This window comes from Eschrichtius robustus, chromosome 1, assembly GCF_028021215.1.
Source record: "Eschrichtius robustus isolate mEscRob2 chromosome 1, mEscRob2.pri, whole genome shotgun sequence".
NCBI classification, from domain to species: Eukaryota; Metazoa; Chordata; class Mammalia; order Artiodactyla; family Eschrichtiidae; genus Eschrichtius; species Eschrichtius robustus.
The window spans coordinates 16946977-17019065 of record NC_090824.1 but is presented as its reverse complement, the minus strand read 5'-3'; positions in this window follow the sequence as shown (position 1 = coordinate 17019065).

Below are 72089 nucleotides of genomic sequence, written 5' to 3'. Positions count from 1 at the left end.
ATATCTCTCTTCACTCAGGGACTACCAACTCCACTGTCAATGCCTTTCAAATGATTATGAAGGGACTGTAGACTGTCATAAATTTTCAAAACTGGAAACATTGACTTAACATCGATGCCACTTCAACCCAGCCTTTGTCTTCTTCAAATACGGATACTCTTCTCCCTCTAGCCTGGATTCTTCGTCTTGTATTATCAAGATATTCAGAGCAGAGACATTTTGCAGTGGTTCTCAAATTTTGCAGTGCTGCTTCTAACTACCTGAATTGGAGTTATCTGTGATGCTTTAAAAAAAAATTACATTTTTTGGTCACACTGCCACCACCTGAATCAGAATCTCTAAGGTAGGTTGAATTTGCATATTTGGTGAGCTCATGTGTTTTTATTATGCACACTCAACTTGGGAACCACTGAGATGAGGGGATGCACTTTGTAAACAAGTTTTCACCAACCACAACAAAGTAGGAACCCCTGCTCCTTCTGCAGGTTCCATGAAAACAATATCAGAAGCCAGGGCTCATGTGAGCGTAAATCACAAACATGTGCAATTCCGTACTTCGCCTAGGATAACTGCAAAGTTGCAAGCAGGGCTTAATTTTGAATTAAAAGGGTTAAATTTCTTTTAAACTTATCTGCTAATTAAAAAATAGGACTGCAGTTTTTGAAGCATTGAACAAATTTATTTAAGCTAGTATTTTTATGAATTTTCAGGATTTTCATTATAATCATGTGCTTATGTTTTTTTATATTTTCCATTAATGTTATTAAAGAATAATACTTATTAAGCATTTACAACATACAGGAACTGCTCTTAGCATTTTACATGTATTAACACACTTGATTCTTCCAACAAACCTATCCCATTGTTCCATATGAAATTGAGGTTTGGTAAGATCCAGTAAATCTTAGATAATACATGGCAAAGCTAAGATTCTCATGCAATTCCATATAATTCCACATGTCATGTTTCGTATTTGTATGCATTAGATTATTATTTCCTATTCAAATGGTAAATTTCTAAAAACAGGAGCTCTGTCTTCCACAGCTTTGTATCCTCTTTCCATCATTAATATTAACATCACACATGCCACACAGTAGTAACACCAACAAGGCAAACATTTACCAACCCTGTTCAGCATAAACCTCTCCTCAAATCCTACCTTGTAGATATAATCAGATGACAGTTTCAGTTAGTGTAGTTTTGGATCTATAGATTTAGTTTATGGGAACAATGACTGCCAATCTCATCTATTTCCTTTATATAAATAATCCTATAATAATAGTGACAGTAAGATGAAGGCTAATACACTCAATCCACAAACTAGCAATTCTGGTTAAAAGAAATGTCAAGGTAAATGCTCATAATACAGTAAAACCTAAGTCAATGGATTCAATATGATTTAATTAATTGTGTCGTTCATGCTCAAAATCCCACATGCTTTCTCTTGTTTAATTTCTATGTTAATACACATTTTAAGTACACAATACTTTTTTGTTAACTATAGGCACTATGCTTTACACATTGAACAATATAGCCCTCTTCCTATCTTCTGATAATCACCATTCTATTCTATTCTATACCTTTGACTACTTTAGATGCCTTATATAAGAGGAACTGTGCAGTATTTGTCTTTCTGTGACTCACTTATTTCACTTAGTATAATGTCTTCCAGGTCCATGCATGTTGCCACAAATCATAGAATTTCCTTCTTTTTTAAGGCTGAATGATATTCCATCATATGTATAAATCAAAATTTCTTTATCCATTCATTGCTTGATAGACATTTGGATTGTTTCCATATCTTGACTATTGTGAAAAATGCTGCAGTAAACTTGGGAACTCTTAGAGATCCTGATTTCAATTCTTTTGGATATACACCCAGAAATGGTATTGCTAGATTATGTGGCAGTTATGTTTGTAATTTTGAGGGTAAGCTCCATACTGTTTTCCATAGCTGCTGAATCAATTTACATTTCCACCAACAGTGTGCAAGGGTTCCAATTTCTCTGCAACCTTGCCAACAATTAATATCTCTTTTTTTATAATAGTCATCCTAACAGATGTGAGGTGATATCTCATTGTGGATTTGATTTGCATTTCCCTAATGATTGATGTTGAACATCTTTTTGTATACCAGTTGGCCATTTGTATGTCTTCTTTGGAGAAATGTCTATTCAAATCCTTTGCCCATTGTTTGATTGGGTTATTTATTTATTTATTTATTTATTTTGCTATTGAGTTACTGCTATATTTTGGAAATTAATCCCTTATCAGATACATGGCTTGCAAATATTTTCTCCTATCCCATAGGTTGCCTTTTAACTCTGTTAATGGTTTCCTTTATTGTGCACAACTTTTTAGTTTGAGGTAGTCCCACTTAAGTATTTTTTGCTTTTGTTGCCTGTGTTATTGTTGTGTCATGTTCAAGAAACTGTTTGTGAAGAGGGTAGATATCATGTTAAGTGTTTTTAACCACAAAACAAACAAACAAACAACAACACAAAAAACCCCAAAGTGACAGGGAGAAATTTTGGAGGTGATGGATATGTTTATTACCTGGATTGTGGTGATGGAAGTGGGTGTGGATACATATGTCTAAACTCACCAAATTGCATACATTAGTTATGTGCAGTCTTTATATACAAATTATACCTTGATGAAAAAACTGGGGGAAAAATTAAGAAAATAGCCATTAGAAATTAGTCACTTTTACCTAAAAGTGCTGCTAGTTTTGACATCCTTTTTTCTCCACTCAGATCGTATCTAACCTACCAAGTTGCCATAGGAATCAATTCATTCAACCTGCTCTAGCTGGTTATTGTGGGGGAGGACATCTTTTCCCTTCTTCCCTTCTAGGTTCTTTGGCTGGACAAATAATTAAATTGACTTAAGACAGAGTAACAAGAGAAAAATAAATTTAATTTCATACATACAGGAGCTCATAAAAATTTGAGACTCAAGGAAGTGACCAAAGCAGGTAACTTTTATACTTTTAGACAAGGAAACAATAAATATGCCAAGACACAGGGGTTTGAGCTAAAGCATAGTGAATTAGGAAGTAACAAGTTTTGTTTATACAATCTCCTCAGTCCTAAATTCTCTGTCTCTGGTGATGAGGTTACCTCTACCCTCCTGGTACAGGGAGGGTACTTTACACATTTGAGATTTATTTCCTACATTCAGTGGGACAAAGAAGAGTCAGAGTGTTCTTCTTGCATTGGCTGTTTCTTAAGTAACTTTAATTCAAAATAATCAATATATCAAAGTGGCATATTTGGGGGTGGCATATTTTGCTCTTCATTATATGTGCAGCAATAAGAATAAGGTTATATTGATGACCAGCATTGAATTGCTTAAAAATATTATCAGAATTTAGCCAATAGCATATACATTTTAATTAATCCATCAGATATCTGGAATTATCTGGTGCAGTACTTGCATTAATGACCTCCCTGTAATCATAATGTTTATCCTATAATTTTTGCCCTGTAGTCCCCTCGTACTCTGAAGCTGACTCAACCATGTGACCTGCTTTGGCCAATAGGATATTAGCAGGTTTGGCACAGAGACTTGAAAAATCTCTTGCACATTTACAGTCCTAGTTCTTGCTTCTCTGCAACCACTGTTAGAACAGGGTTGAACAAACCTGGTAACAGCCTGAGCTAGCCTCCTGGAGGATGAAAGAGCATATGGAACACAGGCAAATAATTTTGGCCAAAGCCTCAGACATGTGTGAGAACACAGCCAGGATCAGCAAAGCCACCTAACCAACCCTCAGTAGATTGTAGACAACAGTTAAGATCTTCTAGCCCTGAGGATCATGAGAAATAGTAAACAGCTAATCATTTAAGCTGCTATGTTTGGGGGAGTTAGCAGTAATAACTAACTGATATACATGAAAGAATATTTTATGAAGGCTATTTAAATTATACTAATTACACAAACTCTCTGTCTTGTTTGTGAATGCAGATGTGGAGGAGGATACCAAAGTGCGTATACTTTAATACAAAACTTGAGATTCCCAGTGCACCTAAGGGGTTGTGAAGGGTGGTAAAGTATTATAAATCAGAACAACCAGAGTAACTAAATTGTTGAGATGAATTTCCCCCAGTAGCAATCATAGATATATATGGATTGAATTTACAAATCAAGTCAGAAAACGATAATTTCATCATCAAATCTGTTCATAATGAAACAATAACAGCATCAGAATAGCTTTTTGTATTACAATTCGAAATGCAAAAATAATTTATGTTCATGCTCTGTAGATAAATGATTTTGCATAATTCTTTCAACCTTAGTAACAGAAATTATAAAAATTTGAGTGTTGTCTTTTAAAACCTCCTTAGCCCCTGCCCGCTACTGAAAACAGTTATTGGAAATTTTTCATTCTAGTTTTAACCCAAGTTGGAAGCAGATATTTAATTATGCTTCTGCAGTTTCCTATGTCTTGTAGCCAAATGCAAACATGACATCAGATTTGTTATGAAGGATTTTAGCCACAGCTGACAAAGTTTTCTTTTGCCTCAGTTACTTCTCTTTTTTTTTTAATTGAAGTACAGTTGATTTACAATGTTGTGCCCATCTCTGCTGTACAGCAAAGTGACTCAGTTATACACATATAGACATTATTTTTTTATATTCTTTTCCTTTATGGTTCATCACAGGATATTGAATATAATTCCCTGTGCTATACATTAGGACCTTGTTGTTTATCCATTTTAAATGTAATATACCTCAGTTACTTCTTGATTACAAATTTATAGAAGACAAGTGCAGAAACCCAGTTGCAAGCCTTGATATAATCAATGATGAGCAGCATGACCTTGGGCAATTAACTTCATTTCCGCTTGATGCTATTCCTCATCAGGGAGATGAGAGAACAAGAACAAATGATCTTTTATCTCAGTGACTTTAAGAAGCAGATTGCAGATTTAAGACTATGGGACTTATAGATAGGCAGACACTGTTCAAATCCTAGCTCTACCCTTTATGATGTGGCATTCAGCATTTTAATTATAAAGCTTCTGATTTCTCATTTGTAAAATGAGAATAATAGATATTTTAAGAGCTACTGGATGGATTAAATGGATTAAGACACTCCTCAATGTTGTAAACCTTGAGTCTTCAAAAAGACCCTTGATGAAAAACATTTCTCTTCTCTACTAGCTTCTGATATTTTGAGAAATAAGACAAGGAGTAGATATGGAGACCAAAATATACTTAATGTTAATGGAAAGGAGGTAGCTTTGAGAGACAACCAAATGAGTCTCCTAAGTAAACCCCCAAATTGAGCAAAGTTTACCCACCAATCACAGCCAGAGTTGGAGTGGAGTATGAGGTAATCACAAATGAGGGTCCAGATAACATTAGCACGGGGTAGAGCAGAAGGAAATTCATGCTTTCTGGGAGCAACCTTGCTCCCCTATAAAATAAAGGGCAGAGCTGAGCCAAACATGGACACTTCACAAATTACTAATCAGAGAAGTCACATTCTCTCCCCTTGGTCAGGATGAGGAAAACAGCAGAGAGGCCAATGATTGTAATCACCAAAGTCTCTATCCAGGAAAAAAGATTTAGCATGGGTTAGAAGTATGACCAGCCAATAACAAGAGATCCACATCCAGTAGTTATTGTGATGATTTTTTTAAAATGTTACACTAGTTTTTTTAGGTCACCAGAATTTTATTTAGATCATTTTGATCTGCAGTGACTTTCATTTACATATGGAAATGGTCAGCTGAGATTTGCTGAGTTACCTTTTATCATGCTGAATTGTGTCTTTCTACATAGACATACTTCTTTCCAGAATACTCGGTAAAGTTCTGTCCAAGGTACTAAAGGTTGCATAATGTTCTTTCTGCACTTCCAATTTTAATTGGAAAGACAGTCATTATGCGACTATTTGTATAGGCATTGTATGCTAGTGTAGCTCAAAAATCTATAATGAGAATAGAACCAATGACAAAGTGTTGGGATGGTAATGAAATGTGGTCAAGAGCAATGGCGCCAAACAGATTAAAGGTTATCAGAATTTAATGTGTGTTATTCTTGCATATGAGACCAAGATTTCCTCAGCTTTTAAATTTGAGACATAAAAATTCACAAAAACAAATTCTCACATTCATAAAAATAGTATTTGGAATTGTCATTAGTCACAGTCAAAGTAAAATGAATTTGCTCCAGAAGAGTCCTGAATTTTTTGCGTATTTCCTCAACAGAAAAGTGTACCTGAAGTCTTTACACTATAGCTATATTCATTACTGTTGGAGAAATCTCTCATTGGATCCCTGACTTAAATTCTCCTCGTTTCATTTCCTGTGAAGTTAAGTAACATCTTCTCTTCCTACTGCAAGAATGTGTCATGAGGCTACATTAAGACAGTGAGTAGGGAAGTGCTTTAAATAGTACCAGTACTAACAGACACTTGAAGCTACTTTTGGATGTGTTTTCAATCTTTTTCTGAATGTAAGTCCCAAGTGCCTTGTGCCCTGTATCCTTCACTGACTTTTCCCCTTCATCACTACTTGAGATGATGTAAAGACAATCTTATAAACTCATACAAAATGTGATACGAAAACTGTCTAATGTGAATATTGATGAAAAATCCACATGAAACAAGTTACAAAGGAGCATATAAGAAAGCATCGTTACCTAGTCTACTGGGCATATGTGTGGGGGGTTGATGGAGTGGGGTGGAGAGACCCTGATTCAATGCCCTAAACATCAACAACACTCAAATCACTGATGTGGGTGGGGAGAGAATAAGTTTATCACTCATGGTCCAATGCCCAAGTGAGCTTCCTTCTTGTGACGTCCTATGAAGAAGGAGGAGAATGCGGCCCCACTGCTTCTGTACCCGATGAACTTGACTTCAAGTCTTACAAAAGCTGCCATAAGAAGAAAGTGAATACTTTAAGAGAAAAGAAAATTGAGCTGTCCTAACAAGAATTATTTTAGCAAGAATATGCCAGGGTTTCCAGTCCCACAGAGCTACAACAGCCCTAGGCAGAAGGGGGAAGAGGGAAATAAAGGTCTTTTCTTCCCCACTCTACTTAAAGCTACAAAGATGCCTTCTGATAGGAGGACATGCTGTAATTTTGTTTTAATGTCTTCAGTAGAATGGTGCCATTTAGTTCAGCTTTTCATGTGGCCTTAAATTGCTATTTTATTACCCTTGTTGACATTCTGGAAGCATGAAATTAGCAAATCACATTAAAGAAGCAAAAAAAAAAAGCAAGAAACCTTAGCCTAGTTAAACAATGCCAGCATAAACCACGTATTTGAATAATGTTCTTAACTTAAGACATTGAGCATATATTTATTTGAAGGTTTATTTTTCCATAGCCAATGAATTAGTTTTATGAATAATTGTATATTCCATTACGTTGCAAATGCATGCACTCATGGTGACCTTGAACAATGCTTTGTGCTGTGTGGGAGAAAAAGATAGTTTGTAATTCTTCTGCTTCCTTCTGAGAAATAGGATTCCTCTTGACTCCACTTGAAGAAAGAATCCTGTTCTTAAAACACTTGTCAATACCTTAGCTGCTCCACCCAGAAGGCACTTCCTTCTGTTATACTACAACACTGATCATTTTATTTCAAACAAAAGCAATTTCACAGTTACAAAGTAAAAACTATTTCAACTGAGATATCTTTATTCTGTTAGAATTTTAAAATATAGCTTAATCATGTATTTTTTCTTGTCAAACTAAAAGTAGTAATATAAAACACATTAGTATGTTTACCTGCTCTTGTCTTATAAAATAAAGAAGACAATGTCATATATTCATTTCAGTGGAGTGTGATGAAGGGCAGGGTTTTTATAGCATACCTTTTTTAAAATGTTTGGCTCTTTGACATCCATTTCCCCTTTCTAACCGTGCCCTAATTTCATTACGAGAATTAGCCCTTCCTTATTGGAATTAGGCTGGTGAGACTGTAATTAGGGTTTCTTTTCTGCTAGCCAAAGGATGGAAAGGAGACTCAAACTAGGCTAATCTGATGACCTTATCAGTCAATTTGAATTTTGAGCAGAAAGTCAAAGAGACTGAAAAATCTTGGCATCCTCTTATAAAAAGTGGCATCAGTGTTCTACAGAACGTAAGAAACAGCCTGCCTGGGCTTTCATCCTGACTCTATCACTAACTAGGTGTGTGATATCGGACAGGTAGCTTAACCACTCACCCTTAGTTTGTTCATTTATTAATGGGGAGAATAACACCAAAGTCATAGGATTATGATAATAATTAAATGAGCTAACAGATATTAACACATAGTAGTTGATGCATGTTGGCTATTAGTGTCATTTTTGCACGTTCCAGCAGTGGTTGCCTTGACCATTTTGCTTTTCTGTGGCACATTTTTGTGGGTCCTGCTTCCAGCCTCCATATCTGCTTTCGTGCTCCTCCTTCCCAAATTGGTTCTTCATCTTCCTGTTGATTCTGAGTCTCCTGTGATCTTCCAATAAATTATTTTGTATTTAACTTATTCAGAATAATTTCCTGATACTCATAACCAGAGAAACTTTTCTGATACACACTTATATTGAAATGATGTAGTTTATAGACAAATCCAGAACAGATTATTGGTTTTGATAGTTAAAAATTCAAGCTGTAAAAATTGGCAGATTAAAAGATTGATATTCAACCCCTAACAGTAGGATATAATTGAAGTCCAAATGTTAAAAGTTGGAAGATATTCCTTTAGTTCAATTCTCTCAAAATGATTCAATTGATTATCCACCACAATCAGCAATGCAGTGTTTCTTTGTAACAAGTAAACTTGAGTCTGTAAGATACATAAGTGTATTACTAGGAACTCTCCTGGGAATAGTAATGCAATTAAGGTCATAATTAAAGCATTCTTTAATCTGTTGGGTGCTGTACTTAAAGCAGGAAATTAAGGCTTGAATGATGGCCTAGAGGAGAACAGAGCAAATTATTAAAATAATGAAGTAATAGATTATATAAGAAAAGACTAGAAGAATTGAAAAGTTTCAGAACAGCAATCTCTATAAGTTGTTAGCTTTGAAATACATACTGAAGATTATTTTATATGGTGATACATTTCACTTTCAGATCTATATCAAGTAATTTTGTTTGTGAAATATAGGCTAGATAGTAAGAAGATCTTATAGACTCTCCATTTCATGAGAAACAGATACACGTAATCAAGGACAATTTGGAATATAGTTTTTCCAGAATTTCTTGTAGAGATAAGTATGTGACATGGATTGGCCCAGAGTGACCCAGTGACCATAGCTGTACTACCTAATTCATAAATGTGGCAGATGGCAGTAAGGTCTTCTTGCCTCCACACCAAAGCTTTATTATTTAAGTACCTTTACCAAAAAATTATCAAAAAGGAGTCTTTGAACCAGTGTCACAATCAGACAAACAAGAGAATCTTGAGAGGGTTTTAGGTGCTCATTAACCACATCCTAGATTTGATTAGGAAGCACACAGAGAACATTTCAGCTGAGGTCCACCTAGCTAGCCACATGGTAATGCTTTTGCTAAAATAAACAGGGCCACAGAGTTTGATTCTCAAGGACACTGAACAGCAAGAGTTTGGGTGTATGAGATATTTAGTTTGTTTTCATTTAAAACGTATCTAATTTAGAAAATTTTCATTTGTTCTATTGAGATACCATCAGTATCTTCTCATTCCATAACAAGATTGACCATTTTTATTTTTAAGGAAAATACAGCAATTTGACAGAGAGAAAGTGGTTATAATTCACATTTAATGTTAAATGGTTCTTATGACTTTGAGAATGGTCTGGAGTGTCTGTTTCAGCTGCATCCTTTGGAAAACGGGGATAATAATAAGGGCTTATTCTCCATCACTTTCTTTACAGAGTTATTGCGAGAACCAGAATACTGAGGTAGCCAGATCTTCTAGTCTCATCTTATACAGCATCCTAAACATCACAGTTAAGATAAATAGGCTACAAAGATCGTTTTTAGAATTGAATCCTTATTTGTGCTAGTGAAATACTCAAAATGTATAGTCTAGAATAAAGACAGTTCTTTTTAAAAATACTTATATAGTATTTCTAGTCACCTTAAAATATTTAATTTAGTCATCACAGCAATCTGTGAGGCAGGTCCTATTATCATCTGCATTTTACAAATAGTTTATCCAATGGTACACTGATATAATGAGGTGAAGTCAAATTTGAACCCAGGAGTTCTGGCTGCAAACTCTGTTCTCATAACCACTACATAGTCTGCCTCACTGCATAGAAATTATAACTCCCAAACAAGGGAAGTTTTAATCCAAAAGATGTAGTAAATCTTTGACCTAGTGCACATCTTTTCTAGACAGCTTCTAAGATTTCTTTCAGACTGTAATTTTGTGATGCTCTCCAGTTGACAAAGGAGACACTGAAAATACTATAGTGGGTGACTGATGTGAGCAAATCATGTCCATAAAGCTCTCTGAGGGCTTTTTCCTCCAGGAGCTCACAGTACTACTCATACTTCTATCTCCTGGAAAATAACAAAGTCGAGATGGTCTGATATTGGCAGATGAGTATTTGAATTGTCAAGTTGTAAGTGACAAAAGAGGTTCTTTCAGGAAGTCTGTTACAGCTATTGACATATCAAACCAAAAATCCAGGTTGCTGCCCAAGGGTATTCCAGGTGCAAGAATCTGAGATTTTTGATATCAAACAGGTATGTATGTAATGGAGATGGAGAAATCAACCAAGGAAACGAGAAGAAGGAAGATGAGTCTAGTGGAATGTATCTATTTCTAATGCTAGTGTATAGATAGCAACCTTAGGTGAAAATACAGGATTGAATAAATTCCAACTATAGATGTAGTTATTTGGGTTAAATCACAAAGCACCGTTAAGATGCTTTCCCAATTATTAACTGCTAATACTCTAAAAAAGGTAAATGTGTGCCAAGTTCTATATTATAAAGTTCAATTTTATAAAGTTATTTTGTACGACCTTGCTGAAAAGGGCCAAAAAAGATCAAACCATGTTATGAATATATATTTCTGGAAATCTCCCTATCTCAGAAGAATAAGCAGCATTATATACCAATAGGGTTGGTTCTGCAAACATATTTAGACCACACTATGAACCAGATACTATTAGGTATTACATCCCCCCCAATGCCCTTCACTCAGGAATTCCTTAGTGGAGCTTACAGTCTAAGCAAAGGATATGGGTATTTGAAAGAATTAAAGTTTAATTGCAGAATGGGAGAAAATATTTGCAAATGAAGCAACTGACAAAGGATTAATCTCCAAAATTTACAAGCAGCTAATGCAGCTCAATATCAAAAAAACAAACAACACAATCCAAAAATGGGCAGAATACCTAAATAGACATTTCTCCAAAGAAGATATACAGATTGCCAACAAACACGTGAAAGAATGCTCAGCATCATTAATCATTAGAGAAATACAAATCAAAACTACAATGAGATAGCATCTCACACCGGTCAGAATGACCATAGTCAAAAAATCTACAAACAATAAATGCTGGAGAGGGTGTGCAGAAAACGGAACCCTCTTGCACTGTTGGTGGGAATGTAAACTGATACAGCCACTATGGAGAACAGCATGGAAGTTCCTTTAAAAACTAAAAATAGAACTACCATACGACCCAGCAATCCCACTACTGGCCATATACCCTGAGAAAACCATAATTCAAAAAGAGTCATGTACCAAAATGTTCATTGCAGCTCTATTTACAATAGCCAGGACATGGAAGCAACCTAAGTGTCCATCAACAGATGAATGGATAAAAAAGATGTGGCACATATATACAATGGAATATTACTCAGCCATAAAAAGAAACAAAATTGAGTTATTTGTAGTGAGGTGGATGGACCTAGAGTCTGTTATACAGAGTGAAGTAAGTCAGAAAGAGAAAAACAAATACCGTATGCTAACACATATATATGGAATCTAAAAAAAAAAAAAAAAAAAAAAAAGGTCATGAAGAACCTAGGGGCAAGACGGAAATAAAGACACAGACCTACTAGAGAATGGACTTGAGGATACGGGGAGGGGGAAGCGTAAGCTGGGACAAAGTAAGAGAGTGGCATGGACATATATACACTACCAACGTAAAATAGATAGCTAGTGGGAAGCAGCTGCATAGCACAAGGAGATCAGCTCGGTGCTGTGTGACCACCTAGAGGGGTGGGATGGGAGGGTGGGAGGGAGGGAGATGCAAGAAGGAAGAGATATGGGGACATATGTATATGTATAACTGATTCACTTCGTTATAAAGGAGAAATTAACACACCATTGTAAAACAATTATACTCCAATAAAGATGTTAAAAAAAAAAAAGAACAAATGCAGCCAAAAATAAATAAATTTATTTTTAAAAAAAGTTTAATTGCAAATTTTGAAAAAGTATTACAAAAGAAGGAACGGTGTTCTACTTTGAGAGTAATTTGGGAAGGGTGGTGATTGAGGACAGAGAAGGCTTTTATCAACAAACAACAGCTTTCTATTCTTGAATGTTTCCTAGCTCAGGGATATCCTTCCACATAATTAAGCAACAAAGTTTAATAGCAGGAACACAGGCATTAAAATTAAACAGCCAGGAGTTAAAATCAAACTATGTTAAAATCAACTTATTTCACCTCCTTTATCATCAGTTTCCTTGTCAGTAAAATGGAGTCATTACCACCTTGAAGGTTGTTTGGAGAAGTACAATAATTTCAAGTGCCCGGTACATGGTGGAACTCAATAAATTATAGAATTATACCTGCTTTCATTGTTATTTCTGTTAATTACAGCAATAAAATATATTTTGTTAAGCTTTGGGCTACTTGCTTCTTTGAGAATGTAAACACGTAAATCTTTAAGCTAACATATGGGTTTATACTGGAAAATCGTATTCACTGCCAAATAACTTGAGGGCATACACAAATATGGAAGCTGTCATTGATGTAGTCTGTTCATTGTAAAATATGAAAAAAGGCAGGAAGACTGACAGTCTCGTTGGGAAGTTGGAAGACAAAGTAAGTAAATATGATTTCAATGCTTTATTAGGCTCTGTGTTAATTGTCTATGAAAGTGTGGCCATGAAAGATAATGTGGTTGTCATCACATAAGTCCCCATGTGATTTCATGAACAATTTCATTGAAATAAAACATTTCAATCAAGTCTCATGCATTGATCTGTGCACAATAGAATCCAAAACAGCTATTCTTTTCTTGAGAATTTCCATCAGAGAAGAAATGTTCTGGCAACTTCTCTATCATTCAAAGATTAAAATTAGGGATTTTTTAAAAATCAGTATTTTTAAGGGAGAATTTGTAAGTTGCTCTAGTCAAATGTTTACTTTTAGGCTTTAGACATTAGTTGGAAGGATTAAAAGAAGGAGATTCAAAATTATTAAATTAGAAGTAGGAACTACCAAATGTCTGATTCCCCTTCCTAGAAGGGATGGAAGACTAGGGACCTGGTTGCAGGTAGTCTCGGTATTTGGACTGATCATGAGGATGGAGATCCTTTGGGGCCAATCTTGTAAAAAATTGGAGTATGGGAGCAATTACCAAGGACTAAGTTCTGAGAATTTCTACTTTGCAGGGAGCCTAAGGGTATTTGTCAAAGTGTGGTCCATTATAACCTGCTTCAAAATTACTCATAGTGTCTCTTAAAAATTCCTGAACCTCACCGAGAACAATGGAATTTAGCTCTTGGAGATAGATACCAGAGACCTGCTTTTCTAACAGGTTCCCCAGGTCATACATTTGCACACCAAAGTTTGGGTGGCACTTAGGTAGGTGATCTGGGCCTAGATAACCAAATCCATCCTGTGCAATAAAACATGGCCCAGGGGTCATGCAGAGCACATGTGCATTGGTTTTGGAGCAGGTTTTAGATTTAAAGAGACTGAGTAGATCTTCCTGAACTTGAAACCAAGCAGCTTCCTTCAAAATTTATAATGTTCTGTAGTCATGATCACACATTGAGTGGTCAAGTGTCCAGGCCTGGAAAGACAACAGTAAACTGTATTCATAGAAAGCTTTTCAGCTTTCATCTAAGACGTTTTTCCCTGTCTTGCATATTAAATTCCATCCAAGCAGGGTACTAGCGGAGTAAATTATGTCAGTGATTTTTTTTTTTCCTGCTAATGTGTAATTTTAAAAATATCTTGTTTAGAAACATATATACCAAAATTAAATTCTACATCTGGCATATTTACTGACTTGATTTTTTTAAATCGCAGGTATAGAAAAAATGCACCAGATATTTGTTAAAAAATGGCAAGGAAGACTTCATACCAAACTACTGCCATAAAGGTCAAGACTATTGCAATAGGGGAGAAAGAATGAGCTCAACTTTGCTGAAACGAAAGGTGAAACAGATTATAAATGCTGGTCTGTGCAAATGAGAAAGTACTGGATGACTTAGAGGGGAGTGTGGTCCACATGGTTAGGCTGTCCGTGTTTGCCAGTCAGTTACGTATGGAAGTTAGACTCCTACCCTCCCACAGAGAATAGGAGACAGGGGCCCTATCTTCCTTGCTGATTATATTTCAAAAGGTTGACTCCCACCTCTTTTACCTCGAGAAAGACCTTTCTGGATTATCAGAGATTCACATTTCAAAAAGGCAGAGAAGGAATTTACAATTGCAAGTTTTCTAATGGAAATGCTCCAAGGAAAGAGAGGTCAGGGGCTTGAGGTCAGGAAGAAGCCTGTCCAACATTTAATCAAGCTGAGGGGAAATTTAAGGCCATTTTGGTCACAGAATATAGACTAGGAAATGCTGTTTTCTTAAAGACCCATGGAAGTTCTTCTGCTTTTTCAGATTTTTCTGGAATGATCCTGCTTTCAAATAGTATTCCCCCATTTTCCATCTTATGTATCTTTATACGTATCAGAATAGGAACCCCAAATCATTACTATTTGTCAGTGATATATGGGAATATGCTAGTTACAATTGCTTCTTCAGTCTGTTTGGGTTCAAAATTATTCAATATAGATATCAAACCTGATATATTAGCCATCTTGATGTTCAAATAAAATGCATATTTAGCTTTGTATAGACTAGTGATTGAGGTTTCCATTTTCATCTGGAAGTTTAGTAGGATATGTACACAAGGGATCTTTTCTTTAAATTTGTGGATGATGATATGTTAAAGTAGATTCTCAGTATTTGATGATTTTTTGTATCTTATAGCCTCTAACATGCCAGAGGTGTTATTTTTGCTTCAGAAGAATCTAGCACTGAGTGTAGGCATGAGATTGACATTAAGAATTAATGAAAGGTATACCTTAAATAGAAGTCCATCATACTTTACTAACTTTAAAATTATGGGTCCTAACTGCATATTTTCTCTTTTCTCATATTTTCTGATAGTGTATATCTCACCCATACCACTGACGAATGCTCTGATAGGCTCATCTCTTTCTCAAGTGTTTGCATGTTACAACACCCTTGCCACTTAGTGTGAAGTGCTGTCAGTCCTACAAGGTGCTCTATGCCTGTTCCAACTTTCTACAACATCCTGCAGAAATCTATACAAAGCCGCCAGTTTGTTAATAAATCTGCAATTAAGATGTAATGAATTTTGAATGAGAAATGATTTCTTTTAAGTGTGACTGCAGACTATGCATTCATAGTGAAATGAGAGAAGGACAGTTAAAAACTTGACTTCAAGCTCTAGCTCTTGGATTTGCCTCATAGTTTCAGTGACCTTGGAATTTTCAAGTATGAATTTTTACATTTCTTCCTACCCCAGGTTCAGCTAAGCAAGAAATACCTGGTGGATTAAATGCAGCATGCATTTGAGAAAAATTTTAAAGGTCAAAAGGTGAATTTAACTATTAAGAAATGTCTTGGGATAATTTACAAACCTGAGGGTGTATCACCATCCTAGACAAATCTTAATTAGGGTAATGTTATTCTTGTGTTCCTATAGTACTTTCTCTAGGAACAGAAATCTCAGCCCAGTCTTTAATTAAGGCATCAAATGTTACTGATTATTTTCAGTTTAGTGAGTAACACTTAACATTTACATGTTTCTGTAAAGAAGACAGAAGAGAATTTTCATACCTCCAGAGCAGGACATCATTTTATGAGTTCAAGGGTAACTGCTGTCCTCCTTGGCCACCACATGAAGAGCTACAATGCATCCCATTCCAAGGGCCATGTGACATACTCCCAGATTGTTTACTTCATCTCCCACAACATACCAGTTATTAAAGTAGTTCAGTTCTGTAATATTAACACATCTAGCTGCCATCTCTTCTACTTCCTCAGTTCCTCCTCTTATTTCGTGAAGACCAAAATATTACCATAATCTCCTCACTAAGCATTTTTACCTTCTTTTTCAGCCAACTCCAGCTAACCATGCCATTCACCTTCCCAGAGTGCATTTTCTTTTATTTCCCTATTTAAAACATTCAGTAGCTTCCAATCATTTAATAGATAAAGTGTTGTTAGCTAAACCTCTGTCATCTAGTCCAAGCCAATTATTCCAACAGTTTTACCTGCCATTGCCTTCAATTAAACCTTTAAATAAATATTTAAATATTATTTAAATATTCCCACCTGTGGCATCCTTCAGAGCACTGTCATTTTGTGCAGGTTTAAATTGTAGCTCTCTTTAAATTCTCTTTCAAAGCGATAACCTCTGATACCTTCCCTGATGCCTCCGACATGCCATACCAAGCCCAGCTAGGAGTCATCTTTCCCTCCTTTGAACCCCTGTAGAAGTTTAGTTGTCATTTTCTTGATGACACTAGCATATTGTATTGTTTTTAGGAATGTCTTATTTCCCTTAATAAATTATAAACTCCTTAAAAGAAAAACCATGTCAGATTTGTTTTTCTTTTCTGTATTCAGCAAAGTACTGGGCACAGCAGCTTTGATATAGGAGGTCTTCGATAAAATTGAGCAACTCTTTGATGGTAAATTACTTTGATACTTTTCAATACTTTGATAAAATATTGAAAAACAAAGTAAATGTAACAAATGTTGGTGTTGTTTTGTAGGGTGATCTTCCTATAATTGCTGATTTTACTTATATGTTAACCCTAACTTATTTATTTTTTGAGCATTCTTTTTATGTTAAAATTTATTTCAATACTAAATCAAATATATTACACTACCTTAATGCATTAAGAATTACATTTATTCCCATCAGTCTCAAATCCCAAACTTTTAGTTTCCTGAACAATTTTCAAACTTCGATTAAATTTCCAACATAAACCACTGGAATTACATCACATTTCAAGAATGGCAATACATAATTCTAAAACATTCTCATAACCTTCAATATTATACTAGCACCCAATTATATCAATGTATGAGGACAATAGACAGACTTTATCATTTCCAGAATAGTGTTCTACTCACATAACTCAAAGCATTGACTTCTATCATTCAAAATATTTCCTAATATACAAATAGTGAAAGTTACATTCAAGGAGAAAAAAAAAAAAAAAAAAGTAATGCAAGGATACTCAAGTTCCCAGTCATTCAAAAGAAGATGTCAGTTTCTTGTGGCTGTGATAGAACATGTAAATATGAAGTAGATGATTTATATTGCCTATTGCACAACCATATTGAATCATTTCTGAAATATAATAGACTGTAGTTAAATGCAAACCTAGAGTTGCTGACCTCTTTATTACCTGTTTCATTGTGCTACACACACTTTGGAGGGAAAATGAGCTCATCAATCAGACGTTAATGTTTACCAGCACAGAGCTTTCTTCTGAGCTGATGACTTTCAGTAGCAAAAATACATGAATAGCTTTGTAAACTTCTTTGGGATAAAGACTTTGCCATTTCCAAATGATTCACTGCAAATAGTCTTTTTATTCTAAACACCTAACCTTTCTGCTAGTCCAATCTGACCAATCACGAATGCAGGGGGACTTGAAAAATTCAAGGTCTGCAAAGTTATTTGAAGAGAAAAACTCTTGTTGAGGAATTCACCCTGTTCTATTGGTGGAGTTTCTGTACTGAGCTGTGTAATAACTTCCTTTAGAAAAGCATTTCTTTTGAATTAAAGTAGGTGCATGCCTTTGATTTGGAGTATCACTATTTTGTTACATCTGAAAAAGAAAGTGTTTCTTATGAAAAGAAAACCTCTGGAGATATATCCAAGTGTTGGCTGCCCTCAATTCAGAAAAGGTCCCCATTAGAATGTAACTCTCTGGTAAGAATCAGTTCTAGCCTTCCCAGCCCACTCTCTGCTTCTTCTTCTCTTGTACTGCTTCTCTAAAAAACAAACATCACCTAGATTAACATTTGTATTGTATTAATTTTCATATTGCTCCTTCATTCCTTCACTCCTGCTCAAAAAACTTTATTAGTTTCCTCTTGTTTGAAAAGTGAGGTCCATATTACATATCTTGGCATTCCAGTTTCCCTTAAAACCTTTCCTAATCTTATGTTCAACATCTGTACTGCAAGAACCTGAGCATCTTTCCAAATTAGTTTTCCAAAATTTGTATCAATTTTCACCTACCACCATCCTCCCAAACAGACACTTAACCTCTCTTTCATCCCTGTTATGTCTGCCTTCTCTCTATGTGCAGGACCTGCCTCCCCATTTAGACTATAAGCCAAGTCTCACCACCCCCCCTCCAGGAACCTCAGCACTGAGCTGAGGGAGACCCTCAATAAATATTCAAGATCATGATTATAGAGTTGTAAGGTCAATTCTTCTTCCAGGAAATGCAAGATGAAACAGTCATTTGGTGCATCATTTAATTTTAGATGCTAATGTGTATGTGTGTATGGGAGAAGAGGGCAGTGGGAGAATGGGAAGGACATATTAGCTTCTAACTCAATTGAAAATATGTAAATCAAATGTTTACACAGGGTCCAGAACTTAGTAAGAATTCAATATATGATATATCAAACAATATAGGTGGGCAATGTTACTTTCTTGCTACCTTCCAGTGTAGTTGGAAAACATAGAACACTCATTTTTACATCTTGGTACAGTTTTGGAAAAGAATTCTGGGGTAAATGTTAAAATAAACAGTAACTATTAACATAGGTCTTGTGTGAGAAATGGGAGGTCACTTATACCCATTTTGTGGTATTAGAGATTCTTTTGAATTATCTCAGCTGAGATTTGAAGGATAAATAGGAACAAGGTAATCTAAGTGAAAGGTTAAGATCCTTCTCGGTAAGAAGCATAACTCGTGACATTTAAGTGAAAGAGTAGATATAGATAAGATTTAGGAACCAAACTGTAGTAGGACATGGGAGCTTTAATAAAGAATTATTTGTTTATGTGCCTTTTTAAACTAAAAGAAATAGAAGTTATTGAAATAAGCTTTAAGTGTCTGAATAACATGATAAGATTTGCATTTTAGAAAGGTCACTTTGGCTTATGGGGTGGCAAATAAATTAGAGAAGTTTGTATGAAAGCAGTGAAAGTTTCTATTTATTTGAGTATCTTTCTCAGGTTAGCCATTCAGAGGCATTTGCAACATCCCATGTGAGAAATGGTGGAGAACACCTGACTTGGATGTGGACAAAATAGTCTGGAAATGCTAGGGTCAATAGTGACCCTGTGTGGTTCCCGGATCTCAGGTTGGCAAGACTTGGAAGATGAACCAGCCATTACCTTTGCCCATTGCAGAAGTGATGCTTTCAGGAAAGTTTTCATACACAGAGGTGGTGGAAATCTTTTATAAAACCTTTGAGGATGTGAGGGTGTTGTAATTGTATAATGTGAGTCTAATTGTGTAGGTTGTGAGGATTAGGAAGGCAAAAGAAAGAAAAGAGAGAAGCCCAGTAGAGGATGGGTCAAACTGAAACAAATAAATGAATAAACAAACAAACAAACTACAGTGTTTTGGAGACGGGAGCCAAAGAGCATATTGACAGTTTATGGGGGGGTTAGGATTCTGTCTGTGACCTTGGGAATTAGGGGTGAAACTCCTAATAGATTTTTAATTAGTTTATTTGTTTTCTGTATGTTTTTCCTTACTAAAATGTAAATTTTTGAGGGTGGGAAATGTCTGTTTTGTTCACTACCATATTCCCAGTGTGAAGGAGCTGAAGGAGCTCAATAAATATTTGTTGAGTTATTTAATATATGAATGAATAAATTCTGCTCAAGTTGACTGCTTTGAATGGAGTAATTCTGAGTAGGCAGCAATGGATAGGATCAGATACATTGTAATAACAGATTCTATAAAACCTTGGTATCCATTTTCCAAGACTTATGAAAGAAAGAACAAATTTCTTTAAATGTGGTAACTTTACCTAATCACTAAACTCTTAAATCAATGGTAATGGTAATTATGCACCATGTTCCAAAGAAAAGATCCCATAAGCACATGTTCACCCCTGGATGACCATATGACTCTGAATCTCAAATAGAATAGAGCAGTTCAGCATATGCTCAATAAACCACAGCAGCAATTCCAAAATCTGCCAGGCTAAGCAAAAAAGACAAGGAATCAAAACTTCAAATGACCCCGATACCAACATTTCCTTTGCTGATCTAATTCCCAAGAAATACAGTAAGAACTCGACTAATGATGTGTCTGTAAAGATTGTACCCATATGAAGGGTAGGTTCACTTGTTTTTAGTTTTTATTATTGTGTATTTTTTTGCCTTTTCTCCTAGTAACAGGGACTTAGTTATTACATCTCACATCTACTTCAGAAGCTAATGGCATCATAGAATTTTCTCTCAAATATAGGCTATAGTTTTAGACATGAGAAAGGGTAAATAGACACAGACACATAGCTAAAATCTAAAGTGTGACCCGTGGCTTTACGGAAGTGTTATTCTACAATTATTTGCATATGGTAGCAAGAAATTTAAAAAAAAAAACAAAGACTAATTGAAAAATATTAACATTCCCATTTTAGTTTGCTAGTCAGAATTAAGGAGGTATGGCTTGTTGGAGGGGATAGAGCATTAGTGTCAGAAGATGGGGACTCAGGTTCTGACACAGCCAGTGATTGGGACCTGACCTGAAGGTCATCTTAACCTCTGTGGATCTCTGTTTCCTCAAACTCCAAGTGAAAAGAGGCCTTCAGGCTCTAAAATGCTCATTAATTTCATAAAATGAATAATCTAAATATGATGGATTGTGGAACTGCTACTTTTTGAAGAACATCCTGAATATCAAAGTTACAATGAGCTAGAGGTAAAAGGATCATCAGAAAAACTCTGTCCAAATCCTTCCTTGAGGAAATGGAGAATTTCAAGAATAGGACAATTTAATATGTGTCTGAAAACAAACATAGTATGTCCCCCTTATATGCAGAGGATATGTCCCAAAACCCCAAGTAGATGCCTAAAACTGCAGATAGTATATATACTATGTACTTTTTTTATATACATACCTATGATAAAGTTCAATTTATAAATTAGACATGGTAAGAGATCAATAACTAATAATAGAACAATTATAATAATATACTGTAATAAAAGTTATGTATTTATTCTAGTCCTGCCTCTAGGTTCTTCATGACCAATTTTTTTTTTTTTTTTTTTTTTTTTTTTAGATTCCATGTATATGTGTTAGCATACGGTATTTGTTTTTCTTTTTCTGACTTACTTCACTCTGTATGACAGACTCTATGTCCCTCCACCTTACTACAAATAATTCAATTTCGTTTCTTTTTATGGCCGAGTAATATTCCATTGTATACATGTGCCACATCTTCTTTATCTATTCATCTGTCGATGGACACTTAGGTTGCTTCCATGTCCTGGTTATTGTAAATAGAGCTGCAATGAACATTGTGGTACATGACTCTTTTTGAATTATGGCTTTCTCAGGGTATGTGCCCAGTAGTGGGATTGCTGGGTCATATGGTAGTTCTATTTTTAGTTTTCTAAGGAACCTCCATACTGTTCTCCACAGTGGCTGTATCAATTTACATTCCCACCAACAGTGCAAGAGGGTTCCATTTTCTGCACACCCTCTCCAGCATTTATTGTTTGTAGAGTTTTTGATGATGGCCATTCTGACTAACACACAATTGTAAAGCAATTATACTCCAATAAAGAAGTTAAAAAAAAAAAAGTTATGTGAATGTGGCCTCTCTCTTTCTCTCTCAGAATATCTTATCGTACAAACGTAATGCCTTTTCCATCTTAACTAAGCACTCACCATGCACTGTGGCCATAACTTTTGCAGTTTGAGGTATAACAGCAAAACTGACACGAATTTATTTTTCCTTCTTCACAATTTCATGTATAGATGATTCGTTTTTATCATAGATCTTAGCAAACTTTGCATACAATTTTTTTCTTTCCTTATTAAGTCAAGAACTCTCACCTTTTCACTTATAGGAAGCACTTCTTGTCTTCTCTTTGGCATATCTGACTTGTCAGCATCACTTCTCTTGCACTTTATGGCATTATTAGGTAAAATAAAGGTGACTTGAACATATGCCCTTGGATATCAACAGTCAATGTGATGACCCAGAGGGTTACTAAGTGACTAACGTTGGACCAAGGGATGCGTCATGTCCCGGGCAGGATGGAGCTGGAGAGCACGAGATTTCACCACACTATTCAGAATACCATGCAATTTAAAATTTATGAATTGTTTATTTCTGGAATATTCCATTTAATATTTTCAGACTGCTGTTGATCTAGAGTAACTGAAACCAAGAAAAATGAAATCACATATAAGGCGGGACTACTGCAAATTAGCAGGAGAGCTAAGCTTCCTAGAGCCCCTGGCTTATAAACCAGAGTTCCTTCCATATGTTCTCTTTTTTCCAGAAACAAACATTCATCAATTTATTTCATTCTTTCTAAAACTTTTTTGAATGACAAAGCTTAATTCCAAGACCTTCAAAATATTTTTAAACAATTTATTTTACAGAGGACCCTCAATTTTTAAATCCTTGGTTGTCAGACTATGACAACTAAAATGGAAAACTGCTAAGAGTCACTTGTAAAAGTGTCAAATGAAATCTGAGCACAGACAAGACTATCAATTCCCATTTGCATATGAACTTATATCTCAGAAATAATTTTTCAGGAGACATGGTTTCGTGCTGAGACTTCTCCTTCTGTACTATTTTCAATTTAAAAATCTAGTTAGTTGTTAGTTACCCAGGCCTATTTCTCCAAAGAAGATGTACAGATTGCCAACAAACACATGAAAGGATGCTCAACATCACTAATCATCAGAGAAATGCAAATCAAAACTACAATGAGATATCATCTCACACCTGTCAGAATGGCCATCATCAAAAAATCTACAAACAATAAATGCTGGAGAGGGTGTGGAGGAAAGGGAACCCTCTTGCACTGTTGGTGGGAATGTAAATTGATGCAGCCACTATGGAGAACAGTATGGAGGTTCCTTAAAAAACTAAAAATAGAACTACCATATGACCCAGCAATCCCACCACTGGCATATACCCTGAGAAAACCATAATTCAAAAAGAGTCATATACCACAATGTTCATTGCAGCACTATTTACGATAGCCAGGACATGGAAGCAACCTAAGTGTCCATCAACAGATGAATGGATAAAGAAGATGTGGCACATATATACAATGGAATATTATTCAGCCACTAAAAGAAACGAAACTGAGTTACTTGTAGTGAGGTGGATGGACCTAGCGTCTGTCATACAGAGTGAAGTAAGTCAGAAAGAGAAAAACGAATACCGTATGCTAACACATATATATGGAATCTAAGAAAAAAAAAAAAAGGTCATGTAGAACCTAGGGGCAAGACGGGAATAAAGACACAGACCTACTAGAGAATGGACTTGAGGACACAGGGAGCGGGAAGGGGAAGCTGGGATGAAGTGAGAGAGTGGCATGGACATATATAGACTACCAAATGTAAAATAGATAGCTAGTGGGAAGTAGCTGCATCGCACAGGGAGATCAGCTCTGTGCTTTTTGACCACCTAGAGGGGTGGGATAGGGAGGGTGGGAGGGAAACACAAGAGGGAGGGGATAAGGGGATATAAGTGTACATATAGCTGATTCACTTTGTTATACAGCTTAAATTAACACAACATTGTAAAGCAATTATACTCCAATAAAGTTGTTAAAAAAATATGAATATATTTCAAAGGGCTGTTTCTCAAGATTTAACCTAGCTCGTTCAGATACAGTGGAGCACTTGATAGGTTATTTTGTCCAACTGGATAAGAAGAGATGCAATGTTGATTTCATGTATTATGCCACTTATTATAATAAAGCCTCTTAAAATTTCTAATGTTGATTTATTACAAAATGTAAATGCAGGAGAAATAAATCAGTATATTAGACTTAAGCCACCTATCTGTCTCACTTCCAATACTAGTTGGCCATGCCTTCTTGCCTGTATGTTGGAATAATTACTTGAAGGCATCCATATAAGAGCTTACATATTTTAAAGTAGTGCTGCCAACAGAACATGAAAACTATAGCAACACCAATGTACCCAACTAATTATCTTCCTTCTTTCCCCATTAGGCCTCCAGAAAGCTGACACAAAGTTGCTAACATGAAAGAGCATCTAAGAAAATTTGAGTAGAAAGTTAAGAAAGAGAAGATGAAAGACACAGATATAGACACAGAAGCAAAACTTTGCGGAAAGATTGAAAGAGAAAGCTAGAAAGAACACATTCATTCATTTATCATTTATTCAGTAATTAATATAGGATGAACACTACACAATAATGGGAATGCAGAAAAGAAACTGTATAGCCCCTACCCAAGAGAAGATATGATGGAAATTTTAAACTGGAGCTTAGTAGAAGGAAAAAGCTGGGTCTTCTGGGGAGATCAGTACAAATAAGTTCACAGAAAGAGGTGACATATGGACACTTGGTTAATGAAGCAGTAGGTATAGGTAGACAGAGGAGATCTGAGGCCTAAGGGTCTTTGAAAACTAATAGTAAGATTAAACAAAGAAGGACTCCTGTTTGGGTGGCACATTCCTTTTTTTTCTTTAATAATAAATGCCAAGCATTGGATCGGAAGGTAGAAATGTCCAGGTCTTAAGCAGTGGAGAGTCCATGGCAGTTGCTGAAGTGACATAATAAGATTTGTTTAAGAACCCAGGACCAAGTATGTGACAGACAGGTAACACAGAGACTAGACAAGAGGATTTTGCAATAGTCCAGGAGTTATTCAAGATGTCAACAAAGGTATGAGTAACGAGCACACAGAGGACACAAAGATGTGGGCAGGCAACTCCACTATTCAAGTGTCGTAGACTATCACCTGTATCACCTGTATGACACACTATGAACGTGTGCCAGGATAGAACATTAAGCATGACTAGCACTTCACTGAGCCAGCATGAAACCCCTCACTAAGGACATCTCGTGAGAACTGGCAGATCCATGAAAACTGTTCTCTGTCATCCCTCTTCCCCACACTATGTACATCCCAGCCTTATTTACCTCTCTGTATAAATGAAAATTCCCTTCTGCATAACATTTGCAGATCTTAGAGTCAGAGTGTTCTCCTTGTTGCTATAGTCACCTTTCCCCTATTGCAATAATCCTTTCCAATAAAGTCCCTACTTAACTTTATATTTGTTTTTATTTGATAGCTTAGTGATTCTTATTTGTTCAGATTTCATATCTCCCCTCCCTCTTTTATTCTCCTAGCTCTTCTGTGTACTATATATTATACTTCTGGAATATGGACTTACTTTAAGGAAAATATTTTCTTTAGCATCTATTTAAAGTACCAACATTTTCAAATAGTACGTCTATGTCAAAGCAGAAGTCAAAAGACATAAATGAGATGATACACCTAAAGCACTCAGTATAGGGTTTGGCACAGAGTAAACTTTAAATAACTGTTGGCTGGTTGAGGTCATTGTTATTATTGTAAATGTTATTATATAATGCACTTCTTAGCTCATCATTTTCTCTGATAAAATTCTCTTCTGTTCCCTAGGCCTAAGATAAAATCTAAACTCCTTAACATAACTCACATGGTCTTTTATGACAAGGATCCTATCTATCTATTAGCCCCATGGCTGGAATGAATGCTTCATTTGCTTTGTTAAACTTCCAAGTCCTGTAAATATCAGGGCTTTGTGTTTTTGCATATGATATTTCAACTGCCTCAAGCCCTCACCATCTCATCCCCCAATTAATATGGAAAATAATTATTGTATATTATTGATATTCAAAACTACAATGAAGTGTCAAGAACAAGTCTAAAATTACTCTTCTTAGAGATCATTATTCTTAACTTTTTTTTCAGTATTTCTCTTGTTTGGATCATTTTATCTCATTTTATTATAAATACAATTCTATTGAATAAGCATTTCTATGTAATTAAAGTATTTTATAAACATACTTACCAGTGGTGGTACAATAGATCATTTTACAAGTAACCTATAATTTATATGACTAATTTAATAGTGTTTAGCTTTTTATGTTTTATCTATTTTCTGGCTATTATTAATAAGGTTATGATGAGTATTTATGTACATGTACATTTATCAACATTTTTGATAATTACCCAAAGTTTCATTATGTTCTTAGAATCATTTACCAGAACCAGATCACTAGATCAAAGTATATAAATATTTAACAAGTTTATACTCCCAGAAGTGGATGAAAGTTCTGCTTGCATTGCACACTGACCAAGATTGCATAAGTTAAATTTTTTATCTTTTGCTAATTTATTGTCTTTCGGTATCCTACTAAAAACGATTATAGTAATGATTTTTGAACACTGATTATATGCCAGACTCGGTAGGAAGCATTGTATTTTTAAAATTATTTGTATAATACTCAATGTGATTTTTTTTTGAATTTTATTTTATTTATTTTTTTATGCAGCAGGTTCTTATTAGTCATCAATTTTTTACACATCAGTGTATACATGTCAATCCCAATCCCCCAATTCATCACACCACCACCCGCACCCTCTGCTGCTTTCATCCCTTGGTGTCCATATGTTTGTTCTCTACATCTGTGTCTCAATTTCTGGCCTGCAAACCAGTTCAACTGTACCATTTTTCTAGGTTCCACATATATGCGTTAATACACGATATTTGTTTTTCTTTCTGACTTACTTCACTCTGTAGGACAGTCTCTAAATCCATCCACATCTCTACAAATGACTCAATTTCGTTCCTTTTTATGGCTGAGTAATATTCCATTGTATATATATACCACATTTTCTTTATTCAGCTGTCTGTCAGTGGGCATTTAGGTTGCTTCCATGTCCTGGCTATTGTAAATAGAGCTGCAATGAACATTAGGGTGCATGTGTCTTTTTGAATTATGGTTTTCTCTGGGTATATGGCCAGGAGTGGGATTGGGGTTATATGGTAATTCTAGTTTTAGTTTTTTAAGGAACCTCCATACTGTTCTCCATAGTGGCTGTATCAATTTACATTCCCACCAACAGTACAAGGGGGTTCCCTTTTCTCCACACCCTCTCCAGCATTTGTTGTTTGTAGATTTTGTGATGATGGCCATTCTGACCGGTGTGAGGTGATACCTCATTGTAGTTTTGATTTGTGTTTCCTAATAATTAGTGATGTTGAGCAGCTTTTCACGTGCTTCTTGGCCATCTGTATGTCTTCTTTGGAGAAATGTCTATTTAGGTCTTCTGTCCATTTTTTGATTGGGTTGTTTGTTTTTTTAATATTGAGCTGCATGAGCTGTTTCTATATTTTGGAGATTAATCCTTTGTCTGTTCCTTCTTTTGCAAATATTTTCTCCCATTCTGAGGGTTATCTTTTCATCTTGTTTATGGTTTCCTTTGCTTTGCAAAAGCTTTTAAGTTTCATTAGCTCCCATTTGTTTATTTTTGTTTTTATTTCCATTACTCTAGAAGGCGGATCAAAAAAGATCTTGCTGTGATTTATGTCAAAGAGTTTTATTGTGAAAATGACTATGCTACCTAAAGCAATCCACACATTCAATGCAATCCCTATCAAATTACCAATAGCATTTTTTACAGAACTAGAACAAAAAAAATCTTAAAATTTGTATGGAGACACAAAAGACCCCAAATAGCCAAAACAGTCTTGAGGGGAAAAAAACGGAGCTGGAGGAATCAGACTCCCTGACTTTAGACTGTACTTCAAAGCTACAGTAATCAAGACAATATGGTACTGGCACAAAAACAGAAATATAGATCAATGGAACAGGATAGAAAGCCCAGAGATAAACCCACACACATATGGTCAACTAATCTATGACAAAGGAGGCAAGGATATACAATGGAGAAAAGACAGTCTCTTCAATAAGTGGTGCTGGGAAAACTGGAGAGCTACATGTAAAAGAATGAAATTAGAACACTCCCTAACACCATACACAAAAATAAACTCAAAATGGATTAGAGACCTAAACGTAAGACTAGACACTATAAAACTCTTAGAGGTAGCATTCTTTTTAAAAACTTGGAATCTAAAAAAATGATACAAATGAACTTATTTACTAAACAGAAACAGACTCACAGACTTCGAAAACAAATTTATGGTTACTAAAGAGGAAAAGTGGGGGGGAGGGATAAATTAGTAGTTTGGGATTAACATATACACACTATTGTATATAAAATAGATAATCAACAAAGACCCACTGTATAGCACAGGGAACACTACTCATTTTTTTTTTAAATTAGTATTTAATCAACATTTTGACTCCCTTTTTAAAAATATCAGTTCATACCATTTTCTCATTCATCTAGTTGGGGATTGTTTTGGTTATTTGGGATGAGCTGTTTGTATAGTAAAATATTAGTTTTTTGTTTCTGTTATCTTTGTGACATTTTAATTTATTTAGTATTATTTGAATGTTTAATTTATGTTTACAATAAAAACAATTAATGACTATTTTAGACAATTCATAATATATATAGTTATTAGTTAAATAATTAAAATTATTATAAGCCCATATATGAACAATTAATCACTTAACACTAAGAAAATAATATTTAATAATCTTTTTAACATAAGAATTTAGTACATTGTTTAGATTTTCCTTGTAGTTATAATATATACATTTTTCAAAAGTAAAATGATTAAATATATAATGTTTTTAGCTAGCGAAATGAATATATCTTCATTTTCTTTCAAAGAGATAAATGAATGTAACTTCATTTTTACATTTAACAATTACCTTGTTAGACATTTGTATGAGTCCTTTATATATTTTACTTTTTTAAATGATGTTATGATAAACATCCTTGCATGCAAACATATCTGTTGTTTTCCAATTGTATCTTTAGGTGAAATTTTGGGAGATTGAATTGTGAATTTATATGAAGGGATTTGCTACAGAGATCTGGCCTTAAGCAATTGTTGGAGCTGGTTAAGCAGTCTCTATAAGGCTGTTGTCTGCACGTCTCATGCTGGAGCTTGAAGTCTGAGGGCAGGTAATCAGGAAGGGAAAGTGGATATAAAGAAGGTGAGGAGAGCAAGCACGAGCTGGAATCCACAACCTCTGGGATATATATATATCCTGGTGAGTCTGTTTCTATCATTGAATCCAAACTGACACACAGAAAAAGATCAGAGAAAACAGAAATGCAAGAAATATGATGAAAATGATAGCTAACCCTTGCATAACATTTACTATATCCAGGCATTTTTCAAAATGTTTAATACATAGTAAAACTTTTAATCCCTATAGTAGCCCTATGAGATAACTACTACTACTCTTTTTATCCAAAAGAAAAATTGAGGCACAGAGATATTAAGTAACTACTAAAGGATACGTAGATAATATGTTTGTTTCCTAGAAAATTTTGAAAAAAACAGAAGGGTGATACCTTTATTTGTTACTATGTTTTTTTTGCTTTTATTTGTTCTTGATATTTCCTCTTATCCAAACTTGACCCCAGGTGAATATCTGCTGCTAGGCAATCAGGAAGTAGGGTCAGCAGGAGGAGGTTGGAAAGGTTTATAGTCATTCTGAATTTTCCACTTCTAATGTGACTTTCAGCAACTCAATTTTCTTGAGCTTCGTTTTCCTTATTGTTAAAATATTGAGTGACTTATTGTACTGGCTCCATTTTGTGTTCGTTGTGTAGTGCTGTTGTTTTTTGAGTTTAATTTTAAATTCTGGAAGTTGTTTTCAAGATTAAGAAAGCTGCCTGGTAAGGTAGTAAAATTTGAAAGAATTAGGATAGGAGGGGAGAAGGAACTTTTTTTTTTTGGCATGCATAAAAGCACTTAGTAAGCTTTAGTAGATATATTTGAACCTGCTTTATCTAAAAAAAGACAATCTACAGAAAGAGGGTTAAAATAATCAAAAACAATTCATTGTTATTTAACACAGAATGATAAATTTATTTTTCCTGAATGCAGAGAAGCAGCCAGACTAGAAAGAACAGTAAGAGTGCAAGTGGTTTAGGTGATGCCTAAAGATTCTAATTTAATAGATAGAGGTGGTGGTCAGGCAATCTACATTTCCAAAGTGCCCAAATATATCCAATGTGCAGCTGATTTGGGAACCCTCACTGTAAGCATAAAGGAGGCTCTCTGAAGTTTTTAATCAGTGATAAAAAGGTTCAGATTTGTATTTCAGAATGACCTCTTTTTTGCCATATTAGATAATGGATCAGAATGAAAAACAGAAGAAAGCCTAAACAACTTCATAAATTAAAGATTCATAATATTTCCTGAGGAAATGAGATAGAGCAGGTTGATTCATATTTACAAAAATTTAAATTAATGTGAAACGTAAATATATTAGAGTGGATTCTCAAAATTGGGCAAAGTAGGCCTTTACATTAACCTCACTTTACAAATGAAGAAGCCAGGCTTTCTGCCGCTAAGACTTGCTTCCCCATAGAAGACTACGGCTTCTTCATTAGTAGGAATGTTGTAGCCAGAAAAGCCAAGTTTTTATATTACTATCATGACATTTAGCTTGTATTCCAAGGAAAGACACTTAAACTTCTCAAGTACTCAGTTTCTAATTTTATAGAAAAGAGATAATAAAATAATACATTTTAAATTACATATAAGGATAATAGCAATAAAATGGGGAATGACTTCAGTAGGTTTTTGATACATGTTAAAAATTGTTACTGTAATCAATACAAAATCATATGGTCACAAAAAGCAACAAAAACAATTTTTTAAGACTTTATTTTTATCTCAGTTTTAAGCTTGTAGCAAAATAGGGAGAAAAGTACAGAAATATCCCAGATACCCCCTGTGCCCCTATATGCATAACCTCCTCCATTATCAACATCCATCCTTCACCAAAGGGTGCATTATTTAAAATTGATGAACCTACACTGACACATCATAATCACCCAAAGTCCATGGTTTCCCTTAGTTTCCAGTCTGTGTTGTACATTGTATGGGTTTGGACAACTGTATAATGATGTGCAAACATTCTTATAGTATCATACAGAGTATTTTCACTGCCCTAAAAAGTCTTCTGCATTCAGCTATTCATGCCACTCCTCCTTCAGCTCATGACAACCCAAGGCAACCATTGATTTTTTTACTGTTTCTCCACAGTTTTGCCTTTTCTGGAATTTTATATAGTTGGAACTATACAGTATGTAGCCTTTTCAGATTGGCTTCTTTTACTTAATATTATGCATTTGAGTTTCCTTTATGTATTTTCATGGTTTGATAGTTCATTTCTTTTTAGTGCTGAATAATATTTAATTGTCTAGAAACTAAACATCAACCAGTGTTCATTCTTATAATCCTATTACTTCATTGTAGGAAATTCTTGCCTAAGATAAAACAAGATCATGTAGGTTAAGGAAACCCCAACCATTTTCTTTGGGTAACATCTTAGAGCTGCTGATGGTTGATCCAGATTCAATTGTGGTATAATTCAAATGGAAAAAATAAATTGAGATAGGAACAAGAGTAAAGAAGAGGAAGGAAATGGGAAAGAGGAAAAGATAAAGGAATAAAATGAGAGTGAGTTGGGACAAAGGGTGACAAGGAAATGAATTTGAAAATAATCTTGAAGGTAAAGAACCAGAAACAAGCTAATCTTGTCTCCACTGTGTCCATGACCCACAATAGCTGTTACCAACACAGTTCACATAGATATCATTCCACTATGTTGTAGAATGAAAAGAAGTGTTGGGGACATTTACGTTTAGATCACAAATGCATATTTTTCAGATAATAGTAGATAAACGTTCAACTGAAAGTAATAAAAACTCAAAATCACATGACATGATTTGTAAATATGCAAATTGTAAACAATTTGGCTTAGTAATATAAACAGTAGAATATCCGTACTTCAGTGTTCATCTTGGCTCTTGAAAATGATTACCTTTATCCAAACCATGTATTACTGGAAAGCAGGACAGATCTAGAAATCCTCCCAACTTTCCATGGCTAATCAAAAAGACTGCTCTGCTCTCATATTTTGTTATCAGAACCACCTCCATTCTTCCTCAATGACTCCTATAAAACTCAGCAATGACTTTTTTTTACCTGTCTCTATAAAACCCTGAATCATATTTCTTTTCTTTAAGATAGTCTTCATTAATAAAACTCCTCCCTATTGCAATAACCTACATATAATTATTTCCTCAATTTGGGGTAAATTTTGTCTTCTATACTCTCATCTATCTCTTATACTAATATTTTTTGGAACTCCTTACCATGTAATTAATGTGCACCATTTACCACCATTTACCACTTCATAGATTATTCTTTCTTCAGGGGGCAGTTTGTTCTATTTATTTGGATTTAACATTTATATTTTTGTAGTATGCACTTTCACATGTCTTTTACTCCAATAGAATCTGAACTCCCTATTTCAGGAACCAATACTACCTGTATCTCTGAAAACTATCATAGTGCCAAAAACATAGGTGTTTTATAAAGGTTTTATTAGAAATAAATCCATGCATGCATACATGCTTCAATGCAATAAAACAACCCATGTAGTTGACATGAAACATTTGGCAATAAGACATGCACTGCCTATAGGATTTTTCAAGTCTCCTTTGGGAGTGTTGGCTAACTGCAGAAGAATTTGTTATCCCCGCAAAATCTCTTATTGATGAATTTTAATTAAAAGCATTTTGATGTGCTCTGTAGTTCCTGTAGATAATATGTGCATTCCCAACTCCTAACTAAATTGGTAAGAAATCACAGAAAACAGTCTGAAATCATATTCCCATCCTCATGTACTGGTTATATATTGTTACATAATGAATTAATACAAAACATAGTGGGGGCTTCCCTGGTGGTGCAGTGGTTAACAATCCGCCTGTCAATGCAGAGGACACGGGTTCGAACCCTGGTCCGGGTAGATCCCACATGCCACAGAGCAACTCAGCCTATGTGTCACAACTACTGAGCCTGCACTCTGGAGCCCGCGAGACCAACTACTGAGCCCACGCACCATAACTACTGAAGCCCATGCGCCTAGATCCCATGCTCCGCAACAAAAGAAGCCACCACAATGACAAGCCTGCACACCACAACAAAGAGTAACCCCCGCAACTATAGAAAGCCCACACACAGCAAAGAAGACCCAACGCAGCCAAAAATAAATAAATAAAAATAAATAAATAAATTTATTAAAAAAACATAATGGCTTAAAATAATAATATTTGTTCAGTTCAGGCATCTATGAGTCCGTTGGGCACTTCTTGTTATCAGGTATGAACTCAACCATGTATCTGCGGTTAGCTATGTGTTATCTCAGCATCTCTGCTAACTGGCCAGTTCTGGCTTCTGCTGGGGCTCATTCACATGTCTGATGATTGACTTGCTGTCATCCTAGCATGACGGGTGACTAGGCCACCTATCTTACATCCTTGAATAGGCTGCTTTTGTTTTTTATTCTAGTATGGCAGGAATACAAGAGGGAAACAAGAAGCGCATAGGTTTCCTGAGACCTAGGCTTGGAAGTGGCACAAAGCTGCATGTTATTGGCCAGATTAAGTCACAAGTCCAGCCCAAAGTCAAGGGTGGGAAAAGAGAACCATCTTTTGATGGAAACAGCTACCAACTCACATTAAACAGGGTATTCAGACAGGGAGGAGTGAAGCATTGGAACTATTTCTGCAATCAGTCTGTAACACACCATTTGTATAAATTTTGCTCTCCCCTTGGGATAAGTAAATAAAATGTCAATCCTAGAGAAGTAGTTTAATCCAAATGATGTTTAAGACCACAAGGGTGACACAGAAATGAAAAAGAAAATGAACACTAACATTTTTGATTGCCTACTTTGTATGAGGTACAGGGTGTGCTCAGCACATATATTAGGTCATAAGATACTCACTATAAAGCCCCCCCAAAAAGATATTATCCCCATTATTTCTCAGATGAAGAAACTGAAGTAAGAGAGTTTAAATTTCTCAATGTCACATTACAAGTAAGTGGCTGAACGATGATTCCAATCCCGTTCCAAAATTCATGTTCTTTAGTTAACCCATAACTGCCATTGAAGTGCTGCTTTTCTATCTTTTTGGTTGTTTATTTAATTCCTCAACAGTACAATAAGCCTTAGAAGACAGAGACCTTGCATCCTTTCAATCAACCACTACTTCTAGCAGAATGATGCTATTGGTTTACAAGTTTGAATATGTTCAAATGTCTTATTGTTAAAAGACAAAAATCTCAATTAGTTGGACTTTGTCTATATAGAAAATAGAAGTCTGTGTCAATGGTACTAAAAAAAAATTGAAATCTTCTTGGAATCAGCAAGGACACAATAATAATATTTTTTTCTCATGATTATAGTTCCAAAGCCCATTAACTCCCCTACAAGTTCCATGAAATAAAAGCAAAGACAGTAACCAGGAGGGGTGGGGGACTGCAGGCTTTCACATTAATCCCATACTGAATAATTCTGTAATAAGAAAGTGAATAAAAAATATGTTTCCATCAAGCAATCCTATCCACAAAAGACAGATCTTTTCAATGCGGTCCCCAGGAGGATGAAGTAGCTGTAGGGAATCTCTGCTATTCCTGCTTTTTCCCCCTTTTGTTCAAGAGGCAGAAACAAATCTTCCCAAAATGAGTCCTTTAAATATGAAACGATCACCAGAGGCTAATTGAAACAACAGACAACTGAAGCAAATTATGCATTCTTCCCTTAGATAAGAAACTTAAATTATAAATCCTTCAAGACTAGAAAGTGTGAAATAAATTGAAATGCAATTAAGTGTCAGAATTAATGACATTTCCAAGTTATTTCTTATAGAATGTCTTGAAATGCTTTGAGGTTTTGGGAACTTTGTATTTATCTCAATCAAGCTTATCTCAAGTTTTGTTTAAAAAAAAAGAAACAAGTTGTGTTTAAAAGAAAAAGGTGGACCTAAAGATCCACTCCTTAGTCTCTACCTGAAAATGCAAGCTTTTAAAATTTTTTTTGCTTTGCTTTTTTTCCACCCTCTCCACTCTTCCTCAACTAGCATTTGATTAAGCAGCAGGAAGCCTGGACAGCATGACTTGTTTCAAATCATCAAGTCAGCTGTATCTTCCTTGGTTATTATTTTGTAAAGTTTATTGAAACAGATAATTATATTGAGTTTAGTTTTATGCTGGGAATTGTACAAAGATGATAATCTTGTGAGGACAATCGCCTCCAAAAGCTGAGGGACTGCTGCTGTTGATGAATTCAATCTGAATGACTATCAGCATGATTTGTTTGGCTGACAAATTTTTTATTAGATAAGCCTGTGAGTGGTTAAAATGACCTAGTTCATCCAAGGACGGGAATCTGTGATAGGACCTAGTGAGTTAAATTATAAATTTATTCTCAGTGTCCTATTCAGCAGGTTAATCGTTACCTAACATAAATGGATACTGAATAAATAAACTAATTTCCCCACCATTTAAGAAAGCATCAGAGCTAATGAATGGTGTAAAGTGTCAAAGTCTTCTTAGACAAATCAAGCTATGTTTCTTTTATGAAATTTTGGTTTGGACAGGACATACACTGAGACAAATGAAACTTAACTATGTAGATGCCAAAAGCTCTGTGGAACAAAATAAATAATTATAAAAGGAAGACATGTCATCCAATGTCAGAGTCTAAAAATCACTGCCATTACTATAATGACCAAAAAACTATGTAAAAGAATTCATTAAAAAATGAGAGTACTCATATTCCCAAATTTCAGTGAAATTAAATGAACTTCTTTCTTTGAGGAGGACTTAAATATATTGTGTGGTTTGGGTTTTACTTATCACAAATTAAAGTGCCTCTGATCCCAAGGCTACTTAATAGGAATCTAATTATCTAAAAATACTAGAAGAAATAAAGAAAGGCCATACAAAAAGGAAAGAGTTTAATTTAGGGCTGGAAGCAAAGAATGTAGACTTCAAGATCTATACTCAAGGGAATTCCTGTATTTCCATGCAAACATTAGGCAAGAGTTCTTTTGAGATAAAAGCTATGACTTTCTATGAACTAGTGTCATGTCACACTATGTGTAAATCCACCAAATTACTGTCATGATAAAGCTGTATAACCTCAAAGGAATTATATAAATAAACACTATCATTCAGAAATGTACTTCCCTTATGCATTAGTCAAGATCAAATCCTGTGGTTGGAAAAATCAGTTATTTTCCATGTTATAAAAACTTGGATTACATTTTTTTCCTAAATCATACTATTAGGAAATGTCTGAGTGGGTCTGTCTGGATTGTTGATCATATATTAAACCATCCTGACTTCCTTGTATGCATTGTCTAGACAATATTATAAATTCCCCAAGAGCAGGTACAGTATATCATTGCAAGTTGAAATTCTAGGCCCTCCTGCAAATGTTTAAAGAAAAGAGCCTTTCTTAATTACAAAGTAAGCAAATGTCCCATTGGCATATCTCATTTCATGCTTTCCCCCTCCCGAGGCCTCCTTCCCCTTTACCACCATCATATACCCTCATGTAGGGGATGCCTAAGCAAGTTTTATCTGTGGCCCATGTCTGCCTTATACTTTAATAAGCCATTCTTACTATTACAGAAAATCAGAAAGAAAAGAACAACTGAGAATTGAAACCTTTACATTATGACTTCAGCTAATATTTATTAAAACTTTATGATGACTGCATGTAAAGTCTAGTGATAATCAAATAAGATGTGTAATTTTCTTAAAAGCCTTTTTCCAGTTTTTCAATTTTCTTTTTTCTTTTCTTTCTTTTTTTTTTTTTTTTTAAATATTTGAGTCCATCTGGGTGAAAGGTACAGGGGAACTCTGTATTCAATTTCTGTGAGTTTTAAATTATTTCAAAATTAAAAACTAGAAACATTAAAAATAAAACAACCTTGCTGTGTGGCAGACATTGTGTTTGATAGTTATATAATATTATATCATTTAATTAAATTAAGGAAAAATAAATGTAATTATTTTCTATTCAGACGAATTGTGTGTGTGTGTGTGTGTGTGTGTGTGTGTGGTAGGTTCACACTTGAATTTCTAAGTATACTAGGCCACGAATTAAATGAAGAAATCTACAGATCTAAATCCATTCTAACAACAACCAGAGTTATACTCCAACATAATATCATCAATCAATCCAAAATTAGGGGATGTATTTCCATTCAAATCTATCTTATCCTGCTCAATATAGCACAGTTCTGTTCTAATCTATCATCAACTCCTCTTGATTTCAACTATTAAGACTTTTCAGACCCATCCATTTCCCCACCTTCTCTGTAGCTAACCCTTAGTCTGTTACCATCAACTTTGCCTGGAAATTGCCTCTGAACTGACCTCCACATGTTTTGTCTTTCTTCCCTCATAATCGCTGTCTCCTTCAGGACACTGTAAATTCCTTGAGGATTAAGGATTGAGATTATGTATTTGTTTTAGGTTGGGTTTCCCCAGAAACAGGCCCTGAGACAAGAATTTGAGTTTGAGGTGGTACATGGAAACACCAGCACGGGAACGGAAAAGCGAGATAGGGGAAGGATGAAAGCTGATAAAGGGTCCATACAACAATCTTTCTGTGGAGGGAGCAGTGTAGAGTATGTCCCAGAGCTACGTATGGGAGAGAAAAGTAGAGTGTTTATTTTTTAAAGTTCATCCAGCATTTTCTCAGGGCTGCTCCTAAAAAGTGGGGGAGGGAGGGAATGACTCCCCATACTCCTGGCCTGCTGTTCAGTGGGCTGGGTGGTAGAAAGCCCTCAAGCAGCATCAAGCAGAGTTGTACAAGTTCTTGCAATAGGCTGCTGTGTGCAAAAGTTTTGCTGGTGAGAACTGAGGGGAGAAAGGCACGTCCACAGTAGTGTTTGCTCTCCTTTTATTTTTGCCCACTATCGTCTATTTAATATTATGCCTAACACAATGCATAGCATAGTAGGCAGGAAAAGAATACTTAACTAACTCAAATTGTAATCTTTATATAAAAGTAGCTTAGAATACAGTAGAAAAAATAATCCCCTTGGCTTGCCACAATAAAACAGACTTATTACATTGGCTCTGATCATTAATAGATACATTTCATGGCTCTGAAATAGCTAACGTTCATAAATTTCCCCCTTATTAAGAAGATAAACATTTTCCAAGATGGATGAGTTCAAGGTTTGTTTTTAAGCATGGAGTTTGTAAATAATATACATAATATTTTACTTAATATATCTCTTTCAACCTCAAGCATTATTGCTTTTAATCATACCTATTTTTGCCTCCAGTTTTATATTGAAATGTGATTTTTGACAAGGAGCTGTGATGATAGGTTATCAGTTTCTCACAGGTAAGAATTGCATCTTGTTTCTTATAGCTGCAATGTCGTGTACAGACTAGGTGTCCAAATAAATGTGCTTCAGACTAAGTTGTTAGATGTGGCTAACTGCATATTTTTGGCTTGAATTGGAGTCAGTTAAACAGAAAGTATTTATATCAGTCAAAGGCACAAAGAAAAAACATAGTGGAAAACACTCATATTTCTCTTTCCAATCTTATTACTCTGTGATTGACTTCAGCAAAGTGCCAACTACTTTTTTTTCCCCCAAACACCTAAATACCTTTGCTTTTGAAATATATGTATCTAACTGAGCTTCTTATTTCTTCACAAAACCTCCTTCTATTCCTGACAGAATAAAAGAAGGGCTTCTGGGAGAATAGGAAAGTAATGTATAATTTGAAAAGAAAGTTCTGAATCATCCTGTCATCTGGGCACGTAACTGAGCCAATCCAACCAGAGAAATCTGCACTTTTGCCTCTGGTCTGGGATGGGCTCAAGTTGTATCCCATTAGGGTCTGTGGGGCAGGAAGAAGGACACGTGCTTTGTGGCATTTGGTTCTGTCTCTGACATGGTCTTCACTATTTAATGGTTTCATGGCTGTCCGTTTCCTGATCCCTAAGTGTCACCTTCTTATCTGTAAAAGGCACATTAATAACCATCTCAAGGTGTTGCTCTGAGGGAAAGTGGGAAAATGCATGAACATTCACAAAGCATCAGAATTGTGTCTAGTACATAAGAGATAACTGATACACATCAACATTTCCCTTCTCTTCACTTCCTGAGGTTGTGACAGTGTATTTCCAAATAACCTTGCATCTATCCTAAATCGTATTCTTATTTGCTTACTCCTGCAATTTCACCTCAAATCCTCCAATAGTGGTCCTTTAAGACCATGACTCATCCACCTATATCTCACCTCAGCTTTTTTAGAAAATGCCTTAGAAGTTGCTGCCTGTCTGACCTCACAGGAGCCTGCCAGAGAAGGCTTCATTCTTTCTCCTTCACTTTTCTCTTGGGGAAGGCATCATGAATCCACTCGTTGCTTGGGAGTGAACGCAACTTGAATCATTGTATTTTTGAGTCCAGGGTTTCTTTTTTTTTTTGAGTCCGGGGTTTCTTTAGCTGGATAAAGAGCGTTGGCAGCTGCTAGCAAAACTCCCTTTTGGTTTCGTTGACTCTGTTTACCCATGTGACCCATAGTTCAGCTACGGGCCATGCTTTGTTTTGTTTTTAAATACCCAGTTCCATATCATGCATTCTATAGAAAAATGTTCTTCTGGACATTTATGGCAAAGATTTCTTTCTTTTTCCTTAAATTTATTCATTTATTTTTGGCTGCCTTGGCTCTTCGTTGCTGCGCGCGGGCTTTCTCTAGTTGCAGTGAGCGGGGGCTGCTCTTCATTGCAGTGTGCGGGCTTTTCATTGCGGTGGCTTCTCTTCTTGCGGAGCACGGGCTCTAGGCCTGTGGGCTTCAGTAGCTGCAGCATGTGGGCTCAGTAGTTGAGGCGTGCAGGCTCTAGAGCGCAGGCTCTGTAGTTGTGGCGCATGGGCTTAGTTGCTTCCACGGCACGTGGGATCTTCCCAGACCAGGGCTCGAACCCGTTTCCCCTGGGTTGGCAGGCGGATTCTTAACCACTGCGCCACCAGGGAAGGCCCATATGACAAAGATTTCTGACTATCAATAAACTCTTGATCTCTCTTTTATCTTTTACCGAATTAGCTGTCTCTTCTCTCTTTGTGTCAGTGTAAAATCAGAAGTCAACCCTCTTTCTGTGAATTCTCACTGCAATTACTCCCTACTCAGTTGCCTTTGGGTCTTACAGACTTTACTTAAGATTTGGCGTATTTGAGGGATTACACATTACCATCTGACTGGCTCCTCTCTCCCCTTAAATACTTTACATTTCTTAACTGGCCAGGTTATCCACATTTCTGCTTCTCAGGAAACACAATTCTCAGATCTTCTTATGCAGATAAGCTTAGCTTTGCACCGTCCATGGCCTGGGGTACCATTTACATATGTAAGATTCATTAAGGAGTTCTAAACACCATGGATCACTTTCTCCAACTTGAGAAGTAAATGCAGGTTTTTATGGATTGAAGCTTATATGATGTTACAGGTACTTTTTAAGAAAAATAATTTACGAAATATTACCTTTGCAAAATTTTTAAAACACAGGAACATATGCACACCCTGTTATATCTCTATTCCAAGGGCCATGTAAGTGAGAGTCTCTAAAGCTTAAAATTTTTTAATTTCATGATAAGCCATCTTTGTCCAAGACCCACCCACTTTTTAGGTGAATAGAATAACTGGTAAAGGATCTGAAATTTCCAACTCATCCAACTCTTCGTCCAATAGTCTTCAGGAATAAGGAGAGGTTAGTCGTGTATTTATTTCGCTTTGGATTTTAATTGTTAAACAAATTTGAAAAAAAAAAACAACTATGGTCAATATTGTTTCTAAATTGTTATTATCTTGTTGAATATTTCCTTAGACCTGCATTCAATGACTTCAGCATCCTCAATTATGATAAAACGATTCGAAATTGGTCCTATGTCTTGGGCCAGCTCCTTGGAAATTCCCCTAAGTACCCTTTGAACTCTAAATCAAAGTACATATTTGAAATGACACGGCCTGTAAACTGGTGCTCACTATGAGAATTTTGTAAATGCTTTCTTGTAGGAGCAGAAACATTTGAGAATCTGATCTTGACATTTCAGCAGACCTGGCCTTGCTCTTGCAATTTCGAGCTACTTTCCCATGAGCTCCAAAGTTTGCGGATAAAATAAAGTCTCCTGATGGACATGGATGGCACTGCTGTCCCTGATCTGTTGATGAGTTGTCTTAAAAATTTAGCTGAGATATTTCAGTGGCCTTATCCTTTTACAGAAGAATTAATAGTCAATCATTCAGCTCCAGATTAAATGCCTCTGATTTCACAATCACCGTTACTCTGCCAACCTCCTGGTCTACCTAGACCTCTAAAATCAAAACAGATACTCCTTCCTTTTATTACCTGCCCTAGGGCGCATTAGGGAGCCTACTGTAAAGTAATTAACACTGCACTGGGAATCAGACACCTCCTGGTTCTACTACTTTCTCCTAGGAGAATTTAGGCTGGTGCCTCCATTTTTTAATTAGGTCAAATGTAAATAATATTAACTCTATAAACCTAAACTAATTACTATGGGAATCAAATTAGATAATGTATAAAGGCAATTTTAAATATCAGTGATCTAATATAGCATGGAGATTTTTTTTTTATTTTATTCTTATTATTTTTAAATAGTTAATGCCAGAGATTATTAAAAATTGAAGAAAAAAAAAGGATATACTTTAAAAAGTAAGTATCTCATCCTATCTGTTCCATGTTCTCCAGCCACATTATTCTCCTATCCTATATGTATTGGTTGGGGTTCTCCAAAAAACAGAATCAATAGGACATGTGGGTAAGTAGATAATAGATAGATAGACAGATACAGAGATAGACAGATACAGAGAGATAATGAAAAAGAGATTTCTTTTAAAGAATTGTATCACATGATTATAGGGACTGGCAAGTCTGAAATCTGCCAGGCAGACCAAAGCACTGGAAATTCCTGCAAGAGTCAGTGTTATAGTCTCAAGTTGGAGGTGATCAAGAGGCAGGATTTCTCCCTTTTTGGAGAACCTCAATTTTTTCCTCTTAATTATTTCAACTGATTGAATGATGCCCATCCACATTATGAAGAGTAATCTGCTTTACTCAGTTTACTGAGCTAAATATGAATCATGTATAAAAAAGTATCTTCATAGCAACACCTAAACTGGTGTTTGACCAAAAAACTGGGTATCATAGATTAGTCAAGTTAACATAAAATTGTCACACCACAGAACACTTTTTTAAACAAACTTTAAATTTTAGAATACTTTTAGATTTATAAAATATTGTAAAGAGAGTATAGAGAGTTCCTATATATTTTATATTCAGATTTCCCTATTATTGACATCTTGAATTTATAGGGTACATTTGTCACAATTAACAAACCAATATTGACACATTATTGTTCAATAAAGCCCATACTTTGTTCAGATTTCTTTAGTTTTATCTATGTCCCTTTTCTGTTCCAAGATTCCATCCAAGATGCCACATTGCATTTAATCATCACGTCTCCTTCAGCTCCTCTTTGCTGTGACAGTTTCTCAGACTTCCCTTGTTTTTGATAATGTTGACAGTTTGAGAAGAACTGGTTAGGTATAAGTTTAGGGGAAAAAAACCCACAACAATAAAGTGTCATTCTCATCATATTATATCAAGGGTACATATTTATTACGTGACTTATCACTGTTGATATTATGTATTACCTGACTGAAGTAATACATAATTGCTTTTGATTTTTTTTATTGTCCTTGGAGAGCTACTCTATAAATATAAATGTTAATGTGTATGTATACATATGTGTGTTTTAAAATATATACATTCAAATGCATTATGTGTATATACAGGTTTATATTTGTATATTATTTTACTTACTCTGTAATGGAGACCATGCTATGGAACCATATACAGAGAAGGAAATTGTCATTCTCAAATGATGCATAATATTCCATTATATAGATGGACTAATTTTTTTAACTTTCCTCTATTGAAAGATATTTACCTTGTTTTTGTTTTTTAACTCTTACAAACAGTGCTACATTGAATATCTTTGTATTGAGCTCATGGTGGAGAAAATCCATAAGGTAAGTTCTGAGAAATGGAATCCTACAACAAATGTGTGCATTTTTTATTTGATAGGTATGGCAAAATTGAACTCTTTAAAGGTTGTAACAATTTATATTCACTGTGTCTGTTTTTTCATACATTTGCACACAAGTATATTATCAAATCTTTTTATATTTTCCAACCTGATAAGTAAAAATATATTTAATCATAGTTTAAATTTGTTCTTCTTACTAGTAAAGGCAAGTATCTTTTTATGCGTTTGAAAGGCATCTGCGTTTCCTCTACTAAGAAATGTCCCGGTCTTTTGCCCATTTTCCAGTTGAATTGTTGATAATTTTCTCATTAATTGAATATAGAAAATCAGCACATTATAACATAATCTGCAAACATTCTCCAATGTGTCGATGCCTTACTTTTTAAGGTCTGTTTTTAAAGGTTATGCAGATTTTTTTTTGTATTTGAATTCTTAAAATAATTTTAAAATATTATCTGTGTTTTGCATTACACTTTGAATAATCTTTGAATGTTTTCTCTTAGACTTTTATGAATTATTTTTTATAGTTAAAACTTTGATCAGACCAGAATTTATTTTGGAGTAAGGAATGGGGTAGGGGTTCGTTTTCTACCAGAGATGGCTGCATAATTGCTGTCCCTTTGTTGACTACTCCATCATTTCCCTACTGATGTGTAATGTCAATTTTATCATATTATTTTTAATTCTTCATTAGGTTCCATAGTGTTTCTACCATGCAGGTGTTTTTTTTGTTTTTTGTTTTTTGTTTGATTGGCTATCACTTAAGCAGTTGCCTCATTTGTGAAAGCCTAGTTGGCTGTTTGTGATTTGTTGTTTCAGTTTCTTAAGTTTCAATTTCTTAACCTTGAGGCATATACAGACTGAGGTTTTGGTTTGTTTACATAGGTACTAAGGCATTAGAACCACTTCAGTCTGATGGCCTCCTTGTTTAATTAACACTAGTAAGAGGCTGTGCTGGGATTTGAACCCAGAAAGTTGAACTCCAGGGCTCACATTCTTAACTATGAAATGTTATGTATTAAATCTAGCTCCAGGGAAATAATATTAGCTGGGGACATATGAGGATCATATTTTTCTGTTCGGGTTGATATTGACTCTGTGCTTTTTGTTGCTGCTGTGCTTGAAAGTGATGATAACAATGTCAATGAATGCAGCTTTATTATACAGATACTTAATGAGAAAACAGAAAGAAAGTTGTGCTAGATTATCCAGCAAATTATCTTTATATGGTTTCTATCAGAGATGGTTACTAATAGAGGGAGGTATATATTACATATATATATATACACACACATATATATTATGTATATTAAATATATATTACATATATATGTAAAAAGACAGTAAAATCTTTCAAGTCTGATACAGCAATCAGAAATCTCTCCTATCATTTTTCTTGTGTTAAGCTATTTAACGCATATGTTTTTCAACTTGTGGAAAGAAATTACATAGATAGAATTTTTGAGCTTTTCCTTGTGAGTATACTAGATGAAAAGAACTTTTCTTTCTTGGGTACTATAAATAGAAGGGTGAAATGATCACACACATATGCCCCAAATTGTCACTGGTTTCACCAAAAATGCAGTGAATTTACTCTCTTTTCATCACAGAAATATGACTATTTTAACAGTACGTTCATGCTTAAAAATACACAAAATAATTTTTAAACGACAAAATAAACGTTTTTTACATAAAACTGGAACTTTTCTTTGTTTCTCCGTTGATTAAATATCCTCCCAGAAACAAGTGGTTGCCTGTAAGGGTAAGAGCTTATCTGCAGTAGACAGAAGGATACACAGAATAGATTATGTGATTCTTTACAAAACGTCCCATACTGACTGCATCACAGCCGGAAAACTTTCATTTTGGCTTTATATAAATATTCTAAATGGCCAGCCCTTGATTCTTCTTCTTCTTCTTTTTTTTAAGGAGCCCAATTATTCTTGGATAACATCTGCGCAAACTGTGAAGTAAGTAAATCAATCTTTGGAGCTTTTGGTAAAAGTTCAAGATCTTACAGTCAGCATGGTATGTACACGGTTCTGTTCTTTGCTGTAACATCCTTGTGCTCTGGTCCATTTTAAGCAATCTTGAAAATGTGGTTTCGGCCCACATTGGCTTTATGTCTTTTTTCTTTCAGCATCTATGTAAAATGAACCCCTTATATAGCAGATATCTTCTTGTATTCTGTGTTTGAGCTCAAGAAAAATAAAGGGCTTATCTATCATTAGAACTTTGGGGTATTGAGAGTAGATGAAAGGCCAACTGGCTCCAATTTTACCGCCTGTATCATTAAAATATATGCCAACTGTAGAGATTTTTTCCAGCAATTGCCTACTACTGGTTCACATACTGATCTGATATCTTAGAGACCTTCATGGCCGGGACTGCCAAGGCCTTCCACAGATGTATGCAACTTACACCAAGGATTACATCACCCGCCACTGAAGGGCATCCACCTCCCTGATGAGACACAGACACCTGTACTTTTAATGGGGCACAGCAAGAATATGGAATAGGTATGGTTTTCAGTTTGAGAGTGCAGGAAATTAACTCAAGTTTAGAATAAATTTAGGCAATAAAAAGAAATTGATAGATTCTGGGAGAAATAGTTATATATATATATATATATTTGGGTGCTGTTTTCTAGATCTTAAAAGGAACCATTCTTTTAAAAAAACTAATGTCTCATCAAATTAAGAATGAGGAAAGCATTCTAACTTTCACATAAGAATGGATTCAGAGAGTAAAGAGAGAATGAGAGAGGGAGGAAGGAGGCCTGGAATTTTATCTCATACATTTGTTTATTCAAAAACACTTGTTGATTACTTCCCTCAAGCAGCATAATAAAATTTTCCTGGCACCACAGGGAGGCAAAGGTAAGAACTACCCAGATAATCCATCCCAAAGTTGAAAACCAGTTCACTTAGGAAACACAAGAACTATACTTTTCTAATCGCAAATAACACTTCTCTGGAGCTATTTTCCACCTTGTTTATAAGTGAATCGCCTTAGCTCTTAAGCTAGTTGATAATAAGTGTGCACTTTCAAAAAAATGTAATGTTTTTGCAGCGGTATAGAAGAGTTGTTTATTATTATTATTATTATTACTATTTAAAAAAAGAAAAAACATTAATTTGTGATCTGTAAGTAAACGCTATTGCTTGCCTCAAAACTGGCGAGCACAATTCTCTGTCCTTTTAGAATGAGAAGTAGATTTACATTTTGTCTTTGAGGAAGTTTTTTAACATCCTCGAACCTCACTTTTCTCATTTTCAATGTAAAGAAAAAGGAAAACCTCTGTGTAAAGTTGTTGTAAGAATTAAAATCATACTTGCAAGGCAGGAAGTTCAATTTAACATCCATCCACGGTCTCTCACGAAACGAGATATTCTCATCATCAGGAGACCTCATTGTAGTTTTGATTTGCATTTCTCTAATGATTAGTTATGTTGACCATCCTCTCATGTGTTTATTTGTAATCTATATATCTTCTTTGGAGAAATATCGATTTAGGTCTTCTGCCCATTTTTGGATAGGGTTTTTTATTTTTGGATATTGAGCTGCATGAGTTGCTTGTAAATTTTGGAAATTAATCCTTTGTCAGTTGCTTGGTTGGCAAATATTTTCTCCCATTCTGAGGGTTGCCCTTTTGTCTAATTTATGGTTTCCTTTACTGTGCAAAAGCTTTTAAGTTTCACTAGGTCCCATTTGTTTATTTATTTATTTTTCTTCCATTTCCCTAAGAGGTGGATCAAAAAGGATCTTGCTGTGATTTATGTCATAGAGTGTTCGGCCTATGTTTTCCTCTAAGAGTTTTATAGTGTCTGGCCTTACATTTATGTCTTTAATCCATTTTGAGTTTATTTTTGTGTATGGCGTTAGGGAGTGTTCTAATTTCATTCTTTTACATGTAGCTGTCCGGTTTTCCCAGCACCACTTATTGAAGAGGCTGTCTTTCCTCCATTGTACACTCTTGCCTCCTTTATCAAAACTAAGGTGACCATGTGTGCGTGGGTTTATCTCTGGACTTTCTATCCTTTTCTATTGATCCTTTTCTATTTCTGTTTTTGTGCCAGTAACATACTGTCTTGATTACTGTAGCTTTGCAGGATAGTGTGAAGTCTGGGAGCCTGATTCCTCCAGCTCCATTTTTCTTTCTCAAGATTGCTTTGGCTCTTCGGGGTCTTTTGTGTTTCCATACAAATTGTGAAATTTTCTATTCTAGTTCTGTGAAAAATGCCAGTGGTAGTTTGATAGGGATTGCATTGAATCTGTAGATTGCTTTGGGTAGTATAGTCATTTTCACAATGTTGATTCTTGCAATCCAAGAACATGGTACATCTCTCCATCTGTTTGTGTCATCTTTACTTTCTTTCATCAGTATCTTATAGTTTTCTGCATACAGGTCTTTTGTCTCCCTAGGTAAGTTTATTCCTAGGTATTTTACTCTTTTTGTTGCAATGGTAAATGGGAGTGTTTCCTTAATTTCCCTTTCAGAGTTTTCATCATTAGTGTATAGGAATGCAAGAGATTTCTGTGCACTAATTTTGTATCCTGCTACTTTACCAAATTCATTGATTAGCTCTAATAGCTTTCTGGTAGCATCTTTAGGATTCTCTATGTATACTATCATCTCATCTGCAAACAGTGACAGCTTTACTTCGTCTTTTCCGATTGGGATTCCTTTTATTTCTTTTTCTTCTCTGATTGCTGTGGCCAAAACTTCCCAAACTATGTTGAATAATAGTGGTGAGAGTGGACAACCTTGCCTTTTTCCTGATATTAGAGGAAATGGTTTCAGTTTTTCACCCTTGAGAACAATGTTGGCTTTGGGTTTGTCATATATGGCCTTTATTATGTTGAGGTAGGTTCCCTCTATGCCTACTTTCTGGAGGGTTTTTATCATAAAAGGATGTTGAATTTTGTCGAAAGATTTTTCTGAATCTATTGAGATGATCATATGGTTTTTCTCCTTCAATTTGTTAATATGGTTTATCACATTGATTGATTTGCGTATATTGAAGAATCCTTGCATTCCTGGGATAAACCTCACCTGATCACGGTGTATGATCCTTTTAATGTACTGTTGGATTCTGTTTGCTAGTATTTTGTTGAGGATTTTTGCATCTATGTTCATCAGTGATATTGGCCTGTACTTTTCCTTTTTTTGTAACATATTTGTCAAGTTTTGGTATCTGGGTGATGGTGGCCTCGTAGAATGAGTTTGGGAGTGTTCCACCTTCTGCTATATTTTGGAAGAGTTTGAGAAGGATAGGTGTTAGCTATTCTCTAAATGTTTGATAGAATTTGCCTGTGAAGCCATCTGGTCCTGGTCTTTTGTTTGTTGGAAGATTTTTAATCACAGTTTCAATTTCAGTGCTTGTGATTGGTCTGTATATATTTTCTATTTCTTCCTGGTTCAGTCTCGGAAGGTTGTGCTTTTTTAAGAATTTGTCCATTTCTTCCAGGTTGTCCATTTTATTGGCATATAGTTGCTTGTAGTAATCTCTCATGATCCTTTGTATTTTTGCAGTGTTAGTTTTTACTTCTCCTTTTTCATTTCTAATTCTATTGATTTGAGTCTTCTCCCTTTTTTTCTTGATGAGGCTGGCTAATGGTTTATCAATTTTGTTTATCTTCTCAAAGAACCAGCTTTTAGTTTTATTGAAATTTGTTATCATTTCCTTCATTTCTTTTTCAATTATTTCTGATCTGATCTTTATGATTTCTTTCCTTCTGCTAACTTTGGTGTGTTTTTATTTTTCTTTCTCTAATTGCTTTAGGTGTAATGTTAGGTTGTTTATTTGAGATGATTCTTGTTCCTTGAGGTTGGATTGTATTGCTATAAAGTTCTCTCTTAGAAATGCTTTTCCTGCAGCGCATACGTTTTGGGTCGTCATGTATTCATTGTCATTTTTTTCTAGGTATTTCCTCTTTGATTTCTTCAGTGATCTCTTGTTATTTAGTAGTGTATTGTTTGAGATTTGCTACTCCAGCTTTCCTTTGATTTCCATTTGCATAGAATATCTTTTTCCATCCCCTCACTTTCAGTCTGTATGTGTCCCTAGGTCTGAGGTGGGTCTCTTGTAGACAGCATATATATAGCTCTTGTTTTTGTATCCATTCAGCCAGTCTATGTCTTTTGGTTGGAGTGTTTAATCCATTTACATTTAAGGTAATTATTGACATGTATGTTCCTATTACCATTTTCTTAATTGTTTTGGGTTTGTTATCGTTGGTCTTTTCCTTCTCTTGTTTTGGTTTTTTCTGCCTAGAAAAGTTCCTTTAGCATTTGTTGTAAAGCTGGTTTGGTGGTGCTTTGGCTTTTGCTTTTCTGTAAAGGTTTTAATTTCTTCATCGAATCTGAATGAGATCCTTCCTGGGTAGAGTAATCTTGGTTGTAGGTTTTTCCCCTTCATCACTTTAAATATGTCCTACCACTCCCTTCTGGCTTGCAGAGTTTCTGCTGAAACATCAGCTGTTAACCATGTGGGGATTCCCTTGTATGTTATTTCTTGTTTTTCCCTTGCTGCTTTTAATATTTTTTCTTTGTATTTAATTTTTGATAGTTTGATTAATATGTGTCTTAGTGTGTTTCTCCTTGTATTTATCCTCTACTGTACTCTCTTTGCTTCCTAGGCTTGTTTGGCTCTTTCCTTTCCCATATTAGGGAAGTTTTCAACTGTAATCTCTTCAAATATTTTCTCAGTCCTTTTCTTTTTCTCTTCTTCTTCTGGGACCCCTATAATTCGAATGTTTTTGCATTTAATGTTGCCCCAGAGGTCTCTGAGACTGTCCTCAGTTCTTTTCATTTTTTTCTTTATTCTGCTCTGCAATAATTATTTCCACTATTTTATCTTCCAAGTCACTTATCCGTTCTTCTGCCTCAGTTATTCTGCTGTTGATTCCTTCTAGAGAATTTTTAATTCATTTATTGTGTTGTTCATCATTGTTTGTTTGCTCTTTAGTTCTTCTAGGTCTTTGTTAAACGTTTTTTTGTATTTTCTCCATTCTGTTTCCAAGATTTTGGATCATCTTTACTATCATTACTCAGAATTCTTTTTCAGGTAGACTGCTTATTTCCTCTTCATCTGTTTGCTCTGGTGGGTTTTTACCTTGTTCCTTACTCTGCTGTGTGCTTCTCTGTCTTCTCATTTTGCTTAACTTACTGTGTTTGGGGTCTCCTTTTCTCAGGCTGCAGGTTTGTAGTTCCCATTGTTTCTTGTGTCTGCCCCCAGTGGCTAAGTTGGTTCAGTGGATTTTGTAGACTTCCTGGTGGAGGGGACTGGTGCCTGTGTTCTGGTGAATGAGGCTGCATCTTGTCTTTCTGGTGGGCAGGACCATGTCCAGTGGTGTGTTTTGGGGTGTCTGTGACCTTATTATTATTTTAGGCAGCCTCTCTGCTAATGGGTGAGGTTGTGTTCCTGTCTTGCTAGTTGTTTGGAATAGGGTGTCCAGCACTGTAGCTTGCTGGTTGTTGAGTGGAGCTGGGTCTTAGCGTTGAGATGGAGATCTCTGGAAGTGCTTTTGCCTTTTGATAACGTGGAGGCAGGAGGTCTCTGCTGGACCAATATCCTGAACTTGGCTCTCCCACCTCAGAGGCACAGGCTTGACATCCGGCTGGAGCACCACGACCCTCTCAGCCACACAGCTCAGAAGAAAAAGGAGAAAAAAAGACAGTAAGAATAAAATAAAAGTTATTAAAATAAAAAATTAAAAAGTAATAAAAAAAAGATAGAAAGAAGAGAGCAACCAATCCTAAAAAAACAAATCCACCAATGATAACCAGTGCTAAAAACTATACTTAAAAAAAAAAAGGAAAAAACTGACAGACAGAACCCTAGGACAAATGGTAAAAAAAAGCTATACAGACAAAATCACACAAAGAAGCATACACATACACACTCACCAAAAGAGAAAAAGGAAAAAAATATATATATCTATATATAAAAAAAAGGAGGAAGAGAGCAACCAAATCAATAAACAAATCTACCAATGATAATAATCTCTAAATACTAAACTAAGATAAACATAAAACCAGAAACAAATTAGATGCAGAAAGCAAACCCCAAGTCTACAGTTGCTCCCAGAGTCCACTGCCTCCATTTTGGGATGATTTGTTGTCTATTCAGGTATTCTACAGATGAAGGTACATCAAGTTGATTGTGGAGATTTAATCCGCTGCTTCTGAGGCTGCTGGGAGAGATTTCCCTTCCTCTTCTTTGTTCGCACAGCTCCTGGGGTTCAGCTTTGGATTTGGCCCCGCCTCTGCATGTAGGTCGCCTGAGGGCGTCTGTTCTTCGCTCAGACAGGACGGGGTTAAAGAAGCAGCTGCTTCGGGGGCTCTGGCTCACTCAGGCCGGGGGGAGGGAGGGGTACGGATGTGGGGCGAGCCTGCGGCGGCAGAGGCCAGCGTGACGTTGCACCAGCCTGAGGCACATGGTGTGTTCTTCTGGGGAAGTTGTCCCTGGATCGCGGGACCCTGGCCGTGGCGGGCTGCACAGGCTCCCGGGAGGGGAGGTGTGGATAGTGACCTGTGTTTGCACATAGGCTTCTTCGTGGTGGCAGCAGCAGCCTTAGCGCCTCGTGCCCGTCTCTGGTGTCTGCACTGATAGCTGCGGCTCACGCCCGTCTCTGGAGCTCGTTTAGGCGGCGCTCTGAATCTCCACTCCTCGCGCACCTATGGGATGACTTTTAATATGTTCCAAAATATCCTGCAATGAACAATTGATTTGATAGAGGCCATCCAGTTATATTTGTCTGGGGTAAATTTTCCCAATTTTCTAAGTGGTCGGCATAATAGCAGGGAGAAATATTCTATAATACAGTCAGTGGGAAGGATGTGTTTGGAATTTATAGCTATGCAATGAAAGTTTGTATGTTTAAGTGTGATTTCTCAAAGATGTTTGCATTTTAAAGTTGGAGATAAATTCTCACATTAAAAAGAAGCCTGATGTTCAATATCTACCTCATTTCTCTGTGGTCTATCACAGGCAGGCTCCCCAAGTTTCCTCTGAAGAAAGGAAGGCTAAATCATTGTGATCATTGGCTAAAGAGAATGTGTAATGATTCTTAATAACAGAATTTTGAAAAGCTCATAAGCATGATGATACATCTCACAAGTACAAAAGGACATTTCATTTCAATGGTATTTTTTCTCAGAAGTACAATTTTTCACTTCTCCGTTTTTAAGGAGTGTGAATTTCTAAATGATTACCATTAGAATGACTCAGAAATAAACAAAACTCAAATCTGAAAGTTACTTTTTCTTGATCTGACCAGTTTTTCCACATTTTGAATGTTCTCTCCCTGTTGAACTTCATGTTTTACTATTTATCTTTGTATTTTCCTATTCTTTATCAAATAACATATGTTGGGTTCTTACAACATCATTGTTGGGTTGTTAAAATATCATCGAGGTTTAACATTAATGAAGCTCTTCCAGCTGTGACAATTGTCTTTGACGTATTCTTTAAAAGTTGTTCCTTTCATCACAAAGGACAAAATTTCCCCATAATTACTAAAATTATTTACTCTTCTCTGTTTTTCCTATTGATTCGTCAGAAGAAAATGATTCGATGAAAATTTTATTCTTTTGTAGATCATCCTAATTTGTTTAACTTTCACTTTTGAGGATGAACTTATTTTAAATCTTAAATATAATAAAAGATAAAGTTATCCTGGCTATTGGATAAGGCTGGATCCAGACAGAAGAGAATCCAAACATGTGACATTTTTGGTTCAGGAAATAGTCAATTGCCCTGTTCGTCATTCCTGTCTCTACTCTTGTATGCCTCAGAGGCCCAACAATTAATTTTGAAGAGATGTTGAAATTTCACATAATTGCGGTTTCATTGTCCATCAGTCTTTCCTTTCTTTCTGTCCAGGGACCATTGCACATTCTCCCTTTCATCATCCTCTGCAGTGACCCAGGACCAAATGACTGATTATATTTTAGTGAGCTGGTCCCTGCATTTCTGGAGCCACTAAATTCTCCATTTAAATGGAAGACTCTTGCCCCATTTTTTGTCTTCATTGTGCTGATGTGGGAGCCCTCTAAGTGTATCTTTTGAATAGTTTAGCATCCTCAGGAGTATGCCGAATTTCTGTAATGCTTCATATGTCATCTGCTCCTTTGTCACACACATGGCTCCAATTTTAGTGCTTTATTTCTAGTTGGTCCAACAATTTAGTTTATTTTTCCCTGATTGTATCAATTTATTTTAAGTCTCCTATTTCTGTGTTTGGATTTCTACCCCTGTCATTCCCACACCCTTTGGTTTGTAACTTTGTTTTTCTATCAAAATATTTGATCTGATTCCTCCCTGTTCTTTTTATCCTCATCTGGGTTTCATCTTAATATTTCTTCTTTTTTTTTTTTTTAGCCCTACAAAATATTTTCAATGCCCCATAAGCATCAGCTGGCTCTTTTTGAACTAGCCATTTTGAAGGAGGCTTTCAGGTTTTCAAATTACAGTAACTAACTCCTTGTAAAAATTCATAGTCCTTGTAATGTAGGTTTGGACTGGCAAGGAAGACTCTGGTCAATTTAAGTTAGAGTCACTCTCTAGCAATGGCCACTCTTACATTCTGTCATACTAAAGTGTAATCTTCCTTACATGGACAGCAGTCTCGGGATGCTCACAAAATGGAAAAAAGAAGGAAAATCAGGGAAGAGGGAGAACATAGAGACCAGGAGCAGCTTGATCTCTCTTTAATAATTTTTGGACTCTGTCTTTCAACATCCTGGTCCGGGGTACTTTGACCCAGAGGAGATTAAAGAAATAGTATCAGTCATTCTGGAATCAAATATAAGTCAGCTTAAGTTATATATAAAATGGAATAATGATATTGTTTGCTTGAATATAATTAATACGAATAATAGCATTCTTTAGCTGCTGCTGCTGATAATGATTTTACTTATTTATCTCTTATTGTGTATAAGTTTTACCATGGAAACTGTCAACATATGAACAGAAAAGGATCAAATCAGAATTATTTATTGTATTCCACTTTCAGCTCCATCACTAATTCTCCTCACCTAGGGCTTTTAAGAACACAGTCTATTTTTAAATATACTTTTAAAACACTCTAATATCTTAATTTTATATCACATGTATTTAGCAAATGTCTTTGTTCTTATATATACCATAAACTCTTAATTTTAAATTATTTGATTTGTTCCATTTTGGAACACATATAGCAATAATAGATTTAAATGCAATTCAGATTAGAAAAAAAATGCATAGTCTCTCTCTGTCTGTCTGTCTTTCTCTCACACACACATAGACATAGAGGCAAACTACCTACTCAGTTATAAGCAAAGTCAGAAGTTCTAATATATAGTATTCACTCAGTTAGCCTCACTACAAAAACGATCCAACATTCATTTGGAGCTTAGTATCAGATCCTATGGTATATGTTGGTGATATCCCAAATAATAAAGACTAGTTTTTGCCAATAATGAAGTTTTAGTCCAATTTGGGAGGCATCCTGGTACCTTATCTGCTTGTGTGTCTAAAGGCCAGAGTATTAGAAATGGTCAAGTGTCCGGGGAGCAGAGGGTAGAGAATGGCATATTCTCTATGGGGGAATTCAGGTAAAGAATAAACAAAGATTTGCAATTTTGTAAAGAACTTGGGCATAGAATCAAATTGGCCTGGATTTTAGTACAATATTTTCAGTATAACATTTGCATCGCCTTGAACAAAATATCTCATTCTCTACTTTAATTTTCTCCTCTGAAAAAATACAACAATAACTACCTCCAAGGAGTTTCTTTGAAGTTTAAGTGATATGATATAGAGAAAATGTCTAAGAAAGTTTTGGAACGTGGTATCTTTTTCTCTCTTTCTATTTTCTTTCTCCCTTTATGTTTTCTCTCCATTTCTCTCTCTCTCTCTTTTCTCTGTTTCCTGTAAAATGACTAGCAGGTGGAGAAGCACGTGGTTATGGCATAATATTTTACTCATGGTTCAAACAGGAGGGAGCAATTCCAGTGGTACCTGCACACAATGATGAAAATTTGGACAGGACTAGATTATCTAAGTCTCACTGGTCATATTAGAAATTTTGGACTTGAGTTGAAACCACCAATAACCACTCAGGTTATGGTCTACTACATAAGCAAGTTTTTACTATTTCAGGAAATTCTTGCCCAGGGAGAAGGAGCTTCAAGTAACCTTATTGTTTGCTTCAGGAAACTCCTAAAAATCCATTTATTTGAACAACTTTCATCTGTCAGCGTAAACAGCACCTTCTCAAAGCACTTGACTCATACAACTGTTTACATTTCTAAAGCTCACTTAAAAACATTTGTCTCCTGTATCTTCCAGTACTAAAGTATAATATCATGAACTTCGGTTGATGCGAATCAGATCCCTGCATTGGATAATTCACCTTAACCCTCCTCCAAGTTTATAAATATTCTGTCTTTGACCTCCCACTTTGGAGATTCTACTAAAATTGTTAAAATAGTGACCTCCCTCACTGCAGTAAGCAAGAAACTTGGCTTGCCTTATCAAGAAATTAATTTAGTCGGTTTTTCTTTTTTCTAGGAATTGGCAGTCAAAAGACTTTATCTTTAATTACTTTTAGAGTTGTTTTGTTTTATATTTGCATGGTTTCATGAAACATGAATCATTAAGAGCATAAACGTGAGAGCGGTAGAATAATACACCAAAACAGAGAAGAGAGGTGGAAAAATAAAGACAAAGCCTATCAAAAGCATCTGGGTAAAAGCCAATAAACTGAACTGAAGTAATGGTAATGCAACTGAAAAGAGGTGACTAGATTAGAGCGATATGTCTGATGGAGGGCTTTGCAAGATATAAGAGTTAAAAGTAAGGAATAATAAGTATCGCAAGACTCCAAGATTTTGCATCTTTGAGACTTTTAGTGAATCAGTGAACTCACTAATTATAATAGAGAATAAAGATGTAAGATTCATTGGGTGGGGTGGAGTGGGTTATGGGATTGATGTTTAATTGTCGAATTTGAAAAAAATGTATAGCAGTGGATTTCAACTGAGAGCACTCACCCATATCTTCAATCCTAAAAAAGGGATGTTTGGAAATATCTGGAGACGTTTTTGGTTGTTACAACTCAGGATGTAGTGGTATCTTGTGTGTCAAAACCAGGAATGCTACTCAACAGGCTGCAATGTACATGAGTGTCCCCACATAACAAAAGTTATCCTGTTTAAAATGTCAATAGTGCCACGATTGAGAAAGCTTGGTCTACAGGCACAAATAGATAACAAAAATGATTTGTTAAAACACTTGTTGAATTAATTACTTCCATACCTAAAGGTATGTCCAAGGCAATTTATTATAACCAATAGAAAAGTGGTGTCAAAGACAAGAATAATTTATCAGGAGGAAAGAGCAGATTGTTTGTTCTATCTGAGCCTAGTCTGCTCACTTTCACTCTTGCCCTTGCCCTCAGCGCTTCTGTTACTTGGGTGACCTCTTTCTCTGAATACTACAGGCTGAAATCCAGCCCACCTTGCAAGAGGCATATACAAAGCCATGTGATTCAAGAGCCTGTTCACATACCTCAGTTCTGTCCAGATGTGAAGTAGTAGTTCTCATGGTGCTTTATTTAAGCTTCCAGTTCAAACCCTCTTTCAAAATGTAACCATCAGCACTCCAATCTCGCTAGTCTGTAATGTTTTCAATTTCTTACGTGAGGCACATTTATAACTTAATTCTTTGTCCCTTCACTTTCTAACAGGGAGTTTACTTCTGCACACAGAGTAGATGTGCAACAAATGAATGTGGGATTGAACACCTCTTCCTCAGACTGATAACTGAGTAAAGTTGCGTTATTCATTGCATGTCTGCGTAAGTTCTGTTAATGTTGATTTTTTAAAAACAAGTCAAATCATGACTTTCCCACAGATATAAAGAGAATGTGAACTCAATATTTTATTTAACTAATTAATTAGAAAACCGAGTAGATGTTATAACTGGTTCAAAGAAGAAGTCAAAAATGTATGTTTATGTGGAGAAAACTGTTGAAATGAATGTACAAATCGATGAACACTGGTTTTTCCCAGGGGGAAGAGGAAGGAAAGTCAACTGAAATCTCCACTGGACAGAAAACATCTGCATGTCTAGAGACAAGAATTATTTTGCATTGCTCTCCGTTATCCACAACTTTCAGAGTTGTAAAATAGCTCCCAGAGAATCTAGTCAGATAACCCTGAAGGGTTTGCTCTAGACAATACATTGCTTTCCCTTGAATTACATTTTCCCTTGCAGTTATAATAATTCACCCCCATAAGATCTAAACCTCTTAGATCTAAAACAAAAGTTTTCAGAGAGAACAGCAATTAGGTCTATTCTAATCTATCGTGTGTTTTCATCTAACTTTCCCTTTTAATTCCAATGCAATCTTGTCCAGTAGAACTACTTTAAAACCCATAAAATGCCACTTCAAGTTTTAATTTTTATGTAATAGATTATGCAATCTTGTGGTATGTAAAAAATATCACTATCTATCAAAGCTGTAATTTCTCTTTGTTCGACAAATTATGGTACATGAAAAATAGGTTGCTACTCATTTCTTCAGAAAATGCTTTTCTCAGAAAAAAATGTTGTATTGATATGAAAAAAGTATTAGAATGTTTATATATATATATATTTGTACTATTACCACTGCCAGTGCATACCTATACTTCCCATTATATAAATAATAGTTTTGAAATAAGTAAAAAAAATTAGTGGACTAAACTTCAAAACTATTTACAATGAAAAGTTTATTTTATTCAGTTTCTAAAAAAGATTCTTAAGTTCTACATTATGTTTCATCATATTTCCCTGCTAAATGTTCCCAATTATTTTTTGACTTGACAGTTTCATCTATTGCCTACATTAATTTCTAATTTCTCAGACTGTGTCAGACAATGCTCAGATACTACTGCTTGCCCCAGTGGTAATTTCCTGCAGATTTTGTGTTCTAAACCAGGGACCACACAAAAACTTTACTTCAGATTTTTTTTTCAAAGCTTCCGGTAGTTACAAATTCCAGCTTTAAAAATTCCTTCCCAAGGTTGGTATTATATTTCCCTGCACAGTAATCCTCCTTTTACCTTCCTACATTATGCTTTTCATCTTGAGGATACACTAAAAGCACTGGGAAGATTACATTTAGACTTTAAAAAATATCTCTCCTTTATTTCAGGAGGTGCCAAATCCTTTTAGGTGATTATACTAGTTTATGATCAATGCTCCTAGAAAAATCTGAAACAGAAATTAAGGAAACACTCCCATTTACCACTGCAACAAAAAGAATAAAATACCTAGGAATAAACCCCCCTAAGGAGACAAAAGACCTGTATGCAGAAAACTGTAAGACACTGATGAAAGAAATTAAAGGTGATACAAACAGATGGAGAGATATACCATGTTCTTGGATTGGAAGAATCAACAATGCTTTAGTTTTGAGTTTCAAGTAGACACTTAAATTCTTGGCACAGATTTTGTATCAAAGAAAGGGTTTTAGAGTATTTTTTTTTCTCCTTAGAATCAAAATCCAGAGCCTGAAATGACCGAAGGCATAAAATTTATGCCATAATCAGTAGGCATCAAAGAATTCCTAATCAGTAATAGCCAATCTTCCTGCATACTCAGAGAGAAAGATGAAATGCACCACACAATTAAGGAGATGATTTTATTCATGCCATTGCAATAAGGAACTTCATTAATGAGGAACATCCTTAAAAAAAAAAAAAAGGAGGCTTGGGTTTTATAGAGGCAGGTAAATAAGTGAGTCATGGGAAAAGGTGAAAGTGACTTTTATCTGGGAATATGGGAGAATATGGTGGTCCTTTGCTATTAACCTTTTCTGAAAAAGGAAAAGATGGAGGGATTTTTTAAGCTTAATTTCTTCCCAGCAGCAAACATTTCAACATTATCATCTGGTGAGAAAAATATCCCATGGGCTGGGATTAAGAGGTAGAGTCAGAGAGGTGAGCAAAAGAGTTAAATGCCAGTGTGGACTTTGTGAAGGCACCTCTTCCTTTGATCTCACACCCAACCTAAGGTACCGTTAGGTTAGACTCCAAATTTGAAAATCTGGGAAGGACAGGACAAAGATGAGTGTAAGATCTGCGAGTAGGAGAGATGTGTATCATTGCTGAGTGTCGTCTGGGAATGCAACAGCTCTCAAATCCACACTTGACCCTCCACTCTTCCTCTCCCTCCCCACTTACCAATCTCCACTCTCTATAGGGCTCAGTATCAGTGGCATGGACAAGCAGCACATTTGTTGTGTCTGTCGACTGGAAAGACCAGACACAACTTCAGCAGCCTCATCACACTTCCAAAGGGATGCAGAAAGGCATGCAATTTCCTAGCAAACGCTAGCATCTTTCTTGTTGCAGCTGAGAAAGCTCCTTAGGGTTACTAGATCCCTCTGGGCTCTTTCTCTCACATCTTAAGGAACACAGGAAAGATATTCAACTTTATATGTCGGTATATCATTAATGTTCAGTATATATTTGAATAAAAAACTCAAAAGATCTGTGATAAAGTTCATGATTCACTTATCATGGCTTCTCAACTTCAGAATTATTGGCATTTTGAGCAGGATAATTCTTTGTTTTGACAGAATGAAGGGTTGTCTTGTTCATTGCAGGATGTTTCCACACATCTTTGAACTCTACTCATAGATGACAGTAATACTTCTCCCCTTCTCCTGAATTGTAAGTTATGACAATCAAAATAACTTCTCCAGCCATTGCAAATTGTCCCCTGGAAACAAAATCACTCTCAATTGGGTGAGAGCCACTGGTTTCAGCTATGGATTGCCCTTGAAAGTAACTGGCATAGAAGTGGGCATATGATATTGTTCTGGCCAATAAGAACAAGGAAGAGTCTTCTGGGGAGACTTCCTTCCATCTTGGTTTGCTCAGGCTGCCCTAAAAAAATACCATAGGCTGGTTGGCTTAAACAATAGAAATTTATTTCTATTTGGTTCCTGGTGAGAGCTCTGTTCCTGATTTTCATGTGATTGCATTTTCATTGTCTTCACATGGTGGAGACTGAATGATGAGGTGGGGAGAGAGAGAGAGATTGAGACAGAGAGAGAGAGATTCTTTCTTTTCCTCCTCATTTTATAATGCCACAGTCTAATCAGATTAGGGCTCCAAACTTATTTAACCATAATTTCTTCCTAAAGATTCTATCCTCAGAAAGAGTCACATTGGGGATTATGACTACAACATATGAATTTGGGGGGAACAAAATTCAGTCACCTTCTGAGAATGTTTTTTTCCTACTCTTACAAGGGACCACAAACAAAGCGGCCTGTTCCCTATTTCTACCTTTTAATATGGCCATTTGAGGAGTTGACTCATTGATCTACCTCCTTATGCCACCTTGAGGGGCATAACTAACCCACTAATGATGATTGAGGAGTAGGGACAATTTTTAATTTCCCTGCTTGAATTGGTTTTTTCAACACATTATCCCTTGTACACGCCTCAAGCTTCATTTCTAACCTGTTCTGACTCTCTGATCAATAATTAAGTCCATAAGCTCCCAATGTACATTATCAGACAAAAAATTAAATCAACACAGCAGAGTCCGGATACCCTCAAATACTTTGTTCTAGGGTTATCTCCAGCAAACTCAATTTATGTTTGTTTGTTTTTTTTTTTTTTTTCTCGCATTTGGCTGCAGAAAGAAATCTTCAGTATATCTTTATTTAGTAGTAAGGAGAGGAGGAGACCTTCACTGAGAAGGAATGAAAGGTATACCTGTGTACTTCACAGACTCAGAATAGATTACCTTTTTCAAGGATCAGCATGTCTTACTGTGTCATAAAAGAGAGAAAGTGAAAGGAAATCTATATGAGGAAGTGGGGCAATTGAGAAGCTCCAGATTTTCTATATAGAAAGAGCTTAAGGGAGAAGCTTTGCTGCGAAGGATGTCAAGAAAAAGTATGGAATTCGTCTTGAAGCTGTACTGTTTGGCCCCATGACTGAGGACAAGATATATGGGGAAGAATCACCCTAGGCAACCCTACATAAAGGTCCAGAAGTAAAGCTGGACAAAAGGTCCAACCTTAGCACAGCAACTTGAGAACAGTTCTACTGATCTAACAATTTAGTGGGGAGGTAGCACTGCCTAGGAGTCAAGACCTTGCAGTCTCACTTGTCTTATCACCACAGAACATGCTGCAGAATGGTCCTGAGGTCAGGAGACCACTGTAAGTCTATATACATTTGTGTGATGTCGGTGCGGATTTATAAATTACCTACTGTGGGCTGAGCAGAGTTTCTCTTCTCAAAAATTATGACCTCCAGAGGGAAGAAATAATTCTTTTATTTTTGTGTCCCCCATACTTACCTGAGTAAATGAACAATTAAATCCTTCTGGAGGCAAAAGAAGAAATTATTCAAGTGTATCAGTCACCCTCAGTTAAGTTGTAGACAAAAGCACAAAACTCAAGCGAAAGGAGTAACTAACATTTAGACATTTGGAAGAATAAGGATGTAAGTTCCATAAAAGACCATGCTTGTCTTGGTCATCACTCTCTCCCATGTGGTGTGACCAGTGCCTGGCTGGTATACAGCTGTCACTTCATAAATATTTGTTAAATGAATTAAAGTGAATTTTTCCTTTAACGTATGGCTGCTAAATGTGAGATATTTTTAACTTTTCTCAAATAAGTTGTTTCAAGTTTTTTTCTTTCGTGATTTATTTAGTTAGACCTGCCCATGGAGTTAATTCTGTTTTGTTGTTCTGGTTGTTGTTGTTGTTTTTAAACTCATTCTCCTTATTTGCCAATCAACAAAGTTATCTGAAAATCTTCTGTAATGAAAATTCCATGCATTCAGTAGCAATGAAGGCAAAGCCCTTAGGGGACCTGGATTCTCGATCAAAGGCAAATTTAAAAGAAAGCAAAGATGCCTGGTCCCAAACTGAACAAGGTAAAGCATATAACTCTCTGCCTGCTTTAATCGGTGAAGTGGGCAGATAATCGATACGGGGTATTGTTGAGAGCAAGACATTCATCTCAGTGCTGATTACTACCAGACCTGCCTCAGGGGAGAGAGATCCCACTAAAGCTATGTCACATGCTACTAAAACCACTTCAAAAGGAAAGGAGCCCGTGCCCGCGCGCGAGCGGGAGGTCTCCGCCCGGCTTGGGGGACACGGTGGGGGCCTCGTCGGGCGGTGGCGGTGGTTGTCTCGTGTGGCGGTCGGCCCGGCGCCCGGCCGGGGCCCCGTGTCACGGGCCGGTAGCGCCGAGGCCCCGCGTGCTGCGGGCGGGCGCGGGCGGAGAGCGTGTCGGTCGGTTGTCGGGGCGGCGGCGGCGAGCGTGGGGCGCTCCGTCCCCCCCGCCTCGCCCGCCTCCCCCTCTCCCCCTCTCCAGGTACCTAGCGCGTCCCGGCGCGGAGGTTTAAAGACCCATGGGGGGGTCGCCCGTCCGCCTTGGGGTCGGGGCGGTCGGGCCCGCGGGGAGTCGGGAGGCCCCCTCCCTTCTCCCCCAGACTCCGCTTTCCCACCCCCACCCCCACGGGGCCGGGGCACCGCGCCGCGCGCCACTGGTCCTCCCCGCCGCGGCCGTCGGGAGGGGGCTACCCGGCGGCCGTGGTGCGGGCCGGGCCCGTGTGCCGCGTGAGTGCGGGCCCCGCGTCCCTCGCGGGGTGGGGGGGGGGGGTGAGGTGGGAACCCCCCGAATAAAAAAAAAAAAAAAAAAAAGGAAAGGAGGAGGGAAGTTTTTTTCACACAACATAAAGCTGATTTCTGAGAAAGTAAATATGTATTAATTGATAAAAAAGACATGCCAATATTTCCCCCTAGGCATCCTGGCTGATAAAACTCGCTGCATTTTATCTGGAAGTTTTCTAGTAAGCTACATACATAAAAAACAAAATAGAAAATATTATTCTTAGTTTAATTTATAAAACTGAAAAATGTTATTTAGGCAGTTTAAAGCTGTGAAAAAGGACAAAATACAATAATACCATATGGCTATTTAACCCTTTACAGTATTGAACATGTTGTCGCATATTAGCATTATTTGATTCTTGAGAGCTTTGCCAGGCAAATTTGGTGAGTATGATTGGACAAGAACTGTTATTCCCATTTGACAAATAAGGGAAATGAGACTCATAGAAGTTAAATGATTTAAAAGAAGTTGCAGAGCTAAAATTTTAGAAGTAAGACAAAAAAGTAATGTTTTCTCACTATATTAGGTAAGAGAAAAAGTTTCAACTCAGTGATGTCAACTTAGCCAAAAACATATTAGAAAAAGAAAAGCAAATGAAATGCACAGTAAGCATAAGGAAGGAAATCATAAAGATCAAAGCAGAAATCAATGAAATGGGATACAAAAGATAAGAAAATCAATGGAACAAAAACTGACTCTTTGAGAAGATCATTAAAATTGATTAGTCTTTAGTCAAAATCATCAGGAGAAAAAGAGAGAAGACACAAATTACTGAAATCAGGAATTAAAGAGGTGACATCACTATAGATTCTACAGATAATAAAAGGATAATATGTGACTAATGAACAGTGTTACATCAATACATTTGACAAGTTAGATTAAATGGGAAAATTTATTTAAATACTAAAGCTTACTCAAGAAAACTAGATAACCTAAAATCCACTATATATGAAAAGAATGACATTTGTAGCTAAAAACCTTCTGGCTAGGAAAATTTCAGGTGCAGATAGTTTCGCGGTGAATTCCATCACACGTGTAATGGATAAATAATACAAATTCTATGTAAACTCTTCCAAAAACTTTAAGAGGAAGGAATACTTCTGAATTCATTCTATGCAACTATTATTACCAATAACATGAACATAGATGCAAAAAATTTAAACAAAATGTTAGATATAAAAATCTAAATATGACCAAGTGAGATTAATCCAAGAAATGCAAGGTTTGATTTACTATTTTAGAATCAATCAATGTAATTCACCATATTGGAGCAACTAAAACAGAAAAAAATAATAATTTCTTCAATAGACACAATAAAAGCATTTGACAAAAGCTAAAATCCATTCATCAAAAAATCTCTCAGCAAACTAGAAATAGAAGAGAATTTCTTCAATCTGATAGAAAGCATCTACCAAAACGTACAGCAAGTATTATACTTATTGGTGAAAGACCAAATACTTTTCCCCTATTATCAGGAACAAAAATAGTATGTCCACTCTCACTACTTCTATTCAACATTATACTCCAAGTTCTTGACAGTGAAATCAGGCAAGATACAGAAATACAAATCCCCAGATTTGAAAGGAAGAGGTTAAATGGATTTATCTCAGATAGCATGATTATTTATGTAGATATGATGGAATCCACAAAAAAGCGCTACTAGAACTAATAATTGAGTTTAATAAGGTGGCATGATGTGGAGAAACAGAGTTGGGCACAATGAATTTATTCCAGCAGCATACTTGGTCAAGTTGTAAATTTCTGCTGGGATAGTAACTGTCAAGAGTTTCAGCTTCCCTTACTTTTGTTGTGCCCAGTAAGTCACAAGCAAAGTAAATGTCTGATTTCATCTTTCACTTTTGAATTTCTTCAAGTGCACATTTTCAGCTAAGCTGGAACAAGATGATCCTTTGTCTTCTTTTTTCAGCTCTAATATTATAAACCAGTATCCTATTTGTGGTATATTTAGGGCCACATTTTTCACAATTTTGTGTCTTTTGGTGGAGACTTTGCTGTTTAAGATGGCCCTCAGTAGCAGTGATGAAGTTCTGTCTATTGTCGCTAAGCACAAGAAAGCTGTGATACGCCCCAGGGAGAAAGTACATGTCTGAGAAGCTCCACTATGATATATACGAGCTATAGCGCTATTGTCCATGATGAGTTCAGTGTTAATGAATCACCAATATATTTCCAATAAGGTGCCTTTATTCAGAAATACACAAAGCAAAGTTATGTACTGACTTGTTGATTAAAATGTTGTGACTACAGGTTTGTAGTATTGTAGTAACCTAACCCTGCATTACCCCGAGAGCAGTGGTGCAGCATTCACTAATTCAGGATTTGCGGTGACTTTATAGAACACAACTACCAAGAATAATGATAACTGACTGTGTCTGATAAATGATTGTGCCTAGTTTACTGAAAATTAAGAAACTCAAACCTCAACAATATACAAAAAAAATTAAAATGAGTAAATTATTTGAACAGATATATTAACAAAAAAGATATATGGATAGCAAATTAACAAATGTAAAGATGATCAACATCATTAGTTATTAGGGAAAAGGAAATAGAACCATAATACGATATTAAAGCATACCTATTAGGATGGCTAAAATTAAAAGAATATGGAGGAACTGAAATTCTCAGACACTGGTGGTGGGAAGGTAAAATAGTACAAGTTGGGAAAGTAGTTTGGCATTTTTAAAAGTTAAGCATATACCCACCATATGATCCAGGCATTCTACTCTTAGATATTTTTCCAAATGCAAAGAAAACATATGTCCATATAAGGACTTGTATATGAATGGAAGTTTTCTTTGTATTAGCCCCCAAATGGAAATAATCTAAAAGTCCATCAACAGATGAATAAATAAAACTGGAATATCCCCAAACAGGATATCATTCAGTAATAAAAAGGAATAAACTATTGATGCACAGTACGGCGTTAGTGAAACTCGAAGTAATAAGCAGAGTGAAAATAAGCCAGATTAAAAAAAAAGAGTGCAAACTATATAAAAGTCTAGAAAACACAAAGTAATCACCAGTGACAGAGACGATCAATGGTTACCTGAGAACTGGAATGAAGGGTAGGGAAAGGGAAAGGATGGGTAGGAAAGATTACAGAGGGGTGGCAGGAGACTTTGGGGTGATGGATAAGTTCATTATCTTGATTAAGGTGATGGTATGAGCAGTATATACTTCTGTCAAAAGTTATCAAATTATAAACTTTAAATATATATAGTTATATTAATTATAACTCAATAAAAGTATTTATTTTTTAAAAGTCAATAAGCACTAAAATTAATAGTTTTTTAAAAATCCCTAGTCTAATGCTTTCAACTGCGTGTGTAAAGTAACAAGATGTATATATAAAAGATATATAATATATATAATATATAGCTATATAATATATAATATATATGCTAAATAAGCACACATTATAATTTTTATTCATCACATTATAACATATTAGCTACTGGTAACATATAATTTATACATCATTTATTCCTCACATTAGGTGTTTGGAGGCAGGGACGATGTTGTCGTGTAGTGAAAATAATATTTATAGAGCAACTATTATCAGCCAGCAACAATGTTGAGCTTTTCAGACATGTTATTTGGTTTCATCCTTACAAAATTCTTTAAGATATAAAAGATTTTCTCATTTTATAATTGATAAAACTGAGGCACAGGGAAAAGTTTCTCAATGTCACATTTTCAGTGAGAGGTTGACTTGCAATTCAACCCCAAGTTTTGGTGACTCCAGAGTTCCTGTTTTCTTGACTTACATGATATATATTATATTACATTATGTTATATATATTTATTATATATGTTAGATATTGTAAATATCGTATTCTTGCGCTCATACCTCTGAAATAAATGATAAAGCTCAGGAACTTTCAAGGTAAGCTCTCCAGTGCTATGATTCTATATGCATTTTATCTAGCCTTCCTATAACAATATAATAAACACATGTTTATGTAATATAGTCATAGTAACACCTGTTTTTGTCAATCAATACAAAATATATATCTGGGAAAAATATGCATGTTCCATAGTTAAATACCAAACTCCAGCTGTCTGCATCAGTGAAGAATATGTTTACACTCCAATTGTTAAAATTAATTATTTGTTTATGTAAGACATTCTGCCTTCATTAATGCACATGATTAAATAGAAATGCTTCAGAACACAATAATTATTAACCTCTCTTCACTAAAAGGAGTCTCACATTCAGTCAAGAGCCTTATAAGTACAATTACAATAAAGGCAAAGGATCCTTCTTAAACTAATTCAAGGTTTGCTTGAAAAAGAAAAGTATAAATTCCACTGATGTGCTTGCCCATTGCTCTTCACTCGCACAGGCTTCAATCATTGTACCATCTTCAGTTATAAAAGTGTATATATGCATGTGTATACCCACATGTCTACAAATGCATACAAACCCCAAAGCAACATCAGATATTAATTTAAAATGGAGTAAGAGTCTCACCTGTGGGGCTCAGGCTAGGAGCCCATTATTGCCGTTCTGTACAAAGAAAAGTTCAACTAATTGAATAGCAACGCAAATGTAGTTTCCTACAACAATCCTGACCAATCCATCTTAACCTGAAATGCTACACATTGTTAAGACCTGACCGAACTAATCAATTCTGATGAAAATGTCTCAGTCTTACTAGTAGATATACAAGTAGTTAAATTAGATTTGGCATTTCAATAGAAAAGTATTCATGTAAACATGGGAATGCACCACAAGAAAATGAGACATAACAATTATTTTATTTACAATACAGATAGTTTGAAACTTTGTTGTTAAAGACACCAAAAGAGTTGAGCATATAATCTGGGTCTTGTACTAATTTTGGAGAATTAATAAATCACGTATTTGTCTTGTGTTACCCAAAAAGTCATGTTGAACCTACAGAAAAGCGATTTTTTTCCTGTTCTGCTCTACGTGTTCTTTACATCATCATGTTCATCTGAGAATATGGTTATATACATATGGGGCTAATAATGAGTATGCAATATATTTTCCCCTGAAGAGATTAATAGGTTGGAAAATGGGGAGATTTTTTGCCAATCATGAATTAAGACAGAGCAATGATTTTCAATGTACAATATTTGGCCTATTGTTAGGTCAGGAAAATCCTTCCAATGGATTGTGAAACTAATTCAAAAAATGTCAATCCTTTACACTGTTCTTACTGGTCCATGACACTTAATTCCATGGACTTTGTTTTTTATAAATAAATAAGAACTACTTCCTGATAATCGATTAACTGAATTATTACACACTCTTAAGATTTGGAATTCACAAGTTTAAAAAGTTCATTGAGGACAGTAAACATTTTGCTAAAAAGTCTGATTGCCATGTAAAGATGGAAAATGCTGTGAATTCTCCCTCTGGGCTTGGGCACAGAGGGTTTTCCAGAAATATCACTGTTGTCTTGAGTTGCACATTTTTAGTTGCTTCTCTGCTTTGCTTGCAGTAATGACTTATTGCAAGTATATATTTTAGTTTGCTCTGGAGTCTACAGTGAGTACTGCTGTATTTTTCTCTAACTAGTATTTGTAGTTGGTGCTTTTCCAAAAACTATATATTAATGTGCTTAGATAGATGTGGATTAAACATGAAATCATCAGTAACTCCTAAAATGTGCTACTTCGTAGCCACTTCATTGGAAACTGGTGATGATGAAACTGGTAGATGAGCCATGGGTTAAATTGTCTTCCACCTGAACATGTTTCTATTTAAAAATAATGAGAGGCACTGGAATGAAGAAGGTTGCAAATGACATACGTAGTCTGAGTTTAATTTTGTCTTACATTGTATTTTTTCTGTATATAGTCTGTGTGGTGTGTGTGTGTTTGTATGAGAGAAGGAGGCAGAGAGAGACACTACTGACAGAAAGACTGACTATAGGATAATTATGCTGCTTCAATGCCTAGCTATCTATTCATCTAGCTACAAAATGTTAACACCTTTTCTCTCTACATAGGGAGATTATAAGTAATATTAAATTTATTGTATATATATTTATATTTTTCAAAATTCTGCCTTTCATATGCATTAACATTAAAAAGAAGAATTCAATGTGAATAACTTGGTCTTGGATTAAGTATGCTCAGCTGCCTAATTTGGGGTCCAGAAAGCTGGGGGCAGGGAGGGAAGGGAGTGATATAAATATACATATAGGGCTTCCCTGGTGGCGCAGTGGTTGAGAATCTGCCTGCCAATGCAGGGGACACGGGTTCGAGCCCTGGTCTGGGAAGATCCCACATGCCGCGGAGCAACTGGGCCCGTGAGCCACAACTACTGAGCCTGCGCGTCTGGAGCCTGTGCTCCGCAACAAGAGAGGCCGCGATAATGAGAGGCCCGCGCACCGCGATGAAGAGTGGCCCCCGCTCGCCGCAACTAGAGAAAGCCCTCGCACAGAAACGAAGACCCAACACAGCCATAAATTAATTAATTAATTAATTAATTAAAATGGAAATATACATATATCCACACCCGGATGCTTCCTGGGTGGAGTTACAATAAGACAAGTGAGTACAGGCTGAAAATGAATGAACTTCCATTTCAAAATGAGGACATTATCTATGTTCTATTCTTTAACATCAAGCACAGCTGTGTTCTATGCAGGGGGATTCAGGTATTAACTTCTGCTGGCTCCTAATAACTTATGCAAATATTTTGACCTCTTCTCAGACTGGACTCTTCTTTTTCCAGGCCCTTCACTTCATCTTTTGTAATTCCTATGGCATCTTGTACATACAGTCTCATTCTTGCTTCAGTGCTCATACTGATTTTTGAAGTCTCTTAATTTTTTTTTTAAAGATTAACATTTTTTTTTTTAATTTTTATTTTTGGCTGCATTGGGTCTTGGTTGCTGCGTGCGGGTTTTCTCTAGTTGTGGCGAGCGGGGGCTACTCTTCATTGTGGTGCGCGGGCTTCTCTTTGCAGTGGCTTCTCTTGTTGTGGAGCCTGGCCACGGGCTCAGTAGTTGTGGTATGTGGGCTTAGTTGCCCCGCGGCATGTGGGATAATCCCAGACTAGGGATCGAACCCGTGTTCCCTGAATTGGCAGGCGGATTCTTATCCACTGTGCCACCAGGGAAGTACTGAAGTCTCTTAATTTTGATGACACTTGCTCTTCTCACTGTCTTTACATCACAAACTTCTTGTTAATTGCTTTCTAAGAAGTCGTAGGCTTCTCTCAATAGCTCTGCAAAACTTGCCTTTATAGGTATATGACTTCCCTTTTACCTTCACAGATTTCCTGGGTACTTGTGTGTTCTCTCAGTGGCTTCTGCCTATCCTAATCACTATCCACACAGTGGTATACTAAGAAACTTTTTAATCTTTTCAAATCAGGAAGAATCACTGCCTTAGTTGAGGTCTGAGCTAAAAACAGATTCTCCAGTGGGCACCCGTGTGACATTTGCGTTGTAGCACCCTCAAGTGATCTACAACAGCAAGCTTTCAAGAATAGCTCAGGGAAATTAGTGTTTAATGGACACAAATCCTGTTTGGATATAGCTGGATGGAGTCTTGGAGTCTCATTTTTAATGTGGCTTTATAACTTTGACCACCCCTAAGTGTTTTTGCAGTCTCCGTTGTTCAACAACAGACTGTTTGACACTAGCGTGGACACCCTAGATAGAACCCTCTGCTGACCTCCACCTACCTTAGAAATCCACCACCTTTGGGAGTGGTTGAACCATGAATAGCAATCCCAAGACTTCATAGGAACCAACCTAAGGTACATTAAGTGGACACCAGAGTTCATATAAACCCAGCCACTTGTTAACTGCTGCACTTTTATAGTGTTCTTTTAAAAATGACAATACAGTTACACCAGCCTGATAATTTAAACCCTTCAACAATTTTCCAGCATTTGTAGAATGAAGGCCAAAATCTTTAAAATGACTTTTTAGACCGTGTGTGATCTAGTCCTGGCCTCCATGTCATCATAGAGTGCTATTTTCCCCCTCACTATCTTTCTTCAAATCACATTAGCTTTCTTTCTATTTCACAAAAGATACATTCTGTTTCTCATCTCAGGAGCTTTACACATGCTGTTCCTTGTACCTGGAATGATCTTATCTCCCACACCTTTCTCTAGCCAATTCTTACTCACCTGTCAGAGCTTAGCATACATTTCAAATCGAAGATGACTCACTCCTTGATTTTCTAATATGAAGTCAGAGTGTCCTCCGATTTCTCAAATCACCCTGCACTTTATTATTTTTAATAATAATTGTCTAAAAAATAGTTGGAATAAATTAATGGATTTTAACTAATAAGAATGTATCAATATTGGTTAATTTATTGTAACAACTGTACCACACTAATGTAAGAGGCTAATAAAAAGGGAAACTTGCTGGGTGTACAGGACCATTCTATACTACCTTTGCCAGTTTTCTGTAAATCTAAAATTGTTCTAAAAATAAAGGTCATTTAAAAATAAATGGATGGGGGGGTGCTTCAAGATGATGGACGTGACGATCACCTTCCTCCCCACATATACATCAGAAATACATCTACATGCGGAACAACTCCTACAGAACACCTACTGAACGCTGGCAGAAGACCTCAGACTTCTCCGAAGGCAAGAAACTCCCCACGTACCTGGGTAGGGCAAAAGAAAAACAGAGACAAAAGAATAGGGATGGAACCTGTACCTCAGGGAGGGACCTATGAAGCAGGAAAAGTTTCCACACACTAGAGAGCCCCTTCACTGGCGGGGATGGGGGGTGGGCAGGAGGGAAGCTTTGGAGCCACGGAGGAGAGTGCAGCAACAGGGTTGCAGAGGGCAAAACAGAGAGATTCTCGCACAGAGGATCGGTGCCGACCAGCACTCACCAGCCTGAGAGGCTTGTCTGCTCACTTGCTGGGGCAGGTGGGGGCTGGGAGCTGAGGCTCAGTCTTCGGAGGTCAGATCCCAGGGAGAGGACTGGGGTTGCCTACATGAACACAGCCTGAAGGGGTCGAGTGCACCACACCTAGCCGGGAGGAAGTCCAGGAAAAAGTCTGGACCTGCCTAAGAGGCAAGAGACCATTGTTTCAGGGTGCACG